General features: G+C 38.8%; 1 protein-coding gene and 1 long non-coding RNA gene across 2 annotated transcripts; one reads left to right on the top strand and one right to left on the bottom strand.

The window, feature by feature from the left end:
• Window positions 1–24,274: 24,274 nt before the first annotated feature.
• TNFRSF11B (TNF receptor superfamily member 11b) lies at window positions 24,275–49,639 on the bottom strand (the record flags this gene model as incomplete). Its single annotated transcript, XM_084230007.1, has 5 exons — window positions 24,275–24,663; window positions 26,390–26,614; window positions 28,222–28,413; window positions 32,028–32,397; window positions 49,610–49,639. The coding sequence occupies 5 exons, from the start codon at window positions 49,637–49,639 to the stop codon at window positions 24,275–24,277; spliced, it is 1,206 nt and encodes a 401-aa protein (XP_084086133.1).
• Window positions 49,640–67,600: 17,961 nt separating this feature from the next.
• LOC311167954 lies at window positions 67,601–69,059 on the top strand. The gene is made up of 3 exons (XR_014617060.1): window positions 67,601–67,804; window positions 68,581–68,650; window positions 68,960–69,059. It is a non-coding gene; the product is annotated as an uncharacterized lncRNA (long non-coding RNA).
• The last annotated feature ends 3,030 nt before the right edge of the window (window positions 69,060–72,089 follow it).

Raw genomic sequence — 72,089 nt, 5'->3', positions numbered from 1 at the left:
ATATGTATGAGAAAGGCATTAAAAGGGAAGGTACAAAATGCTAAGAGTCACATAAAAATTTTGTGATGTAGTAATTTTTCCTTAATTTTGAGATTTTAAAAATTAGATCACTAAAGTTGGTTCAAACATTAAAATTTTATGATTTAAATTGCATTTTAGTAGGATTATATCAGGAGTATCTACTTTTTGTAAGAAAGATTTACTTTCAATTTTCCCATAGGATGCCTGTATTAATACAACAGAGAAGTGGCTCAGAATAATATATATATAACATATAAATATAATATATAATATATATAATATTATATATAATATATAATGTATTGTATTATATATTATATATATATAGCCATAAAGTAGGAATGATGGGTAACAGGAAGTAGGTACAGCAATAATTTTAGAAATATGTTTACCCACTGACTTAATAAACATCAGCTAAACTTATCATGTACCAGGCACTATAATAAATGTTGATGATACAGAGATGAGTAAAAGAATCACCTCCCTTAAAAAAGCCACAGGTCCAGTAGAGAAGAGAGGCATGTAAAAACAAATGAATTACAGAAACATCAATAAACACAAAGGACAAAGCTTTCTTCCAATTTATGGCTGAGATTTTTCTGGTGTTAATGTACATATTATATTAATGATACCATTTTAGAGTCATGATAAGAGAGTAGGAAAATGTGGGAGTGAGGGAGGGAGAGAGAGAAAGTGATTGTAGGAGTCAGTTAAATAATATTTACTGAATGACTCACTTTGTCACTGGGTCAGGTATCAGAGATACTAAAATGAGTAAATGATAACCTTCAAAGGATGAAAAATTATTGTCTGATTTTAAAACTGCCAGGAGTAGTTCATCATGACTCATAGAGCATAGTGTTCAAGAAGGTTTGACACTTTCTTAGTCATCTGTGTTGAATGTCAGAGAGCATAATATGTGTTTATATATATAAACACTTTAATTTGTTGGTTGCAGCTACTTAATGATCATTTTATCTTGTTTTGCTAAGAGTGAACAAAAGTGCATTAAAAAGAAGAAATGGACATCCTTGTCTTGTTCCAGATCTTAATGGAATTGCTTTCAGCTTTTCACCATTGAGAATGATACTGGCTGTTGGCTTGTCATATATGGCCTTTATGATGTTGAGGTACGTTCCTTGTATCCCAAGAATTTCAAGGGCTTTTATCATGAATGGGTGTTGCACTTTGTCGAAAGCTTTCTCAGCATCTATTGATATTATCATATGGTTTTTATATTTCTTTTTGTTGATGTGTTGGATAACGTTGATTGATTTTCGGATGTTAAACCATCCTTGTGTCCCTGGAATGAATCCTACTTGGTCGTGGTGAATTACCTTAAGGATACACTGTTGGATTCTGATAGCTAAAATTTTATTGAGGATTTTTGCATCAGTGTTCATTAGGGAGATTGGCCTATAGTTTTCTTTTTTTGTGTTGTCCTTGTTCGGTTTTGGTATTAGTGTAATGTTGGCTTCATAGAACGTGTTAGGTATTATACCTTCCTTCTCAATTTTTTGGAAGAGTTTGTGAAGGATAGGTACCAATTCATCTCTGAATGTTTGGTAGAATTCATTTGTAAATCCATCAGGTCCTGGGCTTTTGTTTTTGGGGAGGTTTTTGATTACCATTTCAATTTCGCTAATTGTAATTGGTCTGTTTAGGTGTTCTATTTCTTCTTTATCTAGCTTTGGGTGATTGTAGAGTTGTAAGAATTTGTCCATCTCCTCTAGATTGTTAAACTTGTTTCCATATAACTGTTCATAGTAGTTATTAATAGAGGCATCACACTCCCAGACTTCAAACTCTACTACAAAGCCATAATCATCAAAACTGCATGGTATTGGAACAAGAACAGACATACAGACCAATGGAATCGAATAGAAAATCCAGAAATAAACCCACAGATTTATGGTCAACTAATCTTTGACAAAGGAGCAAAGACTATGCATTGGAGCAAAGAAAGTTTGTTCAATAAATGGTGCTGGGAAAATTGGGTCGCTACATGCAAAAGAATGAAGCTTGACCACTACCTCACACCATATACAAAAATCAACTCAAAATGGATTAAAGAACTAGACATAAGACCTGAAACCATAAAATACATAGAAGGAAATATAGGCAAAACACTACGTGATTTGCATATCAAAGACATCTTTACAGACACATCACCCAAAGCAGTGATAGTGAAGGCAAAGATCAACAGTTGGGACTACATCAAATTAAAGAGCTTCTGCACAGCAAAAGAGACAATAACAAAAACAAAGAGAAACCCCACCAACTGGGAGAACATTTTTGCACACAACACTAATGATAAAGGACTGATCACAAAAATCTGCAAAGAGCTGATGAGACTCAACAACAACAAAGAAAATAATCCAGTCAAAAAATGGACAGAGGAACTAAAAAGAAACTTCTCTGAAGAGGAAATGCGAATGGCCAACAGGCATATGAAAAAATGTTCAACATCACTTGCAATCAGGGAAATGCAAATCAAAACTACCATGAGATACCATCTTACACCAGTGAGAATGGCACATATTAAAAAAACTAGCAACAACAAATGTTGGCGAGGTTGTGGAGAAAAAGGAACTCTCCTGCACTGTTGGTGGGAGTGCAAACTGGTCCAACCACTATGGAGAGCTGTGTGGAGATTTCTGGACCTACTAAACATAGAGCTTCCACAGGATCCAGCAATTCCACTCCTAGGTATTTACCCAAAGAACACAGAAACATCAATTCCAAAGAACACCTGCACCCCTATGTTTATAGCAGCACTGTTTACAATAGCTAAGCTTTGGAAACAGCCCAAATGCCCAAAAATAGATGACTGGATCAAGAAGATGTGGTACATATATACCATGGAATATTACTCAGCATTCAAAAAAGATAAACACATGCAATTTGCAGCAACATGGATGACGCTGGAAGGGATCATGCTCAGTGAAATAAGCCAAAAAGAAAAAGAAAAATACCGGATGGTCTCACTCATAGCAGGGATCTAGAAAACTTAAATAAGGGACCAGGAAAATGAATAACTATAAGAAAGTGAAAATCAAAATCAACAAAAACTATGAACCAGAGACACTTTTTGGGGGGTGGGGGGCGGGAGGGGAGGGATTGGGGTCAGAATGGGGGGATTGCAATTGTATGGGGAATATAAAAATAAAATTTATTAATTAAAAAAATTAAAAAAAAAAAAAAAAAAAAAAAAAAAAAAGAAGAAATGTTTCCATAATCAGTGCATGGGTAATGACCTGGCCTGCTCAGGTAAATTTAATGGCACCTGCTAGCAGGACCAAGATTGGTTATTAAAGGTCCATGAAGAATTGTAAAAGCTTGAGTTCACATAGATTTAAAACTAGATCTAGTCATTTTATTTCTAAGGCAAGAATGGGATCCTTTAAATTCCAGAGTTTCTAAGAACAATTTTGAGATGTTCTTTTTAAAAATCCCTCTTGAGGAAATAAATTGGACACTAAAGTTGCCTCAAATCATCATTCTATTCTCCCCTTATTATGTGTCAACCTAAGGTTTGGCTGAAACTGATTCCATCTCTAATTCAACTAGAATAATCCTATATATGTTCTTTATCATGGTGGTTGGCCCATTGTAAGCCAGAGAGGGTGCAGAAAGGAGTGTGATGGACCTGAACTTTGAAAACAGTCTTGAATTTTGATAAGTAGAAAGCAGATCTGGGGCAAGGTGAAGAAACAGGAATACTCAAGGTTTGTCCAGGGTCTACAAACACAACTTTTTACCTAGTGCAAAATGTTTATCTCCCAGATGATTAAATTCAATTCTTACATTCATGAAGTAATTTTTGAATGGTGTGTGGTACTGTACCAAGTAATTGACAGGCTTCCAAGGCAGTTGAAGACACCCCACTGCAAAGATAAACCCTCTGATTTTAAAACAAAATGGGGCTAAGAAACAATCTAGGGCCAGCCTTAACCTTCACTCCCCAATTTTTGTATCCCCCAACAGTGCTTAATGGAGAAAAGAACACAAGTTGTGTGATCAGTAGTTCATGAATTCATGCATTAATTGAGATGCACGAACCCACCTTAGGTTAATGATGTAGAGTGTGGACACCACACCCTGAGTAATGCCTGATACTTCAAACTCTCAGGCAATCTTGCGTCGTGCTGCTTCAGTTTAACATGTACACAGATCGCCTGGGAATTTAAATGGAGGTTCTGACTCCTGTCTTGGTGGATCTGAGAGTCTGCATTCCTTATAACAGGTTTCCAGATTCCCAATGTAGATTTCCACATTTTCAGTGGCATGGTGCTTCAGATTTGGTCATCTTTCTGAAAAAGATCTGGGGGTACCATCATCTACAAACTGGGGAACCTTCTGCAGGACTGTGGAAATGGAGAGGCTTCATCATAAGAGAGAAGACCATTGGGCTCTCAATACACATGGTCCTCTGGGGCTGGTTTGGGGGCAATGGTGTGTCTTCAGGGCCCCTAGGGTAAACATGGACATTATTTGCCTTTAAGGGAATTTCTGATACTGTGGGCCAGTTTCTTCCTTGCACTGTTGGGTATTGAGTTCCACACAAAAATCCATTAGTAACAGTGGAGCTGGTAATAGAACAGCAGATAAAGTCAGAGGGCTCTAAAAACAGCATGCTATCAGCGTGTAATTTGTTTAGGCTTATGTAGAATACAGTCTTTTCTAGGGAATTTTCAAGTTTGAAATTTGATTATGGGCCCATTTGAGGTTTCATGCTATTTTCTTCCTTTTTTTTTTCTGTTCACTTTCACATACTCATCATCATTTAATGACAACTGAGGTGCCCCTTGGACCTCACCAGCTTGTAGGCATAGATGGGTTTGTTGGGCTGAGATGAACTGCTTGATACCACTCAGTACTATGGACAGGAGCTGCATTTTAATGTCCCCTAACCTTTTTTTTTTAAGATTTATTTTTATTTATACAAGAGCTGGGTACAGGCCAGAGGTATGGAGGGTGAGAGAATTCACCAGAGAGAGCAGGGAGCAGAACAGGCAGTTGGACCAAAGACACTGCTGAGGGGAGCAGCAGGCGGGCAGGAGAGATCTGCCACACCATGTGGGTATCTCCCTGGCCGGCCGGGAATCGAACCTGAGCTGCAGAGGCTGCAGACAACTTCACAGCACTGCGTTCAACCCACTGCATCACTGGGGAGGCGCCCGCCCCCGACCTTCTTGTTGGCCAAGGAAGACCAAGGCCATGTCTCCCAGTGTCCTCAGTGCTCATGTAGATAGTTGCCTGCACAGCTTCCATCATTCAACCAGGCCCACAATAGCTGCTCCATCTTAGCTCCCCACGACACTGTCTCCTTCACCTCCACCCCATGAATGGGTGTAGCCATTGCTTCCTTGGAGCCTTCAACCAAAGCTGCCACCCTCTTGTGTACCTACGCTGGGCCCTGGTCCAGGCACCAGCTGAGAGATTTGTCTCTGGAGGCAGAAGCCACTTCTCAGCTGTGTGAACTGGGTAAGCTTTTGATATTTAACTACTCTAAACCTTAGATTCCTTACCTGTAAATGGGGCAAACTGGAGTCCTATCAACTCAAAATTGTTGGAAAAATAAGGTAATCCATTTAAGCTCCTAGCACTTTTTTCCCCAGCACACAAAAATTCCTTAATAAACATTAACCATCATTTCTATTGCTTTTCTTTTTTGTGTTATAATTCAGACCCAGGACACTGCACTCGTATTTCACATCACAGCCAAGACCATTAGTGAGCCAGGTTTCCACGGCATGGCTTATTGTTCAGCTATCAGAGAAGGGGATTAAATTGGGAGGAAATAGGACTATAATTTAATATGGAGATTCTCAGACATAACTGACTCACATCTATTCTTCTGGAGTCCTTTCCAGGGTTCCCCCTCGCTTATTAAAAGAATGTCCTTGAATTTATCAAACCTCATTGTGAGTCCAGGGTCAGACACAAGTTTTGTCATCCTGGGGTCTATTTCCGTTTCCAGCAGCCTCTGCTCCTTCTGAGGGTCACTGACAGTAAGAATTGCTACCTTTTAGACCAAGAACCTTTTCTTGCTCAGGGCTGTTGCCTTATCTTGGAACAAAGCTGAAGTCTTTTTCCTCTTCCCACTTTTGTTTGCGATTTCCTCCCTTTCCTCTGCGTAGAGGACAACTGGACTCTCGGCTCAATTCATTCTCACTCTATTCGGGCTCACAGGAGTCATAACATCTAGTACTACCGTTGCTACTATCAATACTGTTATTATTACCAACAACGACTGATTTTTCTCCTGTGTTCCTTGCCTCACTGCTTCTAAAATGGGTTTTCAAACCCCTGCTTCATATTATTATACTTCCTGCTTAAAGCCATTTGTACTTAGAAGGCCAAAGTCGTATTAGATGTGTACTAGTGTAAGAGCTTCTTTATACCTGCTGTCTTTCTTCCTGAGATGCCCTTTTTGCCTTTGTTTCCTCGGAAAATGTCCACTCAGCCTTCCAGGATGATTCAAATCTGTCATCTTCTATGGATTCTTTCTGGAATCTATGAATTCTTTCCGGAACCTGGCTGGACCCCCTTATATCCAGATCAGCCAGTCGTTCAGGCCCCCATGACAGCCTGCATGTTACTCTGTTCACATTGAAGCCCATCACACCAACTTGCTTCCAGATGCTGACTCCCTTTTATCATGACATCTCCAACGTCCAACCTCGTATCTGGTCATCGGACCAGATAGACTTCCTTTACATGTTCCTTCCTGCAGTCTTTACTCTGTTGAGCTAAGCATCTTCACTCTATTTGGATCCTCACTATTATGAGCTAAGTAGGAGAAGTGCTGCTAAATCTCTGCTTTACATAGGAGAAAAGGAGCTTCTGACACCAAGGAACTAGTTTGCTACTCCATAGTCACCCCAACAATTGAGTGAGGGAGCAGGGAAGCAAACTCCAACTGAGTTTTTTGGGTTTTCATTCCAGTGCTTCTTTTTCTTCTTTTTTATGACTTTTTTTTTGCTGTCGTTAGAAACTAAAGCCTGGTAAGAAAAAGGTAAAATCTCAAGGAGGACAGAAGGGATTAATGAAGACTGAAGGGAGACAGGCACCCTGGGAAAACACAGCCACAGAATTACTAGAACTCACTTGTAAAGCAATTGAGTGTGATAAGAACATGGGATATGCTGTTGACTGACTGAGACGTGGAGGGAAGATGCTTTTTGTTTGTTTTTGTTTTTTTTAATATGTGTATTTTCTTACCTCATTCTTGACTTTTGGACAGTATTTGATTTCTCCCCCCAGCTGTAACCCCCGATATTTTCCCACCACCCTAGCACCCGTGATCCATCAGGGAAGATGCTCTTTGACCTGTCCAGGTGAATAGACAGGAACTGGGCAGGGAGAAACAAAGCCAGATTACACTTAGAATCTGGTCTCAACCCTCACCGTGCAGGGCATCCTTTTTCAGCAGCCAATAGATTTTGATAAAATTTCATAAAAGTCTTGAACTGCTGCTAAGAGTCCTTTTTAAAGCTGAAGGCAAAACAAACAAACAGAAGCCCTACAGAGCTGAGAATAAGCTGCAAAGAGAGCGTGGTGGAAATAGTTACTGGGGTGAAGAAGAAGATCATCGTGTACCTTGTTTCAGCCTCCACGAGTGGTGTCACCTCACCCACGTCCGAGTCCTCTGGGCAGTCTGAGCTCTGGCTGGGGGGCGGTGGGGGAGACGCCAGGATGGGAGGGCTCAGAGCTATTTCAGACTCAGGGCCAATATCCACAGAGACCTTGAGTTATGTCACCTAAACTGTCTGGACTTTAAGCCCCTTATGCCAACTGCGGTTTCCAGAAAAAGGATCCACCGCCCGTTTGGAAGCCCATCAACTAAATGTTGTCTCGTCACTTTTGTTCTTGGGATCTTTTCATTTGTGAAGAGCATATTATTTTGCTTAATTATGGGCTTTAAGGAGAGAGCAGAGAGCAGTGGAAAAAGCGAGAGCCCTGGAGTCAGAGGCTTGGGACTGAGTCAAGACTCCGCTGCCCAGCGCTGCAGGCACTGGCCTAGGGGGCTTCAGCCTCCTTGTTCAGGAATTGAGAATAGTCTTGGAATCCTTGCTGAGGACGCCTGCAGAGCACTTGATAGGATTAGGTGGCTAATGCAAGTCAAGAATCTTGTGTTGTTCTACTCTGCACATACTAACTGACTGGTATTAATAAAATGTCTGCCTTTTAATGCAATAATATTTGGCAAATGTGATTTCATTTTCATTCCAAAAGTATGTATATAGTCACATGTTTTATATATGGGACCTCTTTTGCATGCAAAATTTTATATTAAATTCCCTTTTCCCTGCTATCCAAGATCAAAACGCCTCCCAAGCTTACATTTCCTAGGAAGTTTTCTTAGGTGGAGTTAACTAGAGCTGCACTGATATGGATTTTCAGCCCCCTGATAATTTGGTGTCTTTTAAACTTTGAGGTGTTATTTTATAGTCATCTATGCCATAAGTAGGTGTTCTTTTCTCATCAAAGGGATGTGTCCAGAAAGAAAATAAAATCAGAAGCCTTTATCTCTTTGCCTCGGTCACTCTTTGCTTGAGATTTGGCTCTTTATCTCCAGCAAGAAGATACTATCTGTCCTGTGGCTCTAACCAAAGGTTTATTCTTTCCTGAAACAAACAAAACAGGCAAGATCATATGTGGGAAAGGATACTATAAGTTAGAAAAGAAATGTAAATGTGTATTGTGAGCTGAACTGCACTATGGATCCTTTTGCAGTAGTAGAGTTCTTTGTATTGTGGCCACCTGCCAGATGCTCTGACTGACTCGTGGTGCCTGGGGTGGGGGAGGGGGTGTCACTTTGAGGTTACTTGAACCCTCATTCTGCCCCAGGATGTTAGGAAATTTGGCCACTTTCTTGAGTAATTGTCTCCCTAACTCATCTTTGTATTCCCCATTGCGATCTCTGGACTTGGGATAGCCCAAGGGATAGCCCCAAACTTTCAGTTTAGTCTTTTTAATTTTTAATCACTTCTAATACTGTCTATCTGCCCTGCTGCTGGCTTCAAGTTTGCTGAAGTATTTTCTGAGTACACACTCTGAGAAGGGCACAGGATCTTTAAGCTACTATGAGATTCGGGTCAAGGATACCCATCCCACCTGAAAGACATATTTGGGAAAAGGGTGAGGGTGGGTAGCGAAAGGGAGAAGTTCAGTGGATGGTGGTGGAAGACTAGGAGTGCTTTAGTGGAAGGTGTGGTGTGGTAACATACATCTGAAAAGGTATAAACTAATGCCTGGTCCCAACTGAGTCAATATCTCTGGGGCTAGGCTTGGGGATGGGGAATTCCTTGACCTGGCATTTTTTAAAAACTTCCAAAATGATTCTAATGTACATACAGGTTCTTCTGGGTGGATATACTTGGAAAGCAAAGATATGACAAAACTATCCTCAAAATATAATAAGATTTATGGCCCAAAGAACTGCAATCATGTGGTTTAACCACACTTGCTTGTTTCCTATCCATCAAATAACAAGTGATTTTTTGAGAACCACAGAAAGAGGGGTTGCTTATTTCCAGGCAAAGCTTCTAGGTGAGTTTCAGAGATAAGGTAAATGATCACAGAACATTCTTAGCACTAATATTGCTTGTGAGCATCCTTTGAAGCATGTGCTATGCTAAACGCTTTTATCTACATAACATTTAATGTTCTCCACAACTCTGTGAGGCATTCTTCTTCTCAATTTACAGATGAAGAAACAGAAACACCAAGTGATGGCTTGATATTTCAGATCTGATCACTAGCTAGAAGAGGAGCCTGGAAATTTGAATATGAGCAGCTTGACTGCAATCTCCCTTTTTATCATCAAAGGAATCTTCTCTCTACATTGACAGATAAGATAAAAATACAAAAGTTTACTAGGGTATGATTCTCAATTTTGGCTGTGCATTAGAATTACTAGAGAATCTTGGTAAAAAATCATTTCTCATGTCATACCCTGGACCAACTGAATCCACCTCTCTCAAGAATAGGATCTAAGCATCATTGTGATTTTTTTAAAGATTTATTTATTTATGCATACAAGAAATGGGGTACAGGCCAGAGGTATGGAGGGTGAGAGGATTTACCAGAGACAGAACAGGGAACAGAACAGGCAGATTGACTGAAATGCACTGCTGAGGGGAGCAGTGGGCAGGTCAGGAGAGGTCTGCTGTGCCATGTGGGTCAGGTCCCTGACCTGGGATCAAACTTGTGCTGCAGTGGCTGCGGATAGCTCCATAGTGCTGCATCTTAACCCCTTACGCCACTAGGGAGGCCCCTAAGCCTCAATATGTTATAAAATGGCTCAAATGACTCCAATGTGTTATCAAGATAGAAAATTCATGGTTTATGGGAAAGAGAATAATGTAGCTGAGATCATTAAGGGAAGCTCCATAGGTAAGACATTACCTGCACTTGGCCTGAGACAATAAAGTGCCGTTCCCAGCAAAGATGTCCATATCCTAATCCCTGGGGCCTCTGAATATGACATATATATCAGATATGACAATAGAGAAATAAGATCGCAGACAGAATTAAGGCTGTTAATTTGCTGACCTTATGATAGAGCATTAGCTTGGCTCATCCAGATAGGCCTAATGTAATCAGGTCCATCTGATATAGATCCTTAAAAATGGAAGTCAGAGGCAAAAGAAGAGTCAGAGAGATAACAATGCAAGAAAGACTTGCTAAATGTTTCTGGCTTTGAAGATGAAGAATAGACTCAAGCAATGCAGGTGGCCAAGCTGAAAAGTACAAGGACATGGATTCCACCCCAGAATATCCAGAATGAACACAGCCTTGTCAACACCTCGGATTTAGCTCAATGAGAATCCTATTGGACTTCTAACTTCCAGAACTTTAAGAAAATGTGTGGTAGTATTTCAGCAGCAAAGGAAGTTAACGTAGTATCTTAAGAAGGGTTTAGAGGGCCTCCCCGGTGGTGCAGCAGTTGAGCGCTGGGTTGCGAAGCTGCCTACAGCCTCTGCAGCGCCAGTTCAATCCCCGGCTGCCAGGAGAGGGTCCTGCCTGGTGCACAGACCTCTCCTGCCGCCTGCTGCTCCCCTCAGCAGTGTACTTCAGTCCTCTGCCTGCTCTGTTCCCCGCTCTGGCTCTGGTGAATTCTCTCACCCTCCCGCGCTTCTGACTGTACCCAGTGCTTGTATAAATAAATAAATAAATCTCTAAAAAAAAAAAGAGAGAGAGAAAAGAGAAAAAAAGTTAACATATACTTAGAGCAAATATGTTAAACTATGAAGCATTAAAAAAAAAGAAGGGTTTAGAAACATGTGATGAGAGTAAAAACACACCTGTTTAATCACAGGTTAGATTATCTGTGTAAAATCACATAGGTATGGAGCCTTTCAACCTCTTCCCCAGGCTGTGCCTCTCCAAAGTAGACATTTAGGGCCTCCATGGTGGTGCAAGGGGTTAAGACGCAACCTGTGAAGCTAGCCACAGCCACTGTAGCACGAGTTTGATCCCCAGCCAGGGAGCTACCCACATGGTGCAGCAGACCTCCCCTGACTCTCCCGCTGTTCCCCTCAGGAGTGTATTTCAGTCTGCCTGTTCTTTTCCCCACTCTGTCTCTGGTGAATTCTCTCACCCCCGACACCTCTGGCCTATACGTCAGCTCTTGTATGGATAAATAAATAAATATTTTTTAAAAATAAAGTAGACATTTATAGTTTGCAGTTAAGCTAGGATTTAAACCCAAGCCTTTATGACTTAGAGTCAGTGCTTATTTCACTTACCATATTATGTGTTTTTACTTTTTGCAAAGACCGATTTGGAACTCTGATAGTTTTCCTGACCTCTCTTCAACATGATGACACAGGGAACCTTTTGGTCCTGGGGAAAAGGGTTCTCATACAAGCTGCTTAGAAAAACACACTAGAGTTACTCACTGGGATGTTTGAAGAAGATCAGTCTCATAGTTGTGTGAAAGATGAACTGGCGGAGATGAAGCTGGGGTGTCAGTAGATCAGTCGGGAAACTGGATAACTTGGGCTCCTGAGGGTTTGGATTCTAACTGGTAGTGGCAGTAAATGTGGAGAGGAGGGGATGAGTCCAGGAAATGTGGAGAAGGAAATTAACTCAAGAGAAACTATCCGACTTGAGAAAGGCAAAGGAAAGGCTGAGTTAAGATAACCCCTTGTTTTCGGTTTGGCAGGCTAGAAAGGTAGCTTTGACAGAATTGAGGATACCAGAAAGCACAAATGGGTGGTGTTGGATGATTGCATATAGTAAAGAACATGACTGGCCTTTGTTTCTGGGAGGGAGATTCTGAATCCTTGATTTATCCCAAGGGATGAAAGTGTCTTTTTTGTGCTAAGGATATGACTCATGTAGATACCTAAATTATGTTAGCATATGTGCTGACTATGAGAAAGACCAACCAGACCGAGTAGTGTTGGTCCTTTGAGCTAGCTTGACTTCTGGGATGTGGAAGAGAACTGGGAATTGTGTTCTATCAATCATGGTGGTGTCATCAAATCTCAGTAAAAACTGTACAGTGGAGCTTCCTGCTCGGTAAACATTGTTGGTGTGCTGGGAGAGTGATACATTGATTCCACAGAGAAAGGGGACAGAAGCTCTAGATCTGGGATCTCCCAGATGTTGCCCCTGGCAGAATCTTCTATAATAAAACTGTAATCATAAGTGTAATGTTTTCTTTCGTGAGTCATTCCAGCAAATGATTGAAACCGAGGTGGTTGTGGGAGCCCATTTTTGTAGCCACTTCAGAATCATGGGTGGTCTGGGGACCTCAAGATCTGAAGCTGGACTTTGCCCTTAACCTACAAAGTCTGCTCTAACTCTAGCTAGAGTTATGAGTTTCTGTTCATCCCTTTAGGATGGAAATGAATTAGGCGATGATTAATATGACATAAATATCAGCCAATGGGTAAAACATGGAATTGTGTGAGACCAGTCCCATCTACACTAGGGTAAAAAGAAAATCTACAGAGCATTGAATACAACTTTTAGATATCCATTTCTTGATTCTGAGTTTGCCTCTCTCAAACTTCCCCATTGTGGTGGGGCCTGTGTGATAGAATTTAGAGACAAAATTGAGTTCAAGTCCTGACTCTGTCATTTACTTGCTATGAAATGGTGGGCATATAACTTATTCTCTTTAAGCTACATAGCCTTTTATCTTTAAAATGGGAATGTGAAGGCCAAATTTGTAAAACTGTTAAAAGAATGAAGGTGAAAAAGGTCCGATCTTGATACAAGATAGATGCTCCCTGAATTTTATTTTCTGCTGTCTTTTAAGATTATTTTCTTCTGGAATGGTTCTTTTGGAGAGATTTTCTTTTACCCAGATTCATCAAGAGGAAGTCAAAGTGATTGATGTGGCTTCACTGAACACTCAACGAGCTGTTTGACTTTGGGGGGATATGCTGATGCAACCTCTCAATGTCAGCGGCTGTTAGAGTTTTGTCTTAGGAGGATCTTACCGTAATTGAAAAATTCATGATCTCTGCTGTGCATATGAAGGGAGAACATTTCTACAGTACCAGCCCTTCCATCCCCACAATGCCTGCACCTGCTTGGTGCTGCATCTGTCAGAGCCATCTGAGTGAGCTGCAGGTGACTGTCCACCATTGCCATGGACACACTTAAGCATTAGTAACTTGCCCAGGGAGAGCCAGCAAGTCTGGGGGGCAGAGGGAAGCCAGGCCTGTGGACACCTCCTTGTTCCCTCAACTACCTGCTGCTGATTTTTTGCTTCTCTTCCATTTTGTGGTAAAGTGGTTACAGCTCTAAACCCGCTAACTGGCATAGTTTTCTGGAAATATGGCCCTTTGTAATTTCCCTGAAAATGATCACATGAGATGGCTGGGCATCATGTCTTGTGTGAATTTGTCTCTTGTGAAAGAATAAGTTTTAAAAATCACATTGTACTCTGCCAAGTGCTAAGATGGAATCTTCCATGAGAAGTAAAATTAGCTTCTGAGGTATTATTCTATCTCTTCCGCAGACAGGGAGGCTGAGGCCAAGAGCATCACACTATTTAGAAGAAGAGGCAGGAATTGCAATCAGGTGTGTCTCCCTCCAAAGCCCCTTTTCCTTTCCTGCAGGTTTATTAACCCACATGGACCTGCTTCTGGGGAAGTCAGCTAGGTAGAATCTGCGCTATTTTCTTTTTAATCCCAAACCCCATCAGACTTTTTTCTCTAAAAATTTTATTATGGCATTTCCTATTCTTTAAATGTAGCTTAGCCAACGAATGTATTTTCAAATAATTAGGTAAAGATGATAGTTCCAGTTATACCCAAGTGCTTGTCTGCATTCTGCATTCTTTAAGTATTTTTTTTTTAAATGCTCAGTCTCCACTTCAGTGTTTGAGTTTAACGAGAAATTTATTCTGGTGGCTTCAGCACATCTTGATTCTTTTGCCATCTCCTCTTAGTAAGCAAATCCTGGATCCCTTCCTTGCCACGAGTGCTTAGTGGCAGACTACATCTTGTCACCATCCAAGGCAGACACTTTTAAGTGTCATATTCTCCTGACTGGCAGGAATAAATCTGCTCCAGACCCCACAAAGAACAGATGGAGTTTTCCATATAAAACTATTACTCTTGGATTCCTGGCTAGTAGGTTTCTGTTTTTCAGAATTGTAGCTTTCTTTCTCTTACCTCCTGCTGTCATCCGATCTCAGGAAAGATATTTGATGAGCTTAAATCTTAAGGTATAATCAGCATAGATCATTGATGTAGAAGGACGTATAAGACTTGGCTGAGCTGTGACTAGATCAGGCAAATATTTCAGCCAGTTCAAGCAGATAGTAATAGAAGTCCCCAAAAGAATGGGTGGGTAGTAGATGTTCGGAGAAGTTTGCTCCTAGTTAATAGGATCTAGTAAAATGATGATGACTTAATTTGGGGTCAGGGAGAGTCAACTAATTGAATTGCTAGTATTTAATAAGGTGATGTATGTAATGGTCTTACATGTGAACTGTGTTCCTAGCAAGTTCTCAATAAAGAGCATTTCCTATCTGGTAATTTACTACAAGGTAGAAGCAATGGCAAATAAGAAGATGAATTAGTGATTTCTTGGCTTTTGGCTTTAAGGGACATTGTTTTCTAAGATCCCAAATGGACCAAGAGTCTGGGGCTAGTCTGAGTCAGGATGGTAATGATTAGTGCTTGATTTGTAGTGTTGTTTTCATTGTTGTACTTATTATTAATATCTACATCAAAAAAGACATCTGTCAGATGATAAACCCAAGGATAATACATACATCATGTGACTAAATTTACCCAAAGAGGGAAATCTAGTTGCTTCCCATCTTCATGAAACGAAGCACACGTTAAGCATCCAGAGTACTAATAAGAAGGAGTACTCCTGAGTCCTGACACCAGCACTGTGATTTAATTTCCCACCACTTCATTTGGACCCTTGGGGAATAAATAAAATAATATTTCCCCAGATTGTCTAATAAGGAATTCTAGCATCACCTCCTGATCCACGGCATCAAAATCATCTTGGAAAGGTACTAGGGATGCTCATTTTGAACAAACATCTCCACAGATGCTTACTACAGGACAAGTTTGATAAATCAAGCGAATAATCTAAAGACCCACCAACTCTAAAATTTCAAGAAAGTTGGGGTTTCTATTAGTTAAGAAGCTGCTTTTGCTCATCTCAATTTCAGCGTGAGAGATAGTAAGTTTTTGCATTGGGTTCTATCAGCTCTGTGCGTGTGTGTGTGTGTTTGTGTGTGTGTTGCCGGATGGGGAGGGGAGGCTCACTGGAGCAAAAAAATATTTTTAAATGGTTAAACCTGAAATCATCACCCTCCAGGATGGTTAAGAATGGTTGGGCCAAGGCACAGGAGATGAACAGATGACCTCATGTTGTGTCCAGAGACCTATGATTCTACGAGAATGACACAGGTTTTATGCATGATCTGCTCTGTTTACCTCTACTTGTCTGAAGTCAGTGAGTCATGAAAAACCAAAATTGCTGTAGAAATGTCCATTTGGAAGATGACTTTGTTTTAGTTAGAAGGAGTTTTGTGGAAATATGACCTAACTTTGTGTCTCAAAAGATGAAGTGGATTTCCCTGGGAAAAAAGTCAAGGAAATGTGAGATTTATTTTGTATTAAATACTTGGGTGAAGACCGAAATCTTCATCCATTAGTCATAACCAAATGCCCAGTGATGGGGCTCCTCTGATGACTCTTCTGGAAAGATGAATGGGTCTTTAATGTGACCTCTCTTTTCCACTCTGGATTCCTGCCTTCAGTGTGAGTTGTCTATTTACTCCTTGGCTGAGCTGTTCTAATAGTCATACTTCTGCTCCAGCCAACTCTTTATATTCCCATTAGAATAATCTTCTTGAAGTTCTGCTTTGCAAACATCAATAGCTTTCTTAAAACCTCAGTGGCCATTGTGTTTACAGGTAAATGTTATACAATTGAAGATTCTCAGATAGATAGGCTCTTACAATCTTCAGTTAGTTTTTCAAATCCAAATATCTTTGCCTGGTTCAAGAACCTCTTGTTTACTCTACATATTAGTCAGAACTGTTGTTTATGAATGACAGAAATTGGCTTATGTCAGAAGGGAAAGTCAACAGCTCACAAACTAAATAACAGGAAGAAAAGAGGTGACTAAAACCAGGTATTGAACATCAGCAGAATTCTTTCCATTTCTCTCCTTCCTAGTTCCCACTGCTAGCTCCCTTTCTCTGTGGCCTCTGGCAACTTTCGGGTCACAGTTTTCCAGCTTTTCACTAGACAGAAAAAAATTAGCAGCATTGTTTACAATAGCTAAGCTTTGGAAACAACCCAAATGCCCAAAAATAGATGACTGGATCAAGAAGATGTGGTACATATATACCATGGAATATTACTCAGCATTCAAAAAAGATAAACACATGCAATTTGCAGCAACATGGATGGCGCTGGAAGGGATCATGCTCAGCGAAATAAGCCAAAAAGAAAAAGAAAAATACCGGATGGTCTCACTCATAGCAGGAATCTAGAAAACTTAAATAAGGGACCAGGAAAATGAATAACTATAAGAAAGTGAAAATCAAAATCAACAAAAAACTATGAACCAGAGACACTTTTAGGGGGGCGGGAGGGGAGGGATTGGGGTCAGAATGGGGGGGCTGCAATTGTATGGGGAATATAACAATAAAATTTATTTAAAAAAAAAAAAAAAAGAAAAAAATCCTCTTTAGGTAATTCCAAATGATTCCAATATCCAGAAAGATCTCTAGTAGAATGCCTTGAGTTACGGATGGGGCAGTGGTGGGAGGGCAGAAAGTAAGGCCTTGTTATTAGCCGTCATGGGAACTATCAATACAATGTTGAGTTGGAGGTAGGATGGGAGACAGCAGTTCCTCGTGAGTAAATAGAGCTTCCAAAAAACAAAATTGAAAAGTTCTGGATAGACTAATCGATTACAAGCCATAATATAATAAACTGATATAAGCTTATTTTATATAATTCCTTGAATTAATACATGAATGTAGCCTCAATACCTTACATATGCTTAATTTACATGGCTTTCCAGGGCAAATCCTTCTGTCTAAAGTATCCCACCTATCCATCGCTACCTAGATGTATCTGTAAGACCTGGCTGAATATACTGCTTCTTGGCCTGCCCTGAACTTCAGAGATGTTAGACATTTTATGACTGTCCCAAGGGTATACAAAGTCAATTGGCACAAAGTCCAGACTGTATGATATTAGTGATTACTCTTCCCTGTTTATTTCCTGTCTCCCCAACCACCTTCAGAGCAGATTATTTAAACTCAGCTACAGCTGCTGACTATTATTTTAGTTAAATATCTATTTTATGGTTTTCTAGATTTGGAAAAAGTGAAATTTGGAAAACAACAGCAGGAAATACCAAAAATTAGATTATAGTCATATTGAATATCCACAACCTTAATTGTTCACGATTGAGACATGCCATTGGTCAATGAACCTCATATCCATATGTTTAGGATGTAGGAGGGAAACCAGAATCCCCAGAGAAAACCCACTCAGGTATGGGAAAAACATGCATAGCCCACAAAGACAGTGGCACCGACTGGAGATTTTTTTTTTTGTCATCAATATTCTAACAAAACAAAATAAATGAAACAGAGTTATTTAAAAACCTGGTATGTTTGGCACATCAGAACATTTTTCAAGGAATTAACAGATTTTCAACATATGAACAAAATATCAAAGACAGTCTATTGAAATGGATGCCTATTTATATTCTGCAAATGAGTGAGGCCAAACTGCCTTTCACCTTCTGATTTACTTTGCTTAGCATAATCACCTCAATATCCAAAAAGAACAAACTGGCAAAACAAAGAAGAATTCTTAGACTCTATAAATAATTTACTGGTTACCAGAGGGAATGGGGGGAAGCAAGAGGGGTTAATGGAGGACAGGTGACAGTACACTCGCAAATTGATGCATTTATGTAAAATAGTGGCAGATCACCAAAATCAAAAAAGAGAAAAAGATGCTTAATAAAATAGGTAAAATACAAATCATGGTTATATAAACAAACTGCTTAGAATACTTTCCATGGCATGTCTAGAATCTGGATCAAAATTGTTTCTTGGGCTAAATCCTTTTAGTACATAATACTAACCCACCAAAAATACTTCATCCTCATGTATTCTGTAGGGACAAAGAAAAACAGTGAATCTAGACTCGTGGGGATAGTTTTAATTCACATCCCACCTTTTACATCAAGTCTTTAATCAAGAGAATTGACAGATTCTGGCTTTTGCCTCAAGGAATGTATATAGCTGGTACATGTGGAGAGCTGGATTAGTGATGCTCCCAAAATTATGACAAAAAGAAGCAAACTATACCTGTAAATCATATACAGTGTTAAAAACCAATGTCACTACAATGAAAAATAATAAAATAAAAAAAATCAGAGACATTAAAAAATAAAAGCTACCAGTGCAAAAAAAATTATATTTTTCACACACACACAAAGAATCAAACTAAGTTCAAATTCATGACTCAAGAAAAATGTCCACCAGATGGACAACAAGAGTGAACCATAATGTAAACTAGTGACGTTGAGTGATTATGACATGTCAATGTAGATTCATCAGTTGCAGCAAGTGTATTATTCTGGTGAGGTTGGGTGATAGAAGGAGGTTAGGGGTGTGCAGAGTTAGGGAATACATTAGCAATCGTTCTACCTTCCTCTCAACTTTGTTGTAAATAGAAAAATTTCAAACTGCTCTTTAAAAATAATCTTTTTCTTTCTGGCTTATTTCCCTGAGCATGATCCCTTCCAGTTCCATCCATGTTGCTGCAAATTGCATGAGTTTATCTTTTTTGATTGCTGAGTAATATTCCATGGTGTATATATACCGCATCTTCTTGATCCAGTCATCTGTTTTTGGGCATTTGGGCTGTTTCCAAAGCTTAGCTATTGTAAATAGTGCTGCTATAAACATAGGGGTGCATGTGCCCTTTGGAATTGATGTTTCTGTAAACATTAATGAGACTGGATGGTCTCATTCATAGCAGGAATTTAGAAAACCTCAATAAGGGATTAGGAAAAAGACTAATTGCAATAAAGTAAGAAAATCAACAAACAACTATAGACCAGAGACACACTATGGTGGGGGTTAGGGGGAGGAGAAGTGGGATTAGGATCAGAATAAGGGGGGTGGGAATTATATGGGGAATATAACCAAAATGAAAATGCATACATTGTGCAAAAATGAAAAATGATGTAAGAATTATATAAAATAAAATTAAAAAATAATCATAATCTTAATGTAAAACAATCAAGCAAATCCCCATTGGAGACCTGAGTTCTTAGCACAAACAACCTACCCAAGATCCAAGAAGAGACAGTTATTCTAGGGAGAGGAGACACATACAAAGAAGTTTGCTGGGCTACATTCAATGGGGCAATAGTAACAAGAGTTAGCAAGAGTATCTGAAAATTTTCTTAATGCTGTGTGTGTGGCTGGTGGGACACTGTGAAACTTCTGGGTGCTGCAGAGATTTGAGGGGTCTACACCATTTTCAAGCTCTTTCTTTTTGACCCCAATTGAACAATCACCAGATACGTAAGAAAACCACAAGATCTTGAAGGGAGGACAAGAGACTTCACCCAAAGGAATTAAAGTATTAACAGCAGGGAAAAGGCAAAACTGCTGACTTAAACATATTGGTGAGCATTTATTGCAGCTAAGGAAAAGGAATAAGAAGGGGGAATGTTTACTCTTGGCTCTATGGACAGGGTTAAATGCTAAGCCCACAACTGAGTTAGGGGAGGGGCAGGAGAAGAGAGACAGCTACACATCCTAGGAATCAGGCATGCCTAAGACAGAGCCTTCATTAAATGGCAAGAAATGTGTCCCCAACTCTCCATTGTGAAGCTAAGAAGCTTCAAAGGACAAGTAAGACAAGGGGGAGAAGCAAAGATGAGCAAAGAGAATCTCTTTGAAGCACAGCTCAAAGAGAAAACCTAATACTCAAAGTCACACATCCACTGCCCTGGAAACAAGCTATCTATGGGTATTTGAAAACTGTGAAACACTGAATATAACCATAGCAAAAAAATAAAAAATCTCAAAACCAGCCCAATTAGTTACTGGATTAATGCAAAAGCTTCCATTAAAACCCTTGCAGAAGGAAAGCATGGCCCTATCCAGATAAAAACTATTTACTTCATTTTCTGTTGACCTACATAATATATTTGGCTGTCAAATAAAAAATGAGGCACACCAAAAGACAAGGAAAAACAGCACACACCTAAGTGACAGTGTGATTATCAGAAATAATTTTAAGACTAACTATAAATTGACAGTAAGGCAGTGTGGTATTGGTGAATATAGGATAGAGTTACAGACTTGTGGATAATAATAGAGGGGCCAGAAATATTTCCACTTTAGAGTTTTGGAAATGAATAAGTTCCTGCAAAGTTAGAAGGTAATTTGAGTGAAAATAATGAAGCAGGCAAGTTGATTAATCACACTTAAAGTTTATTAAGGGCAAATATATATGGATCTTTAGTGCTGGAAGCAGTGGATAGGATTTCAGGTCAAGGCACGATCCACACAGCAAACGCTGACAAGGGTCTTTTTAACTCTGCTTAGCCTATTCAGTCATTCTTTTGTAAGACTTATGACTCCAAGAGGACATGGCACTCTGTTAATTTTGTTCTACTAAGTTCAATGGAGTCGTGTGTGGATTGTGACGACAGGTTATTACACATTTAAGAAATAATGGAAAAACTGGGTATTTTCCCAGCATAGGCAACTGCTGGCCGTGGGCATAAGATGGCGTCCATATAAGATGGAGTCACTTTGTTGGTCACATGCAAATATTACCAATTGGTTTTTGACAAAGATGAAAAGAGTAAATGGAGATGTCAACAAGTCCTCCTGGGACAACTGAATGACTACATCACACATACACACAAATGACTTTGACACGTAACTATAACTTACATAAAGAGTCAATCATCAACGAGCAATGATAAACCAGCTACACAATATGGCGGTCGAGGGGAGGAAGGATTAGAGTCAAAACAAGGGGGGGTGTGAATTGTATGGGGAATATAACTAACATGAAAATGCATACATTGTGCAAAAATGAAAAATGATGTAAAAAATATATAAAATAAAATAAAATAAAATAAAATGAACTTAGTTGTCAAGATTCATATTAATAGTGATTAGTCAAGTTAATATCTTTTGCCTCTGATATGATGTGATGAGAAGGATCATCACCTATGTAAGAGTCTTTCCCCATGTCCAAAACCTCAATCTATTTATGAGAAAGCATCAGACTGAAATTGAGATAAATTTTCAAAATAGCCTGCTAGGTAGAGAGTATCCAGGGATATGTTATATTCCTTTTTCAATGATTCTGTAAATCTAAAATAATTTCCAAATTAAAAGTTAATAAAGAAACTGTTATAATTTATATATTTCTGTTCCCTAGAGGAGAAGCTTAAGGTGGTCCCAAAGGACCAGCCTGCGAAGCCAATGAAATTGGTGTTTGAATGATTTACATTCGATGCCATTATCTTATGAGCTCTTCTTGAACTTAGTAGCTGTGGATAGGCTATTTCATTCTTGCAAATAAGAACTTGGGTGGGAAAACTGGAGCTTCTGAAGGGAAAGTGAAGGCCATTCATTAACTCCTGTCCTCCTGTTAATACCTTGTGGACTTTATTTCCACATTTTTTTTTAACTTCAAATACTGTACTGTTGGAATTCTTATTCCCAGTTTTAAGCCTCTTGGCCTTACCTCTGTTTTTCATTTTCTTCAGATTTATGAGTTTATGCGCTATTTACATGAATCTGTCCTATCAAAGTGGCCATAACTGATCAAATTCACAAAGGTTGTGTTGATCTATTGATCTGTCAGCTTTATATTCTAAGTCAGAGCAAAGAGAAAAAAGGAACAGAGTTGGAGGGAATGGGAATAGTGGACCCTGTTCACAATGGCATTTCCTTCTTCGCCATTAGAACTGATAACCAGAGGCCCTCATTGGCCATGTCTTTATACTAGTGCAAATCTAGGACAAATAGGGACTCCAGGGAATTGGAAATTTGAACTGAAAGATACTGAGATATAGGATGAGTAGAATATATAGGAATTTCTGCCTCCAAGGGCCCATAGAAATGTCTTAATTCTGACATTTCTGAGATTGGGATGCAACCTGTATAAGTTTACAGGGGCTATTGTAGCAAATTACCACACACTACACACTGGATGCTTTAAAAAAAAAACACAGAAATTAATTCTATCATAGGTTGAAGGGAAGAGGTCAAAAATCTAAAACTAAATCTTCTTTAAGGCTGTCCTTCTTCTAAAGGAGAATCTTTTCCTTTTCTCTGCAGGTCCCTTGCCAATGCCTGCATCACTCCCATCTCTGCCTGTGTCTTCACATCACTGCCTTCTCTTCTGTCTGATACTGTCCTTAGATATAGGACCAAGCTAGATAATCCAGAGTTATTTCTTCATCTCAAGATCCTTAACTTAATGACATCTCCAAATACCCTTTACCTGTGGTAGAAACATTCATAGGTTCTGGGGAGTAGGATATAAATCTATTTCAGGAATACCACCATTCAAACCAATACAACAGCCTTCCAACTAATTTTTTCTCAACTAAAGATTGCTAGTTTCTGTTACTTACAATCCAAAGTACTTGGGAATTAGGTCTCTCCCTGCTAGAAAGAGTAGTTATAAATGGTTTGCACCATCTGTACACTAAGCTTGATTTCAGTTCCTCTCTAACTTAATGTAATAAGCATTACTTTGGAACTTATTAAAAATACAGTTTTAAACTTTCTTCCCCAGATTTTCTCAACAATCTGGTCCAGGAATCTACATTTTAAATAAATTCTAGATAGTTCTGATGGGAAAAGAACTCATACAAATAAAAGCAAGAGGAAAAGCAATGAAAAATAATTTGAAAACTTTAATGATGTTGTTTATATAGTAAAAACATAAAATCTTTTAAATAAGGTACATTCAATTTCTCAGAGCATCTAATAATCAGATAATTTATATTTCATACACCTTCCAACATTAAACAATTGACTAAAGAACGCATTTTCTATAAAATGATATTACAACTTATACAGGTGACATTATATTACAAAAACATTCCACATGGGAGGAATGGCAAGTACTTATTAGGGAATGCTACAAACTTTCCATTAAAAATATATATTTTATCTCTTTCACTTGTCATAATAATAAACAGAATATATTTTCCTCCTTTCTAAAATTGTCTTACACAATTTCCATTTAGGATGATAATATGTACAAACCTTATATTTGAATGAATATAAATAGCAAATACTGTAATAGTGTTACAGATATATTAGTAACTTTTACAGAAAAAAATATGGCTTTCTAATAAAAGCCTCTAGCACAGCTGAAATCTCAAAGCTATTTAAGTTAGACATTCCCATATTTAGTAAGGTACAATGAAGTCTAGTTTCTTATTTCCAGTTGAATTACTGCAAGCAGTAATAAAGGAAAATGTAGTCAGTAGATACTGGACCAGATCTGTCAGTTGGATAAACTGTTTGGGATTTATTGAACTTTGGGGGAAATATTAGTTCTTTCTCCACACCGTAACTTTTTGTTTCATGCCCTGTGGTCAAATCTAGACCTTGGTGATGAGAAAGAAATCATTGTACCCCCTCAAGTGCCTGAGAAATGGTTTACTCATCCATCGGCTCTGACCCATTGTGTGGAAACAGCCTAACGACCACTTCCAGTTATAAGCAGCTTATTTTGACTGATTGAACCTGGTTTCCTATCATTTCTAAAAATAGCTTCTGGTACAGTCTGTACATAGTGAAACTATGAAGGAACCTGATGGTCTTCTTTAGACCCTGAGTGACAGTTTTGGGGAAATGATATGTTTTCAAGTGCTTGAGCGCGTGCATTAAGCCCTTCAGAGTGTCTTGGTCGCCATTTTTTATTCTCCACAGGCTAAGCAGCTTCAGAATCTGCTCATTTGGTTTGCATGTCTTCGTGGTTTTCTCAATGTCTTCTGCTGGGACTCTCTTCCCAGGCAAATTTCCCATCAAGCTGTGAAGCTGCTCAAAGGTGAGGTTCATGTGTCCGATGTGCCGCTGCACGCTGTTTTCACAGAGGTCGATATCTGCATAAAGCCAAACCCCAGATGGTCAAGTGATGTATATAATTCTTGGTCTACCCTGAAGCAGACAGATCTCCCAGAGTTTTGTAATTTTATTTTAAAGATAACCTCTCTTTTTTTTTGAGAGACATGAGTGATGCTACTTATTTCTGAGAACTGCTATTGATAAAGTTTTGTATTACAATAGGATGACATGCTTTAAATTCTAAGCCTCTAAGTATTGTTGAAAAACTCTAATTTTGAAAATTAAATAAAAACCTAAAGGCACATCACTCCCAGCTATCTAAGAAAATTTGGGAAAGTTATCACCATAACATTTTTTAAAAAGGATTCAATTTATAATTGAATTTTGTAATTTTGCCTTTTTCTAGTTGATATCCAACATATACACTATTTGAAAAGAGTTAGTTGCTTCCCCCTGGTCTTTAATAAATAGCACCAAAGGATGAACATCATGAGAGAAAAGATCTGGAAACTGAGTAACCTAAAGCACAGGAGCAAGAGGATATCCATGGCCTAAAGACTATTGCAGTAATGAAATAGAACACAAACATAAGAGGGAGTAGCCAACATTTCTGTTAATGACATCAGTCATTTAGTATCTGCAAGCCTGAAGGCAAGTCAGTTCATCTTTCTAGGTTGAAATGTGCTCATTTATAAAATAGGGAGTTGGTCCCTTCTGATTCTTTACTTCTCTTTCTTTTTTGCTTCAGGGCTAATTATGCTTTCAAAGAATACATTTTGTTGGCCAAAAGCAGAAGAAAATTTTACTCTTTTCACAAGGAAGCATTCAACTGCCAAATATGTTATTCTCTTAAAATCTCTTGCCTTGGTTTTAGATGTTTGGGGCTTTTAGGGTAAGGCAGGACTCCCCAATCATTTAACTACAAGTGAAGAGCAGAAAGAATGTGCATTGACAATGTACGCATTAGACCAGCGTCCCTCCTCTCCTGACATGTCCTCTCCTTGCTAATTGAAGTCAGCATTCTTTCCAGTTGATATCTTAAAGCCTACATTTTTAAGATTACAGTTGTAGTTTACACTGAAAAAAACTTGCTTTCAGTTTTTTGATTCTGCAAAACACACATGCACACACACAAGTTTCTTAAAGGAGATTCTTTATAAAACTCTAAAATACAAGAGTACTTTATTTTAACCAGCCCTTCCTTCCGAGAAACTCAAACACTTTACAGACCATATCTCATTAATCCTCACAACATATGCTATTAAAATGGTAATTTTAAAATAGGCCATGCTGTAAGGATTAATAAAAGGGTATCTGTAAGGCACTTTGAGTCTCTCCGGAGAGAAGCATCAAATAAACACAACATAGCTTCTGAGTGGAAATGCAAGGTCAGATCCAAAGTGGTTCAAAAACGTGTAGGTAGCTAGTGCACTTCCACATTGTGCTAATAATACTCCTGAGGGATCTAAAGACAGTTTTCCCAATGTCTAGTCTTATATTTAAATGCATTAATATTTTAGAGTGTTCAATAAGCCTTAGAAAGGAATTGGGTGAAGGGAACTGGGAGATAAGAATTAAAGCCTTACATGATGGCCAGTGGAACAGCATCTACATTACTGCTTGTGAAAATTTTTTCAGTCTAACAATAATTCCTTAAAGGGAAACATCAGCCACACAGTCACACGGGTACATAATCTGATTCCTGCTTTACTAGAAATGGAGATCTTTGATTTCTGATTAACTTCTTTATTTTGGTTGCCATACCTTGGATGATCTTCTTGACCATATCTTGGTCTTTGTTTTGATGTTTCCATAACTTCAGCAGCTGGAAAGTTTGTTCTTGTGAGCTGTGTTGCCGTTTTATTCTCTCGACACTCTCTGCATTTACTTTGGTGCCAGGCAGATTGTCTACCAGGATGCTGAGCCAGTTAGGGGTAAACTTGGTAGGAACTGCAAACCTAAAGAATGCCTCTTCACATAAGGTGACATCTAGAGAGAGATGAAAAACCAAGAAGAGGTATTCAACAATTGGATGTTTGGAAGTCTATTGAACAAAAGACAGAATTAAAAAACCAACATACCAATCAATCTTGAATTTTCCAAGACAGACTATGATAAAATGCAAAATGAAATAACAATCACCTTTTTATTAGCTGGTCTTAGTGGCAAATTGCCAACCCAACTGAGCTTACATCTTTAAGGGCATTTTGGGAAGGGGAGAGCGTTTAATAAAGATAAGAATATAATATTGTTAGAAATAAATTACTAAAACAATTCTATAATTTGATATAAATATTAACATTCTATTAAAAGTTAGATAGTGTCTACACAGTCATTTAGTGGCCATCGGTGTCAAAACAAACATAATCACTGCCTTTAAAGGAGCTTGAAAATTAAGTGGAATAATATATTACTTTCTGCATATATACAAACATAGTTTCCCTTTGGGAGAAAACTTGGATATAGATGTATAAGTAGAAAAACACTCAAACACAAATGGCATTTTATAGATAAGAGTACTAAGGTGTGAATGTCTAGGGAGGGTCAGCTTATCAGAGATTAAGAGTTGCCTTTGGGATTATCAGAACTGGATTTGAATCCTGGCTCTGCCATTCACTAGTGACATTGAACGTGAGCAACCTTCACAGTGCTTTATTAAGATTAAGCCTGTTATAACAACATACCTTATACCTATGAAGAGTTGCTTGGATGATAAAAATAAAATAAAAAATGAACTAAAATAAGAGAATATTAAAGTTAGAAGTGATTCCTCTTAGGACTCCTCTCCTCAGTCCATTATTTAGATAAGAAATCACCTTAACTTGTCTAAGATTCTAATTACACAGTGTAAAAAATGATGGAACTGTGTTGGAATCTTAATCTCTCTACCCACATATCTATGCTTCCATGTCTAAAAATGATGCTTAGGAAGAGTCAAGTTGGTTCATCATATTTGCTAAGAAGTAAATCTTCCTTGGTGTGATGAGCCCTTGGTAGAAGGGCTGAGATTATTCTAGAGATAGTATAGAAAGGGTGAAGACACCAACCTGATTCATGTCATAAACAACATGGGATCTATTCAGACGTGAGTTTGGAACTAGTAACCCTTTCAAATAAAGAGTTTAAGTCAATGGGAGAAAAATGGAATTTTCATGCAGTTGAGTCAGTAATATTATAGGTAACAAAAGCCAATTTTATATTTCTAATTTGGCAGCAATATATATCACTTAGCTTCTTAGATGACAACTTATACTTTGGATAATAACACAGATATATTTAAAAGTGACACAAATGCATAACAAAAAATTCTGTGATTTGAACTCTGTTAATTTGACCTCAGATATAATCTCTCCACCATCCCTTTTCCCATGGATAAGTGTGAGTAGGAGAATGTTAAGGTTTAGAGCTTGTTGTGTGAGAAGATGGGAACTTTGGGGAAGATTTGGGGTAACTGTGCTAGCAATGATTCACAGATAATGGCCTTAAGCTGGTTAAAATTTGAGAAAGAGAAAAATGTGTGTTTCACTAAGATGGCCAGGGTGCCATATGTCCAACTCAGAGGTTGTACAAAGGCTGATATTTTAAAATATAATTACCTATTCCACATTTTTGAGTCATTTCACTATTTCCAGAACATCGATTGTCATGCGTAGTATTTCCTTTTTGGGTTAAAAGGAGACCAAATGCACTGCAATTTGTGTGTTTTCTGCAGGGTGCCTTAGACGATGTTTCATTCGAGAAGAACCCATCTGGACATCTTTTGCAAACTGTATTTCGCTCCGGGGTTCCTATAGAAAACACCAAGCCATTTAGCACCTTCTCAAATACTTTCACAACAGATACCCTCTTAACACATATTTCGAAAGACTTTTCACTTTGTTTTTACTGCTACTAATATGTTGCATAAAACTCAAACATTTTCATTTTTCACTTCATTAGACAGAGAGAACAAAACTTCTACTGTTATTGCCTTAGGCTGTCTCTCCTTCTTGTAAAAGGAACACAAGTTAGTTTTTTGCTTTACCCACACAACACCCAGGAAATGGGAGATGAAATGAAAGAAAAGCCAGGGTATTCATTTATCAGCCTGTGTGGTCATGTCTGTGAGGGTTTCTTCCCAACCATAGTCTTCACACAATTATTCCTGGAAATTATGAAGAGAGATGCTCTGTAACTGCTGGAAGATCATTCTTTGAAATCAGTACCCATTGCTGCCTTGTTAACTTCCAATCAGTTCCTACTAAAGTTCTTTCTTTCCAGAATCCTAATTGTAAAGCAACTCATAAGTATGCTAACCTTGAGAAGTAAAAATTTACAACATTATAATAAAACTTTTGAAAGTGGCAATAAAGTTGGTTGCTGACTTAAAAGCGTAAGCCTGCAGTTAAGCTACAGAGTAAATGGAAGATTATATACCGTTTGCTTAAATTGCTGAGCTTTAAAAGAGCACAGTTGTTAAAATTTCAGGGAAGGGTAACTACAAGGGCATTTTATTTCATGGTGGAAACGATAATTGATGTATTTGGAAAAATCAATGGTAGGAAAACTTGAACCACTCCACAAATACCTTCAAATCCTTGACTCTGTTCTGCATGGAGTGAAGGTATCTTGCTGTGTATTTGCATATGAAAATACCTCCATCTAGTGTAAGCTAGTTGAACAGACTTAGTCTTCAATATTCAAATATAGCTTTTACAGGCCAATTCTGCCTTATGCAAGCTAACAGATATAAAAGGGGATATTGAAAGCTATATAAGTTAATAAGCTGCATTTATTAAAAATATCAACCTCCCACTTCATTGTATATTTTACTAAAACCAGAAAAAAAATAGCCTTATGAGTTGGCTCTAATTTCATAGTTCCCTGCATCTTTCATGTCTAAAGGGCTTGATCATGCATTGACCAGTAAAAATGACAAAAGATTGGCCAGAGAGAGAGAGAGAGAGAGAGAGAGAGGATACCACAGACATGAACCTTCACATATTTAGTGCCCTTTCTGCCAGGGCCTGACATCAGCTTAGGAATTACCTTACAAAGAAGCCTATTTTTCTAAGCACTTTCTTACACTATCCCCGCCCCTTAAGCAGGATTGGACTCCATAGCAAATACTACAGTATCATAAAAAAGCATTTGGACAGGTGTTCCGTGATATTCTTTCATTGCTAGTATTTTAGGAATAAGTAGACTTGGACAGCTGCATCCAAGTCTCTCTTTGCCAGCTGTCACAAGTTCTGAAAAGCCAACCACACAAAGAAGAATCTTGTCATTGTTCAGATGAAATTGATGACTTGGTTCTACTCAGGCGTTCGAATGAGAAAGTCACAAGTATGAGAAGACATTCTTTCAGGTAATTTAGACTTTAAGGTTCTTTAACAAAAAGAATCCAAGAATGGTAGAAGTAAGTTTCTTCATCTTTGGATGGCTTTCTATAACGACCTTTTTGAATAGAGCTTCCCTCTTTTATAATGGATAGAACATTTTATAAAAGGAAAATTATCCATCTAAGTAAATGATTTTACCTTATTAATATCCATGGGAACATAAAAAGTGTAAGCCTGCAGGCAAAATAGGAACTCTAATAATGAGAGAAATTCTTTACATCTGAGAATTTCGCCAGGTTCGCCATAGCTAATTACATAGAAATTACAGGACTAGCAGAAAGAAAAGCAAAGTATGAAGAAGAGATGATCTGACTTCAAAACAAGAAGGAATGGTTGTTAGCTATTTTTTAGAATAACAGTGTATAGTCCTGCCATCTCTTTGGCCTGGAAACCTCTTATTTTCCATGAGGAACTACCTTGTGGGTTTTTAGGGAGGGAATTGTAAATAAGCCCACAGTGATGGCACAAAATAAAATGTGTGTCTTTGTCCTGTCTTCTGACTGCCTGCTTACTTCATTCTACAAACAGATTTTCATGCACATGTGAGAAAAATCCTTGCTATTTTCATTACTTTTCAAAATATTCTAGTTTCCAGCTGTGGAGTCCCTGCTTACTTAATTCTTCTACATATGCAACTTACCAAATTGAATTAAATGGATTTGTTTTTGTTGGATGAGATTTTTTCCCTCTGCAACTTGGCTTAGCTTTTGAGTCCCAAAGTATCATCCAATAAAAACTAGCAAGTGTCACCAATTTCTCAAATAGTCATGTGAGAGGCATTTTGCACCTTCTGTGATTAATTTTATAAGATTCACAGCTTTAGGAAACTTACTAGTTTCAATTTTTGAATAAGTTTGCTTTTAAACTAAAAGTATGTGTCATCTTATAGTTTAGATGCTATACATCTTCAAATAACTCAGATGTATGCTACAATTTCTGAAAATTAGAATAGTTATAAATAATTAGCATCCTCTCAACCAGTGGGTGTCAACCACCCTTGTCGATAAGGGTGATTTTGTCAACCAGGAGACAAGAGACAATGTCTGGAGCTATTTTTAGTTGTCACATCTAGGAAAGAAATGTTATTGCATCTGGTGGCTAGAGACCAGCTGGTGCTAAAGATTCCACAATGCACAGGACAGCTGCCCACAAAAAGAATTACCCAGCTCAAAATATCAGTGGTGCCGAGGTTGAGAAACTCTGCTTCATATTGAGAAATCAGGATCTATACTGATTACTACTTCCTCCAGAAAAGTAAATGAATACTCTTCATTTTCCCAAGCCATGGAAGGACACAGACTACACTGAAACTTGGTAAATAAGGAAAAAATGTGAGTTGTAGCTGTAGATTCAGTGCCCTCTGGCCTTAACCTGTCTGCTCAAAAAGCAAAAAGAGAAAGTACTTTGTTTGTAGACAGGTACTTATGCTTGGCTTGACAATCTGTTTTGTCTAAGATAAAGAATAAGCTTATTGAAGAGATACTGCTACAGTCTTTATCCTCCCAGACACTCAATTCCCATGCTTAAGGAAGAACTAGCTTCATTTTTAATAGTGCAATGCATTTCCCCTAACCATTCTCATTTTTTACAAAATTAATTATAACTGCTCATTGTTAGCACTCTAGAGCCTCATTAATATCAGTATAATTACTCTCTTGGTATCAATTAACATTTCTGATGTTTGTCAAAAAGCACTGCAGTTTGAAGCTGTCCATGCTGAAGTGAAGCACAGAGGTATAGATCAACTATAAACAGTGCAATTCGGAATGTGTGCCTCGAAAAAAGAGCAATTCATCATGCATCTCATTAGAGAGCTATTTGCTGCATTTGAAATTTGTCACTAAATTGCCCTGTAGTGGCAAAGTATTCCTCTAAGAAATGGTCCTCTGCCAGCAATCCACATAGTGCATACCTAGCAGCTTTCATTACCATTGCAGTTTGCTCTCCTAAAATGTCATCAGGACACGAGTTAAACTTTCCCTCCTCCCCGACTTTGCCACCTGGGGGAGGCGGATGAGTACCTGCGTGCAGCACTCCAAACCCTGGTGGGCAGCTTCTGTGCTTCAGGCAGAACTCCAACTCCAGGTAGCGGCCTTCCTCACACTCGCACACGCGGTTGTGGGTGCCGTTGCACTCCTGCTTGACATGCTGCAGCTCCTTGCACACCGGGCTGCAGTACAGACACTCGTCGCTGGTGTGCCAGCTGTCTGTGTAGTAGTGGTCAGGGCAGGGCGAACACACCGTCTTCCGCCTGGAGGTGCAGTGCTGTTTCAGGTAGGTGCCAGGAGGACATTGGTCGCACATCAGCTGACGAGAGGTTTCTGGGTCATAACGCAGGTACTTGGGAGGAAAGGTTTCCTGGATGGTCCATTTAATGGAGACGTCCAGGAGCTAGCAGGAGAAATGAAAATAGTGCCATCTTAGCATGGACACAGAGAGCAGCTTCTGTACAAAACTGTGTTAGATTCAAGAAATTGTTCTTTAAATCTCATGACCTTCCTACCTATTGACCTTCACCACCAAGGAAGTCCAGAAGCCAAGTTTTGCCACTGGTAGTTTTCTCTCAGTGACTAAGTCTCTGAACATCTAGACCAGAATCACATATACTCCTCAAAACAAATATATATTCCTGGATTCATTCTCCAAGGCCTTCTGATTCTTCAGGTGTGGAGTTGGGGTAAAGGATTTAAAAAAAGAAGAAAAAGTTTGCAGTGTTTCTGATGTGTGATGTCCCTACTCGACAATTATTCTTTCATTTACTCACAGGGCAAATGGTTACTGAGCCCTTAATATATGGCAAACTGTTTTCTAGACCCCTGGAATTCAACAGTGAATAAATAATAGGCAAGAAACCCTGCTCTTGTGGAGTTTATAATCCAATTGAGGGGAGAGGTAAAAAATAACAAATTACAAATAAATTATATATTAGATGGTAAATATTAAAAAAAAACAAAAAGCCAATGAGAGATTTGAAACATGGAAGGAAGATAGAGGGATAACAGTCTTTAATGCCAGATGATCTCGGTCTTAGTTTTTCCATTCTAAGATGTCACGATTCCAGAGTGAAAAATGGGCGATGTGTGAAGGTTGTATGATGACCTCAACAGTCACTCCAATCAGTCACTTGTGTGCAACATCTAGACATTGAATTCCCACCAGGGATATTCTGAAGGAGTAAGACAAGATCCCTGTCCCCATGGAACGTAATTCATTGAAGGATCCCTAGAACTTTAAGACTGCTATTTCCTCCGAACATTATATGCCTGGATTTTGACTCCATTGATGGGTAAATGCTGTCTAGGAAATTAAATATCCTCTTCATGTTAATTGGGCAGAACTTCAGGGAGCAGGCAGGATTTCAGATGTTTCCATACACAAAGGCAAGAAGAAGTCTATGCAGCTGGAGGAAGAGGCTCTCATGGGCAAAGGTGCTGCTCAGGACGGTGACTCCCTGGCTGTCCTGTCTTGTGTTGCAGATCTCAGAAAGACTGGAAGGAGTCATCGAAGTACTGATGGTGGGAAACATGCTCAGAAGAGAGTGGTTTTTGTATGTAGGGAATAGTTTGTTTGGTTTTCACTGTTTGTCTTTGGTACAGGGATCAACACTGACTATTTTCAGGCTTTGGGTAGGCACCAGGCCAAACAATAATTTTTCCAAACTCTCTTCCTTGCAGATCCAAGAAATCTCACAGAAAATCTTTGGCCTGGGAATATCATGCCAAGCTTGGGAAATCACACCCCCTTTTGAATTTTGGCTTTTTTCATAGGCATTTGGACATTTTAATCTAAGCGACTTCTTACCTCTTAATGGCATATGTTAAGCTTCAGGACTGAGAGACCTAATATGAGCTGATAAATCAGAAGCAAAGGACAAACCATCTCAGTCAGGGTCATGGACTTTTCAACTGAGAACAATTTCTAAAGTTCTGGGATGTAAAGCACTTCCAATGAGCAAAAAGAGAATACAGTGCAAAATCGGGGCTGCTTCTATGGTCTTTCAGGACAACTTCTTGATGAAACCAGTGATGGGTAAAGGCTCTGGTGTGCTCTGGGTCTTTCAGAGATAGATGGAACCTCCTTATTCATTCAACACATTAACCAAGCACCCACTGTGAACCACCCATGTGGAAGAATTTAATATATGGTGCACAAAACAAAGGTAGTCCTGATCTTCAGGAGCTCTCAGCCTAGCCTAGAGGCTGACAGCAAGTGAAGGGAATAAATAAATACTCACAAATGTGATCAATGTTACAAAGGAGGCAAAACAAGAAGAAACAATTGATTTTGCTGCCAGTGGGTAATTTAAATATATTAGGCTATATCCTTCAGCACCCCTCAGCCAAACTTGGCTTAAGTGTTTCTAAAATCTTCAAGACTAAGGCTAGATGTTTTCCTGATGCAACTTGCAAAGAGACATGAAAGCAGTGAGAAATGCTTTTTTCCCTTACTGTTCACTTTCAGTTTCCTGAAAAGTCACTTTTGAGGGTTCTTTGGCTTTCAAGAGGCCTGGATCAGAGGTCCCCAGGGATGCCTTTGTCTTGCACCATAGTGCCGAGAAAGTTAGGAGTCTGGAGACTTCCCCAAACTCACATCCACCAGTCCCCCTTCAACATTTCAACAGAGTTTGGTGGTGCCCATGTATTCACCAGTGCTGACTTTTCTCTTCCTGATCACATGGTGGGGGAAGGGATGGGAAAACCCCACAGCTGGTGCTTGTGTTCCTCACTAGAAGGAGTTAAACAAACACAAGATCTGACTAAGAATGCTGATGCGATTTCTGTTTTTCTAGGCAACTGGACATGACATTACTGGTTTCCTGAAACCATGCTTTGAAAATTGGTTGCATTTCTTCAAACTACAGGGACATTGAAGTGAAAAGAGTCTGCAGAGAAAAAAACTAAACCAGGCCACCTTAAGAATTAGAGAGCAATTATACTAGTGATGGTAATGTCTTCAAGGGCACTGCAGGGAAGTAGTGTATATATTTTTTAAAAATCAGAAAGCCTTGAGAAATTGAGGGTTGTTTTCAGCAAGTTCCATTGAGCCTCTGTGTTTCCCTTGAAAATTTTCCACTTTGGTAAAAGGACAGAACTCTGTGTGGCCAAAACTGGATGTTTAGGTCTCATTTTCTGGTTAGCCCCAGTTCCCACACAGAAATTCTGGAACCAGTTACTGGACAGAGGATAGGACCTATCAATACAGCCTTTCTTCTCGGTCCTCTTTTACTTCTTTCTTTTGCATTTCCTGGAAAAGCATGGAAAAGATGCCACAGGACAGATCATCTTCATGCTAGCTCTATCTCCTTTGCCAGCTGATAGTATTTAAATCTAATAAAGGTTTAAAGATAAATTGCTGTGTAAATTTCAGTTGTCATACAACTGTTTCACATATCTGCAAAAGCTAGGATACAGACATAGGTGTGTCTGTAGGAGCATAAAGTGCTGTAGAGCAGTGACAACTTTGGGTTTGTGTGTGTGTGTTTTATGCTTGACCTTTAAAGAAACTGGAGTATTCTCTCCATTTACTTTCTTTCTTCCTCCTCCCATTCTCTCTGGTGCAGACTACTTGAGCTTGAAGGGGGAATTTGAAGTCCTCAGATCTAGGGTCTCCCACCAGTCCAGCTTCATTCTTCTTGAAGCTCCTAGGCCTTTTTTCTTGAAAGGGTTGAGGTTATACCTCTAATAGCTCTGTCCCTCTCCTTACCTTCCATTTTGTTTGACAGTGTTAAAGAATTTTCTATTTCAAACCCAACCTTCTTTCCTCACCTAATAAAAGTTAGCAGATGATGGTAAGAGGTGAAGATAGTGGGTGTACTGAATTCATTTTTCTTCAAAGATTTTTCTGGATCTACCATTGTAATACACTGTGGTTTGAAGAGTTTAATTAGCCAGTGAACTTGGAAACAAATGTCTGGCTCTAATCCATTTTTACTTCGTTTTATTATTTTATTTGTGAAAGCCTTTTCAACAGCAGGACTCTCCCCAGCAATCTCCACTTTTCAGATCCACCCATGCTTCCATTCCCTCTGTAAAATCCACTGATACCTCAACAACCTGAGTTCTCAGCTATGCCTTTTCCTCTAGCACGTTTCTTCCCATATGCTGTTTTCAGTGGAGCTGTGTGCTTAACAAAAAAGTCAGCTGTATGTTTGCTGCTGAATCTGTTTATGCTTATGGTGTACACCATGTTTATATATTTATATATGTATAGATGTATGTATATGCTATAATTGTAACCATAATTAGGTAATTCAATTACATATAATGTAACCAATAAACCTGGGTGTGAAAAACAGAAATATTTCTATGAAAAGTAAAGCAAATATTTTGGGATGAAGCTGATAAAGATGAGCCAAAAAATCAAAACAAAAGACCCATTATAGATTTTGGAGTAGCTAAGATAATTGAGGAAATATCTAGAAAAGTTACATAATCCATTTGTCTGAATGATGTCTTTAAATTGCAAACTGAAATGGATGGGCAATGTATTATGGATAAGAGTTTTGTAAGCAAAACAGCATGGGACTCCAGTTGGTAAACACTAATTCCAAGAAAAGCCTTAGTCAGATCTCAAAATACAGGTGAATGAACATTTATTTAAATGTCTAAAGCCAAAATAAAATACTTAAGATATCTGTGTAAGCATTTTATCATTAAATGTTCTACCTTGTTTTTTCCATGAATCATCCAATTCTTGGTTCCAAATATATATATATATATATATATATATATATATATGGCAAAATATGGCAAAACAAAGACATAATTGTGTTGTGTATTTCACTCTAACATTCATGCATTAAATCTCTAATCTGTGCCAAGCAATGGACTAGAAAATAACCTTTATGTTTGTTTGAACCAACATTAGGATATTTTATCTTCATTATTAATATCCATAAACTGTAAAAATTAGTCACAGAATGAGTTATTAACCATCCCAGGCCACACTAATTAGTGTAGGTAGAATTCAAACTCAGAGCATGTACCACAGAATACTATTTTGCTTTACATCCTTTAACACTTACCAGATGTTCTCACTTATGTGATAGCCTTCATGCATAGTCCAAATACCAGCCCCAAAGTGCTGGTTTTTCACTGAGGCTCAGGAACTTAAGTTAGGAGATCAGAGCAGTCAGAGCAACCAAAACCTCCCCAAGTCCAGATGATGTTGACTTTTGTATTTCTGTGCTAAGACTAGTTCTTGTCTGACACTACTGAGATAGAAATTACTCAGATAAGTGGTTTGACCAGAACATTTACTGGTTTATGCTTCTTCCTAAAGGACAAAAGAATATATTTCCTCCAGCAAGTTTATTTTTGCATTATGCAATGCAGCCAATCCCCTTCTACTGGGCTTGCTTTCTGGTATGTAGGACCATGAGTGACCCAGTGGGTTTCCGTTTATGGAAAATTCATTAAAAAGAGCCCACGCACAGCTTGAAATAACTACTTGGTTTGGGAGTTCCTTTTGTGATCCCTCGTCATGATCTTTGCCGCAGAGAACTATTTGAGGACTATCCAGAGTTAGCTAAACTTCTGGTCAGTTTGGAAACCATGCCATTTTACAGTTCATCTTAGCCAAGAAAGGAAACATTCAGGATATATATCATAGTGAATTTCCTAAAGATCTCTTAGAGTGTAAACTAGAAAGCTTATTAAAAATAACCTATTTTCCTATGAAGATTAGTTTATTGATTTTCTGTAATCTTAGAAATGTAGCTCATTCCCTTTTTTCTTCCAGTCCGTAAATAATATTTATTCATTTAGTTAGCAATCATGTATTGAAACAATTACCATGCTTTGGAAATGCTGCTAAGTGATGGAGTTGAGTGAGTTAATGTTACCACTTCATAGGAATATTCATCTGAAAGCCCAGTCTGATGTAAAATAGTCTTAAAACACCACAAAAAAATCGGAGCAGAGAAGAAAGGGGAACAAGAGAAACAAGAGAAGTCATAAGTGATGGGAGGCTGAAGTTTGGCACTGGTTATGGAGCAGAGACAGGGACGAATATGGGGTACTGCAGGGGGTAAAAGAAAGAGCAGTTAGAGAACATGCCCATGAATTCTGACCCTTAGCTATGTGGTGTAGCCACTAATTACTGATAGCAAGAGGAAGAGACAGTCATGGAGAAAAACTATGGATTAGTTTGGAACATCTTCCATCTATGAGACTCAAGTGATGATGTGTAGTAGACAACTGGAGAATGTATTGGGAATTCATGGCATTCAGGGTTATGAGCATATAAATGACTCTAGAAGCTGAGAGTTTGGATGCGATTACCCAAAGATATTATGTACAAGCAAAAAATGTTTATTAAAATGCTAACCTTTCAGACTTATAATCATTTGCATGTAGGATGGAAAAAGAGAAGGTTGAAAAAAAGTAGAGATAGCGCAGTTTCAAAAAGATTGCTAAATGAATAATACGTTTTTAAAAGTGTATAGCTTGGCAATTAGATCAATGTGAATTAACAAGAGCATTTTCAGCTGGAAATCTACTTTATAATGTGCATACAGGGGTTCAAATGCAGGTTGACCACCAGCTTAGTAACTCTGGACTACCATTTTACCTTGAAAATGAAGAATAAACATCATTTTAGCTATCTCTGAATTTGAATCCCCTTTAAATTGTTACATTTCAAATGAACATAGGGACATAAGTAAACTTGGTAAAGAATAAGTCCAGACAAGTAAGAGGCATTATTTTATATGTTCATTACACAGAGGGAAATAAGAGACATTTTGAATCAGATTCTTTTCTGGAGACAATTTCAAGTTTCCTTTTCCATGGGAAGTAAGACACCTAAGATGTGCCGTAAGTTAATTACCTACCCTCTTTTTAATTGTCTCCAGAAAATACTGTCTCTGACTTGTTTTTAAAATCAGTTTTGCTATTTTGCAATCTAGTATCATTTTCTTGGTCTTGGTCAAATGTTTCAAAATAGTTCCATGGGTTTGCTTAAAGGACCCAGAGAGAAAAATACTTGTTGCCACATTCCATAAATGCTTAAGAAGTGTCTTACAAAGATGTTTTACATAGCAAGTAGTCAGTTGATCTAATTTAATTTTATTCAATTCAAGAGATATCATGAAGACCTACTAAGCATAATTAGGTTTACTGATGTTTACAAATATCCACCATGTAAAGGATAAATTTGCAAGGACAAACTCAAAATCTACAAAATGATAGCGAGACAGAATTTGCCTAAAGGGAGACTTTTTAAAGCATCTTTCATCTTGCATGGCATTTTGCATGTACAATTCCATTTACAGTTAGTTTCCATTTTAAAGGTGAATATATGAAAAAGTCCAGTTGTTCAGTTAAGAGGTTTATCACTTGCTGCCAGTTCCGCACCCCAGGATCTACCACTGCTTAATAATTTTCATAAAAGCCAGTTGTTTGGCTGAGGAATATGTCTCTAGGTAAGGAAGTAAGAGCAAATGAATAAAATCTGTTCATCTATATAGAACTGATAAGCTGCCAACAGCTTTTGCTAGGCCAATAGGGAAAAGGAAACACAAGCAATTATGATTTATTAAGTGAATCACTGGGCCAAACTTGACACTATTTTACTTCCCAGGGGGTGAAAGAACTCTCTCCAGATAAATTTAACTTAAATGTGATTTTTTGGGTTCCCTCCAGAAGCTTCCTTTACTTGGTTGAAAGCCTTAAAATTAATTAGCTGTACCTTGCTTATGTTTGCAATCAACCAGAATTATCAGGACAGATTTGTTTATGATACTATCAGGGCTTCAGAGGAGTTTTATAGACAATTAGCATTGGGTAGATTGACAAATAAAAGGAAAAAAAAAATCTCTGAGAAAGAAGAATTTGCAATGTAGGTAAACACTTAAAACTTTTCTAAGGAAGCACCTCCCTGGTGGCGCAAGGGGTTAAGCCAACCGATGAAGCTGTCTGCAGCCTCTGCAGCACGAGTTCGATCCCCAGCCAGGGAGCTGACCCACATGGCGCAGCAGACCTCTCCTGACTAGCCTGCTGCTCCCCTCAGCAGTGTATTTCAGCAGAGCTGCCTGTTCTGTTCCCCACTTTGTCTCCGGTGAATCCTCTCACCCCCCTACACCTCTGGCCTGTACCTCAGCTCTTGTATGCATAAATAAATAAATCTTTTAAAATAAAATCTTTTCTAAGGAAGATAATGTAGTATTTCAAATATTTGGTCTCTCAGACCTTATTATTTCTTCCCTTAGGCTTTTGTTAATCATCAGATTTGATATATAATGTCAGTTCTGAAAACTTCAACTCAACAGCAGTGCTGGTTGCAACTTCCCTTACAATCAGTCTGGCCCATTGGACAAGCAGGAAGGAAGGGTGAATACTTTGAAGTTTTCCAGCTATAACACTGGGAAGTTTGGGCTCAGAAATGGCAATACATTTTAGTGTGCTGATAGTTCTGAAGGTCAATTTTTAAATTCCCTTTCACGTCTACAGTGCTTTTCTTTGAGGATTGTAACATAACTCACATCATCTTATGGAATCTCTTCTGGTTGTTAATGACCTAGATTGAAGTCCAACCAATATATGGGTCTGGGCAATTGGTGAGATAAAGTCTGAAAAGCCACAGTGGTTATAAAATGGAATGGAAACTAGAACTAGAAATCAAGTAAAACATTATCCTAGTTAAACTTGTAGGCATTTACTGGGTACCTACAGCATGTGAATATCACACCAGAAGCCTCGGTGGTATGCTGAATACTTGATCTTTTATAATGTTGTTATATAGTAGGTGCGTTACTAAGCCCTTCCTTCACATGGTCTTAGCATTCATCCCATCCAACCACCTCTGATGAGACAGGATTATCTCCATTTTATAGATGAAGAAACTGAGACAGAAGGTGAGTGACTTGTCAGCGGTCACAGGATTACTACACATTCCAGCTGGTATTCAAAGCTAGTTCTGCCTAAATACAAACCTTCAATAACAAACTCTTCTGTCTGGAGACTAGCAGTTTTATAAGAGGAGACAGGCATATAAACAATCAACTATAGCACAATATAAATTCAGTGAGATCAGTCTTTTGTCCATACACCCATCTATCTGTCTGTCTATCCATCCAACCATCCTGATAAATAATTTCTTCTTCCTTTCCTGTCCTGAAATACAGTGGTTTCCAAGTCTCTCTGGAAGGTGTTCCTGTAAGACTCGGTTCACTTTATAGTAACCAGTAACTTCTCCCTTAAGCATGCTCTTGGATTGGCTCTCCTTTTCCTGCCTTTCTTCTTTTTCATTCATTCCTGCTTCCCTAGCATTGCATTTTTAAATAAGATATAAAAATACATGTGTCTGCCTCATGCTCTATTTCCTAAGGAATCTGGACTTAGAATTCATGTCCGATGAGAAGGCTTGAACATTTCATTTCAAAAGAAAAAAATAACATGGTAACGCCCTCCCCACCCCCAGCTGAAGAGGGAGCTGAAAAAGTAATAATAATGACATTGTGATCACCTCACACAAGGATTTGAGCCTCCTCAGCCCCATCCTGGGCCTCTTAACCCCAGAAGAGAAGAGAAACTGCAAAGGCTTTACTCTGACTTATGGATGTTTTTCACTCAGCTCATTTACTCAGTGTAAGCGCCGATAGCACAGAAAAGACTTCTCAGCCACGTAACCTTAGGAAAAATGACTTAATTTCTCTGAACGTCAGGTTCTTCATTTGTAAAATAGATACTAACCTCTGCATCATAAAATTTTTGAGAAAATTAAATGAACTATTCTGTATGGCTTTCATATATGACAAATATGCAAAAAATGATGGCTGTTATATGATTTTTCTCCTTTTGGCTTAGCTTACATGGACAGAAGCTATCCTAATGAGAGACAAAGATGCAAGAACTTCTGCAAAGGAAGAGCAAGTGGGAAGCAATGAAGAGAAAAGATATGGTACCTGATTGCTTACTCTCCCATAATAAGGTATCTGATTTCTCAACTATTGTTAAAACTGTTGATTTTCCCATTTTGCAGCCCAAATAAACTTTTATGCGATTTCATTTCCCTAAATGTTGAATTTTCAGTCGCAGGAGAAAGAAGAATTCCTCCCTCGGGAATTCTTCAACAATGCTTTGAGGAAGAAGTCTAAATTGATAATCCAATGTCGTAAATTTAAGATCTTTGTGATTTTCTTAATGTTCTTTGTAGCGATTGCCCCTCAAAGATCACAGATTTGATCACTGGTGTTTGGCTACTGTATCAGTAAGTACTGGCTGGGTTTTATGCTGCCCTAAAAGACAACTTCAAATTCCCAGTAGCTTAACAATAACAAAGGTTTATTTCTCACTCATGCTACATTCTGAGTAGGTCCACTGAAAGTCATTACCATTATCCTCTGTCCAGGACCTAGCATGATATAGTAACTAATATCTGAACCATGGCTGGTTTGCCATAGAGGAGAACAGGGGGGAAAAAATGTTGAAGGTCATATATTGGCAATTAATTGCCTTAATTTGGAAGAAACTCCTATCATTTTAACTCACAAGTCCTTGGCTAGATCTATTCATATGGTTTCCCCACCTTCCTTCCTCAACCCAAAGAGGCTAGAGGCACAATCTTAATGCTTCAGGAAGGAAGGAGAACTCAGAACAGTTTACAGACAGCATTAACAACTATTAATACATCATAGCTCAATAAACAGCATTCATCCTTTCTAGCCGACCTTTATTTTAGCATCATCCAGTTGAAGCTTTTTTCCATCTTACTGGGTATTAAAAAAAGAGACAGGAAACAGAGTGTCTAGGAGCAGAGGTTTCTGTCTATCAGCTCTGTGTATCAAGTGCAGTATTTAATGGTTATGCCAACCTACCCATTATCGCGCTTATCCCACCTGAAGCTCTGACATTTATGCCAAAGAGAGGCATGCAGTTGTCAAGTACTTCCTCTTGAATACAAATTCAAAGAAAATTCTGCTCAATGAGTCTAAGGAAATTGCTAGGGATCATAATTATACCTCTTTAGTAAGTCCTGAGGGAGTGTTTTAGGGTTTCTAGCTAAATGGAGTATGAAAAATATGTACATTAACGACATGCATGCTAGCTAAAGACAAGGAAGACTTGTTTAAGGAGAAAATATTTTTTGGTTTGAAAGAACAATCTGTGAGACTAAAACTAATAAGTCTTACTACTGAAAAGTAGGAACATTTTTTAAAAACTGCATCTTCAATTTTGCACATAGGAAATCAAATGGGCAGAGAAAATGTGGACAATTGCAATTTTAAATTCTCTTAAGATAGTTTTTTCATGCAAAAAAAGAGAAAGAGAAACAATTAAGTCTGACTTTCATGTTTAGAATAACAAGTAGCATGCAATAAATAATTTTAATTCACTTTTTAATGACAGAAGGTTAAAACAGACCTTCTACGTATCACCCGGTTTAACAGCCTTATTTTAGACTGGATAAAGTAACACTGAGAGAAATGGAGTCACTAACTGGATCTTAGAGTCTAGGAAAGATCTAAAGACTTAGAGCTGTTTTCTCTCCATTTTTGTGGGGGTCTGATTGTTAGTTACTCTGCTCCACATTTGAATGCCCAAGTTATATTTTTCTCTTGATGATGTTGGTGCAAATGGATGGTGGTGTGGGAACATTTTATAGAATAGGATCCTAATATCCATGTTTTCTAAGAATAGAAGAAACAGCTTTCTTGTAGAAGAGATATAACATGGCAAAGAATTGAGGTTTGTGGATCAAAGATCAGAGAAGAAAATTGCATTTACCAAAAGCAGTCATAAACTGTACATGAATTATTATCTTGTTCTAAGTCTAAATTCATCTTGACACCTATTTTCCAACTTTGTACTTGATTATTTAAGAGGCTGTTATAGAAACTGCTTTCAAGGGCCAGACTAAATGGAAATGCAAATCCTAAGACTATTCTTTTTGATTTTTATGGAAGATTTTTTGAGGAAATGAAACAATGTTTTCACAGTATTAGAACCATAATTTTTGAGAGATGAATTTTTTTAAATCACAGTAAGAAAGTAATAAATCAAGGCCATTAAGAATATATTATTTTTTTCAGAAGGCCAGCAGGAATGATATTTTATTTCCGAAAGCATCCTCTATCCATTTCTGGTCTGGCTGTTTCAGTTGCTTCTGAAAAATTGGGGTGAAAAAATTTACTCAAGCACCTGGGAAATTATATCACCCTGTAGCTGGGAGAAACCACATTAGTGTGTCTGAAGATGGTTCTGCCCTTCGACACATTAATTTTAAGAGTCCAGGTAAATGAGAGACGGAGGGGTACACATAGCTCCTTACCTAATGTTCTGTAACACTATTCTTATCCCATACAACTGTCTCAAAGAATTCTTTTTTTAGACTTTCTAAGCTAGTTACCCCAAAATATTCTGTGGCAGTAAGTTCCAAAAACTAATTACATGTCACATAAAAATACTGTCCTTGTATCTATTTCAAGTTGGCCATACCTCACTCTTTTCTTCTTGCATAGATAGTTTACAGATGTTGCTAGGATTTCCAATTCACTAGTTCCTGCTATTGTGGGTTGCTAAATTTTATTTTGATTTTTGTTTTCTTTTCTAAACATGGCTGCTATTACTGTTTATATTTGCATTTTGTTTACCATATTATCAGTATCAGAAATAAGTTCTAAGGCTGCTTCTCTCTTTCAACTCCTGCCACATGAAATCATCCTTCCCTATGATTTCAAAACCCTGTCCCAGGATGATGACCCAGAATTTTTATCTCCAATGCAGGCTTATCCTATGTCCTGGACTTTCCTGACTTCAAACATACACTCGGCAACCTTTTTGGGCTATTTTACAAAAAAATTTGTCAGACAAAATGAAAACTTAATGCCCAAAATAATCCAATGGCAGTTAGGAAGTGGATCAGTTGAGCAGAGGTAGCGCTGCTGAGGGTCAAGATATGAATCTGGTTTACTTTCATTGCATGCTTAAGAATGGGTGTTTATGTAGGTGGTCATGAGCGTTCATGGTGGAAATGTACAAAATAATATTGAAAGCATCGGTCAGGTGGGAAGGATGCTGTATTTATATTCTAAAAGAAAGGGAAGTCCACATTGCAATGTTGTATCTTTAAGGGTAAGCTACATTCTGTCCAACTAGCCACAGAAACTCCTGGTAAATGAGTCCACATCCCAGCAAATCTCTTTATAGTTCCTTTGACCTGGCAAACACACACTGAGTTTCAAGCACTGGGAGTACCTGGGGGCTGAAAAAATGAATAAAATGAAAATCTATGCTTGCAAAGAGCTCATACTTTGTTTACCACTTGGATGGTACAATCTCCTAGAAGTTCTGGAAATTTATGGGGGGTTTCTGTTGTCACAGTGACTGTGTGCTGTTAGATATCCTGAACAATTAAGAATAATCTCATGTCCCCCACACACACATTTCAAATGTCCTATTTACAAAATGATCTACTAAATAAAATTGATCTAGTAAAAAAAAAAAAAAACTTATCATTAACTGTGCCTAGCTCCTAACTCCATGTTATATATACACAAAGTTTCTGTGGAAAGACTTGTATACATACTGAATTTTCCAGAAATTTAATGACATAAAAGTTGATACATGATCGTACTGTTTTATGCCTCTGAGTAACACACATGGCCCAGTCCCTGTTCTTCATGGCCAGTTCATGGCCATTCTGCAGAAAGATGTTACATATTAATACTGCATTATGTCTCTCATGAAGCTTATCTTCTTATAAAATACTTTCCTTTTATTTCTTCTTTATAGTATACTTATGCCAGTATATTGATTTCTAAAACTAATGTGTGTAGGTAAAATACATGTACTCTAATAGTCATTGAGGAGAGTATGGGGTGTTTACAAAGAATTGTGCCTGGGAGAAGTCTGCAATGAATGAAGACTATGGTCTTATGGAATACAGCATATAAATAGGTTGATAATTTCAGCATCTCTGCTCTGTAGTAGCAACATCATGGCTGGCCAGGCATTCTTAGTTAAGGCCTTGAATAATGCAAGTATAAATTTTTATAAGCTCACAGGTTGTGGAGGGGGCACAATGGACTATGGGTACCTTGGTGGTGGGTGGGGTGGAGTAACATACATCTAAAGAGGTGGGATCCTATACCTCTAAGCCACAGTGCTGTTAACCACTGTCACTTCAATAATAATACTAATAATTTTTATAATATATAATTATATTGTTATATATCACATATATATAATATAATAATTATATGATAATTATCATAATAACCCAATGATCACTCTTTCTCTTCCATACACTGTCATTTGGGGGAGGGCTGCAATGGAGAAATTCAGACTAAAGGGAATGCTTTTCGTTAATGAGCTACTAAAGAAAATAATACTCAGAAAGCTTTTAGGAAAGAGAAGGTGCAGGCAGAGGGATGAGGGTTGCTTAGAACACAGTCCAGGGGACATGTCTGTGGTCAAGAAAGTGAGCTTATCTGTGTGTATTTTGTAATCCTGTGATGACAGAGCCACAGGTCTTCTTCTATAAGTAAATGGATAAAACATCTGGTGCAAATGCTTTCTTCCCCAACCAAAGGAATTTCACAACCATGGTTTTAGCCTAAGAAGTAAAATTAAAGAGTCCATTGAAACTAGGAACTGTGCTGAAGGTTGCTAGGTGACAGAGGCCAGAAGGTTGCTAGGGAAAGGGATCAGGACTGTTTTGAACTGAGTAAATGCCAGATTCTCCTAGAAACTTTCCAGCGATCATTCTCTTAAAATAAACAACAAAACAAGCCAGACAAATACACATTCAACCACTGGGAGAGAAGAAGGAAACCAAAATAAACAACAACAATAACAAAAACTATCAGAAATAACATTATTGTAAGGGAGGACAGACAGATCAGGCAGTTGTCGGGAGAAAATGTATCTACTTCCTCTAGCTCTCTTTCCTCTAATCCTGACTCCAAGTCCTAGCACCAGAACATTCATTCTGAGTTTAGCTTTGAGAAGTACAATGGATGGTTGCAGCACTATATGATGGCAAGTTTCAGTCACCAGTTAAAATGGAGGTCTTGGTCAGGATGTTTCAGCTCAGGTAGCTCCTCCGCACCCGTGAAGGACACGACTTGCTAAAGAACCACCTCTTTTCATAAAGCAGGTCTCCACTGCAGTACATGCATGAACTCTCCAGGAAAGTTTGGTCTTAATGACCTCGCCCCTTCTCTGCTTGCCTACCAGCACATTCTCTGCTCTCGAGAGAAGCAGCTAGACTTTTCCATTGCCACACAGTTTTACCTTCCCCACCTTTTAGGTTTCAGACACCTTGATTTTATTTCCAACAATGAAACATTCTCTTTCTCCTTCAAGGTACTAGTTAATAGCCATCTCTCCTCGGAGAACTGTCAGCCTGTCCTTCCTACAATGCACTTCTTCTAGATTACTGGCATATTATTCATGACAGGATGTGAGCAGCTGGAGTTAACATGGAGCATCTGGCATGTATGCGTATTTTATAGAAGAGAAAACTAAAACCTAAGAGAGATCTAAGTTTCCTTTAGTCATTTAGGAAATTGAAGTAGTGGTATTTGAATTTTGGTTCAAAGCAACCAAACTGTTAACCACTTCACTGCTGCTTGCCTTGAATGGTCCTGGAGGGCAGCATCTTTCATATAACCAAGTCATTCAATACTTGATCTTTTGTGACTCTCATACATACGGTTACTTGTTCAATATCTGCCTTTCCCAGTAGGCTGCAAGGTCTGTGGGGACAGGGATAGTGTCCATCTTGTTTTCCACTCTGTCCCTACTGTCTAGTGGGATGCCAAGTACAAAGAAACTGCAGTGCTTCCACCTTCTAGAACTGTGCCTCTGCATTTACAAAAGGACAATGTTGGGTTCTTTGTGTAGAAGTACAAAGTGTCTATTTCCAATTATTTATAAAATGAAGTCAATCTCAGAAACCACTGAAAAGGGGAAATCTTTCCTATTTAAAGTGTTTCCTCATGTTCAAGACATGTATAACATCTTCTCTTTGATAATGTGCCATCATCTATAATTAGTAGTATTTATACACATACCTAGTGCTTTATACAGAACACATTTCAAAACATTTGATTAATTTATTATTGGGTGCACATGTTATTTAATGGAAATTCAGAAATTCAAGTCACCATTATAATTAAATCTCTCACTAAATACAAAGGATTGGGAAGACTGCATACCTCCATATTGGTGGCAAGATTATTATTATGCTAGTCAAAAACTAAAACGACTAAATCAAGTGTGGTATAGTTATGCTGTGAAATACTATACAACAATGAAAACTGATTAACTATTATGCATTCAACAGTGAAGATGATCTCACAACAGAACCTAAGTGAAAGAAACCAGAAGCAAAAAAAGTACATAAAGTCTACTTATAAAAAGTTCAAATACGTGCAAACTTCATTTATGGTGTTAGATGTCAGAATATTGATTACTCTGGCCAAGTAGTGAGGGAGCATAGGGAACTTCCCCGGTGCTGGAAATGGAGTATTTCTTGATCTGGGTGCTAACTCACTGATGTTCTCTTTGAGAAACTTTCCAACCTAGTTTTACTTTAGTGATGTTCGCTAAACTGATTCATGTTTGTTTATGCTGAGAACTAACTAGAAGGCTTCTTAGCCCTCCATTCACTATTTATGGGGCTGATTAGAAATTCAAATCTTTATTCCAACACGCTCAAAACATACACGTGGCTTAAATGTGGGTTCTCCTACCCTTCCATGAATGTCTGATTCATATGCCAATGTAACCCACACTCCAGTGATATAAATCATTGGAGGAAATAAATAAATTTGAAATAAATCATTGGTCATAGAATAATCCACACATGAATCTTATTGACTTGGTCAAAATCCAAATTAAAAAAAAAGAAGAAGCTAAGCTAAGTCAAAGAGTTTCCTTTCTTTTCCAATTGGTATGTTAAAAATAACTTTTCACCCTATGTTGTTGGATATATATTAGAACATAACCAACATTAACCCACTGATATTTTCCATGGTATATTGAAGTTGTGGGCTAGAATAACCCATTTTAATAATAATAATTTATTAAACTGTTAAACTTCACAGATAGCAAGTGTATGTGTGTGAGATCCATTTTTCTGGTGCTAATTATTCAAAACTTCCATAAAGATTCACGTAAGTGAGGAATGAACTTAATGATGTATCCTATCATACTTGCTGCATCCAAATTTTACCCTAATATAAGTTTCAAGAAGGTTGACATCTCCTGCCAACTTATTTTGATCCTAAGAGAGCACTTAATAGCCAATAATAACGGCAACATACAAGTTAACTAAAAGTATGAACTAAATGAAGGTTAAAAACCTTAGAATAACAACAGTGAAAAAATGGATAGAATCCAGTCACCCATAAGAGACCTGGCTGGAGCTGATTTCTGCTCTCCATAGACCTAGTTGAAACTTCCAGTGGAAAGGGACAGAGAAGTAGCTAGAAAGAGGCATCCTGTTCCAACCTGACCCCAAATCTCTCCTGGGAGATGGGAGCGAGATGATCTCTGTCCCCCTGAATCCGCGGGGAGGCCCGGGGCGCAGGGGCAGGCAGCCTCTCCATGCGCCCGGGGCGCCCGCGCTCGCGGCCCCGCGGCCTGGGACTTACCACCAGCGCGCAGCACAGCAGCTTGTTCATTGTGGTCCCCGGGAAACCTCAAGCGCTCGGAAGAGGCGGCGGCTGCTGGGCGAGCGCTGCGGGGCGACTCCGCAGCCCGTGCGCTCATCACGTTTTATATAGAGCCCGGGCGACAGGAAGTGTCGGCTTGGCTTTGATTTCTCCCTCTCTATCTGGACCAAACTTTGCACCTTTCTTTTTTAGGAACCCTGAGTGGGGGTTAGGGGAGAGTGAGAGGGCGGGGGCTTGGGGGTGGAGAGGGAAGGATGCGTAAAGCTCCAGGGTTATTAACACTTTCAGAGCCCGGGGAGGGGACGGAATAGCCCGGAGAGGTGGGGGGTCAGGGGTGGGGCTGGGGTGTCTGGTCTCTGGGAGGGTGGAAAAAAAGTCACCCGGCCAGGGAACAAGGCGGCTGCTGTCTCCGCACTGCTTTGAGGTTTACCGGCCCCTTCCCGCTAGCAGCCGCCGTCCTGGCAGCCGCCACCAGCGGTGGGAGGGCTGGGCACGGCTGGGCAGCCGCTGCGCCGGTCTCCTCCACCCTGGGCGTCCGATTCAGCCAAGATCCGGGTGCAGCCTGGAGTGCGTCCCAGACACTTTATCCCCCTCTTGTCTGACCCCTGCCCTGTGGGTTCTGAGAGCTGGAATAACAAGGTCTCTTGTTTTTGCACCGCATTTTCTCAGAGCGCTGTTGGGGTGGGCGCAATCATTCATTTCCAACGTTACATGGACCCTGTAGAAGAAGGAACTTCTCCTACTCGGGTTCTAAGCCCGAGCTTTTCCTCTTTCACTTCTTGTTATCTGCCCTCTGGTGAGAGACAGCAGAGAGAATCAGCAGCGGAAAAATCCTGCCTCTGTCAGGAAAATCCTTACAGATTGTGGGGTAGCTTGACTACTATTTTCTTCACCAACCCATCATCATCAGAGAGCTCTGTGTACCCTACTTAGTGTCCTACAGATTGAACTTTTAGAGTTTCTTCTTCAAGATCTCTCCACGGCCCTATAGCTGTTGACAGTTTGGTGCTTTGCAATAAAGGGTTTTAGCATTCCTCACCTACTCCAGGGAGCTGCATGTCTCAAAGTTGGACCCCATGACTTCTGAATGTAGTCCCTTGCCAGGAGTACAGATCATCAATTAGCTCTGATTGGCACCCTACTCTCTGCCAGCATGCTCAAACAGTCGCTGAAAACCAGGTTCTGCGTCAGGGCCTCATATTTAAGGGTCTGTCTCTTGAACAGCCATGTTCTATCCTTCACCAGAGTTGAAGGAGTAGAAGAGGAAGAACCAGGAAGCTCCCCCCATCACCCCATCTACCAAGAGGGGAGGTGTATACTCCATGGATCACCAGTATTGCTCCCTCAAGCATCTGCCCCTTCATTGGACCTCTTCCACCCCTAGTTCAAAGTGAATCCAGAGATGGGGTAAAAAATAGTTAAGAGAGAAAGTCAGCTCTTTTGCTCTGACTGTGAATTACAGAAGACAGAGGATTGCATTCATCTTGTTTCTCCAGTGGAAGAAGAACTTAACAGCATGGTTGTTTCTTAAGTGAATTCATAAATAATGAAGGCCCATGAGCAAGGACAAAACCGTGTGACTCCAGACTCACCCCTGAACTTCTGAATTTCCATCTGACATCCACAACTTGAGCTACTAACACTTAGAGTTATTGTGGGACTCTATTCAAATATTAATAGTAAAATACTTTATAACTGGCAGTGTTATTGTTTTTTAGGGTAATATTTGTCTAGGGTATTATTCAAAGGAATTTTTTTCTTAGTATAATGTAATGCCAATATACTGGAGTCAAACTGGACAAACTGATCAAGGATTGAGTCCTACATGTTAACCCTGGGAAGATTTCATGCCTCTCTATGCTGAGTTCACTCATCAGTAAGATAAAATCAGTGATATTACAGAAATGTGGAAAGAAGCAAGTAAATGCATTTTTAAAAACAGTGACATAGATGGTGTTAATCGTTAATTGTGAACATTAAATAAATATTAGATACTAACTCTAACATAAGGCAAGTTGCCTAATCTATTTGTGTTCTGGTTTGGTTTCCTTGTTTGCATAATGAAGATAAAATTTGTACCCACCGTAGAGAATTATGAAGTTACCATGAGGATGACATTGGCTAAAGCACATCAAACACTCCAAACAGTGTCAAGTAATACTCATTATTTGCTAGCTCATTAATTGCTATTATTTTTATCTGAGGTTTTCATAAGGACATTTATATGAGCCCAAGTGAATCTAGACATAGTTTCCTAAGGACAGGAATCATGTATTTTCCCAAGGTATTCCTTGAAGCTATTAGCTCAGTGTCTGTTGCTGAGTAACCATTTAATAAATAACAGTAATAGTGGTATTGGGGTGGTGTGGGGTGTGTGTGTGTGTGTGTTGGGGGTAGGTAATTAAATTAGCTGTAATCTTGAGAAATTTATCTAGAGTCACAGAGAAGACTATGTGTTGACTGTATTTCAGAGGCCAACAGTGGGCCATAGATTAATCATCCGCTGACAAGAAACAGACAGACACTAGCAGTTATTGGTCATTTCATTTGTTATATTCATGGCACAGTCTGGCCAATCCCCTGGGTCTTCCCATGTGACCCGTTACTGTGGGCAATGAATCTCGAAGTCTCCAAGCTAGAGTTCATCTTAAGCTTGGATTGGAATAGACCTAGGGATTTAGGACTGAAACCAAGAGGGAGGGCATTTGAACATGAACTTGGCCAACTACATTCATCTTCTGGTGACAGTTCCCTCTTTGGCAGAGGCCATCACTGGCATTAAACAGTGTCCCATAAATGTAACCTCCTGTTTCTGAGCACTAGATATGTGTGATGCTGACTTTCTAGGTGACATCACATCAGATAACCCTCCACCTCTCTTGCCTGAATTCCTCTGAATTATGCCCAGTGTTGAACACAGCCCATATTTCTGATTGTCGCTGCCTCCATTTCAGCTACTCCTATGGCTTAGAGAAATGGGTCCTGAACTTTGGGAGCAACCAGGGAAAAAACACTTCATCTTTTTAGCACAGCAGCGAAGCACCTGCTACAGCAGGCCATTTATAATCATCATCATCATAATGAAAATGCCTGAAACTCAGGACAGGAATTGATTTAGGTCATTTGGGAGACAAGGCATGCAGTGGGCTTTGCAGGGACTGATCAAGTGTCTAGATTATCTTACACCTAAGCTCTCACACCTGAAAATTGCAAATATGAGCTCTGAAGTTCTTTATCTGTAAAGTTATTAACTTGAAGAACAAGAACATATTCCTTGTTATTTCATTGTTATTAAAATGAAATTTAACTAGGTTCAGGAAAAAAGGAGAAGCATCATGTAGCTCGTTTCCTAAGTTTATTGTATTTTATTAGCATTTGTCAGTTTCTTCTCTGACAAACATGGTTTTAACTCTATTAATATTCTAATCAAAGCTACTTGACTTTTAAGGTGTAGACTGGTGTGCAAATATGGATGTATACTTGCTTTAAAAAATAATGTACAAAATGGCAAAGTTGTATAGCTGAAGTGCTTTCTGATTAAGTCATCAATTGTTGAAAGATCTGCTAATAATGTAAGTCAGGTATCAGTGGGCGCTAGTTACTGTTTCTTTCTCAATGGCAGTGATTCCAGCATTGTCATTCATTTATTAAAATAATATGCTCATTGAAAACCCATATGAATCTAACAATCTCACAAATACGTAAATATAGGCAAGACTTGTGCTGCATGGGAAAAAAATGAGACCCAGTAGGCATCCTGGTCCAGTGTGGTATTTAACAGCTTTCTGTAAAAAGAGTGAATTGACTGGTGGGGAGAAAATGGGAGAAGAGGAAGAGCCATTGAACAGGGAAGCTATGGTGTCTATATGCCTCGAGGTAGAAGGGAGTAAGCCTCGCAGGGCCAGTGCATGAACAGCAAGGCATCCCATGGACTAGAAGAGGCTAGAGATGTGAGTGGACAGTGGACAAACAGCAAAGTGTGATAGATTCTGGTCTTTATCCAAAGGATCTTAGGATATCCCAGAGGGCTGAATGGGCGTGACATGATGGCTATCATCTCTGTGAGGTGGAAATTCACTGAACTTCACTCTACCAAATTCTCAGAGCCATAGGTCTATCTAAGCATAGACATGCTAGAGAAAGCCCTCTTAAACTAAAAAGCACAGCAGAAATGCAAAGATATTTTTATTAGCTTAACTAGGTTTAGACTTTTTCAAATGTGTAAGGTAAAAATTCTTAGTGTTAACACTGAGATGGTGGAGCAACCATCTCCACTTCACTTCTACCTTTTCTTCCTCTTTGCAAAAACTACCACTGCTGGAGATCTTGTTTGATCTTTCAGGAAGAGTTTGTTATATGCAAGCACATGTTTATGGATAGATAATCCATGCATCATGGAAAAGAGTATACTCTAGTGTCCCAAAGGGGGGTTGGGGGGGGCGTTGTCATTTTACTTTTTTCCTGTTTTAGATCAGCATTGTGTCTGAGGTCTGCAAAAGACAGCACTTAGTTCATGGACTTAGAGAACAGTTGAGAAGTCAAACAGATGGCGAACCAGCAAAGAGATGAGGAAATGCATAATGCTTTTACCCCATCCTAGAGGATTAAAGTGAAGAGTCAGGAACTTGGCTCACCTGCAGAAAGCTAGACACACAAGCAAGGTCGTTCTGTCTGGTGGTATTCAAGCTCTGAGGAGACAGAGAAGTTATCAGAAGCACCACCCTTCAAATTTCCTGCCAGAGCTTTCTATCAGCCAAACACAGACAGGAGCCAACAGAGATGCAAACTATGAAAACAACCTGTGTCTGTGGATTCTCCAGTGGTACGGAGAACAGATGTGCAAACCACTCAAGAACAGTCACAAGCATGTCATGGTGTCTCATTCTTTTTCATCATAGCACAATATTCTAGCATATGAATCTAATTTCTCTCCCTGACTCTCTTCATCTTCTTCAAGCCACCAATCCTAGATCAGGCTCTATCCATATGACACTATTTAACCTTGCTTACCTCCTAATAACCCTGTCTTCAAATACAGTCACTTTGAGGGTGGGGACTTCAACAGATAATATGGGGGGGACACAGTCCAGGCCATAACAGCATAGCTCTACTCTCCTCACTGTGGGCTCCAATTCTCATGCTTAACTTTCAAGGAAATTTCTGCTTTTGAAATACTTGTTATATAGTGTACAATAAATATTACGGATATATAACTGTAATGCCAAATGTCCCTCTCCCTTAAATTTATTTTTTCCCTCCTTTTCTGTATCTTTCCATTTTTGTTCTCCCACTTCAATATAATTAAGTAGCCTCCATGGGTCAGGCAGTTCCCATTCATGCCTACATCACCTTCCTGACTCACTATTTGTTTTCCCTAGCCTGTCTCACTACCCCTTCAAAGGCTTGGCTTCTATGACAATATGAGGCTGGAAAGCTACTAGTAAGAAGGAGATCTTGTACATTCTTTGATAAGGACTTTTATTAGAAGACTGCTGTTACATTAAATCATACTATACAACCATGCTCTTGAGCAGAGGAAAATTTATCAAGCCTTTCTATCCTTGCAACACACTTCACAATTTTCTTGTTGAAGTTATGGTCAAAGAGTATGCCAAATTCATCTTACCAGTGGGTGGAGAAGTTGGGAAAAGGGAATAAAATATCAACAGGCCAAAACAGTGTTGGTTATTCTTAGCAGCCAGAGGAAAGACATAATCCCTGCCAATCAGTCCAGTCAACTCCACTGAGGTTTCTAGAAACTCAGATATCCATCCAGTGCCTACTTAATCCAAAGAAATTGGCTTGTTAATTAAACAGGAATGCATACCCCAAACAACTCACCTGGAAGCTTCTGGACCAATAAAGGTCTATTTAGGAAGAATGTTAAAGCATTCTGCATTCTCACTAAGAGTGCTAGAGTTCCTCTTCAAAAATCCTCGCAGATAGTCAGTCATCTCTAATATCAATTCAAAGATTCTCCCCTCCCCCACACCCCCATGCAATGCTTGTGCACCTGGCTAATGAAGATATGATTGATAAGGATGCTAAGAACTGTTTTCTTAAAAGCCAATTAGGTGCTTCTAACTGGGAAAGTCCCCTCCTTTAAAACAAACTTTTAGAAACAGGTTTTGATGAGGTGGTTTTCAGAGAAACTAGCCTGTAAGAGAGAGAATTGCTTCCTGAAACAGTCATTTGCCTATAAAAGGCTTAGCCTTAGGAGTACCTTTAAGTGTAGATTAAAGAGGGGAAATGAAGTTATTAAATGTTCAGATTGAGGAATAGTATCTTTAATTTTGTGCTATTTAAATTAAATTTGAAAAAAGTTATTAAATGTTCAGCTGAAGGAACACTATTAGCAAAATCAGGAATGAAAGTCTGTCTTGGATCAATAAAGTATAATTCCTTCATCCAACATATATTTATTTAGTGCCTTTAGGAGTGGGCATAGTTTTATGTACTCCTGATGTAGAGACAACTAGTCCCCACACTTCTGTAGCTTACAGTTAGATTGGGGAGAGAGACTAATGAAGTAAACATGGAAATAAACTCTTCAGATGGTGATAGGGCAATTTCAGAAGTGTACCAAGGAAGTCAGGGTGATGGTGGTTGCCTAAGTATCACCAGGATGATCATCATCAAACCCTTAAAGAGAACAAGTCTTAACTTCTTCATTAATATCAATTGTCTTTGGTCCAATCAGTCAGTTTCTTCAAGTCTTTAAGTTTCATAGTCTGTAAAATGATTATATGAGATACTTCATAGTTACTCAGAGAATCAGACAATGTATATGAGGAGTTCATAAGTCTCAAAATGCTGTGTAAATTTCCCTCACTATTAATAAACCATGTTTTCTTGACCCCATGTTCTGAGTTAATCCTAGTGTGCACAGAAGGATGCAAGAAAATCAAATAAAATAGTTATACCAAAAGAAACATTCATGCTAAGTGTATATGACCTCTTGCATTGTTAAAAGTTTCTACATATTTCCTGGAGACTTGAGGTTTAATTGTTCCCAAAGTAAGTATAACAATAATATTTTTAATGCCTACAATTTCTAAGAAAATATGCTAAGTATTGGCTTCCATTCTGTAGACACATTGCTATTCCCATTTTACTAGAATGAGGACGGGGGCTCAGAGAGGTTAAATAACCTGAATTTCAAGATCTAGTGGATTAGAGCCCAGACAGTCTAATTCCAGAGTCTGCAATCTTAACTACTAGTTCTGCTGCCTGTAATAAATTTGAGAGTTTTTAAAGCTAGAAGTCAACTTTGTCATGCAAAATGATTAGGTATTTGGCATATCTTGATTGCCACTAACAGTTAAAAGTAGATGAGCAATTTGCTTCTTTTCTAAGATCAGATGTTTATCAGTAAGCAGATCCCAAAGGGTCATGTCGTATGAACTGATATCTTAATGAAACCTAAGCTTGTCTGCTTTTTGGTTTTCTGGACACAATTTGCATGACTGGTTCACCTGAAGTGAGTGAGACTGTCTAGGTGTGAAATGCAGCAACTTTTCCTCAGTCAGGCAAACAGGTATTCCTAGAATCCAGAGGCAGAAGACAGCATATTTTGAGATCGCACCTAGAACACTAATCCTAAAAATATTTTATCCCTAAAGGTTTTATTCTTTTCAATACTTTTATAACGCGGACTTCTTTCTGAATTTATTTTTTAGGCAGTTCATTACTAATGTATAGAGATGCAGCTGATTTTTGTGTTGATTTTGTATCCAGTATTTTTAGTAAATTCATTTACAATTTCTATCAGGTTTTTCTATATGTTAGAATTTTCCATCTACAAAAAGAGATAATTGCACTTCTTTCTTTATTGGTTGGATGCTTTGTACTTTTCGTCCCTCTAATAGTTGTGGCTAGGACTTTTAGTACTATGTTGAATAGGAGTAGTGTGAATGAGCATCCTTGTCTTGTACCTGTGCTTAGAGGAAACTTTTCACTGTTAAGCATAACAACTCACACTACAGACTAAATTCAGATTAAAATAACCTGAATACAAAGGACCATAAGAGCTTATTGCTAACAACTATATGCCCACTGACTAGACAACCTAGAAGAAATGCAAAAATTCTTGGAAGAATGCAAAAATTCTATTTCTTCCTAAGACTAGGAAGAAATAGAAAAAAGCTGAACAGGTCAATTGCTAGGAAGGAGAGTGAATCAGTAATCAAAAATCTGTCAACAAATAAAAGTCCAGGACCAGATGGTTTCACTGATGACTTGTGCCAAACATTTAGCAAGGAGTTAATACAATCCTTCTCCAACTCTTCCAAAAATTTAAGGGGAAGACTTCCAAACTCATTCTATAAAGTGAACATTACTCTGATACTAAAGCCAGACAAGGACACTACAATAAAGAAAATCACAGGCCAGCATCCTGATAAACATGTATGCACACATCCTCAACAAATTACTGGCAAACCACATTCAACAGCACATTGAAAGCATCATACATCATGATCAAGTGGAATCCTGGATGGTTCAGTGTATACAGGTCCAGAGACATGATGTACCGCAAACAGAATGAAGGCTAAACATCATATGATGTTTTCCACAAATGCAGAAAAGACATTTGGCAAAATTCAACATTCTTTCATGATAAAAACTCTCCACAAAATAGGTACCGAAGGAATGTGCCTCAATGTTAATAAAGGCCATCTACGACAATACTTCAAGAAGACATAACACTCATTAACATATACTCACCAAATGAAGGAGCACCAAAATATAACAGACAACTATTATCATCTCTGAAAACAGACATCAGAGAAAATACATATGTAGTAGGAGACTTCAACACACCACTATCAACAAAGGATAGATCAACAAGACAAAAAATAAGTAAGGACACTAAAGCTCTAAATAAGGATCTAGACCTCGTGGGCTTAACAGACATCTATAGAACACTAAACCCAAAAAAATCTGAGTACATATTCTTCTCAAGCTCACATGGATCATTCTCCAGAATCGATCACATACTGGGACACAAGACAAACATCAACAGCTACACCAAGATTGAAATCATACCAACCATCTTCTCTGACCATGAAGGTATCAACTAGAAATAAACCATAAAAAGGAGGCAAGGAACCCTCCTACCTCATGGAGATTGAAACCCACACTACTGGAAGACCACTGGACTAATGAGGAGATCAAAGAAGAAATTAAAAAATACTTTGAGTTAATGACCAGGAGGACACCAATTTCCTAAATATATGGGATGCAGCAAAAGCAGTAATAAGAGGAAAATATATAGCAATACAGGCTCACATCAAGAAACAAGAAAGAACTCAAAGAAACAACCTAATCACACATCTCAAAGAACTAATATAATACTGAAAGTCCTAGCCAGAGCAATAAGACAAGAGAAAGACATACAAGGAATCCAAATAGGGAAGGAAGAAGTTAAACTATCACTATTCATAGATGATATGATAATATACATAGAGAACCCCAAAAACCCCACAGAAAAACTAATCAAACTAATCAATCAGTTTAGTAAAGTAGCAAGATACAAAATCAACATGCAAATATCAGTAGCCTTCCTATACACAAACAATAAATCTGAAGAAGAAGAAATCAAGAAAACCATCCCTTTTATTACTGAAGCAAAAAAAATATCAAATACTTGCAAACAAACCTAACAAATAAGGTAAAGGACCTTTACAAAGAAAACTATAAAACAGTGTTAAAAGAAATAGAAGAAGACACAAAGAAATGGAAAGACATCCCCTGCTCATGGATTGGAAGAATTAGCATTATTAAAATGGCTATCCTACCAAAAGCAATTTACAGATTCAATGCTATTCCAATCAAAATTTCAATGACATTCTTCAAAGAAATAGAACAAATATTGATGAAATTCATATGGAGCCACCAAAAACCTTAAATAGCCAAAGTGCTCCTGAAAAAAAAAAGGGAATGGCGGTATCACACTCCCAGACTTCAAACTATACTATGAAGCCATAATAATCAAAACCGCACGGTATTGGTACAAGAACAGACTTATGGACCAACAGAACCAAATAGAAAATCCAGAAATAAACCCACAGATTTACAGTCAACTAATCTTTGACAAAGGAGCAAAGAATATGCAATGAAGCAAAGAAAGTTTGTTCAATAAATGGTGCTGGGAAAACTGGGTCACTACATGCAAAAGAATGAAGCTTGACTACTACCTCACATCATGCACAAAAAACAACTCAAATGGATTAAAGACCTAGACATAAGACCTGAGACCATAAAATATATAGAAGGAAAAAAAATCTACAAAGAGCTGAAGAGACTCAACAAAAACAAAGTAAATAATCCAGTCAAAAAATGGGCAGAAGAGCTAAAAAGAAACTTCTCCCAAGAGGAAATGCAAATGGCCAACAGGCATATTAAAAAATGTTCAACATCACTTGTAATCAGGGAAATGCAAATCAAAACTACAATGAGATACCATCTTACACCAGTGAGAATGGCACATATTAAAAAAAGTAGCAACAACAAATGTTGGCGAGGATGTGAAGAAAAAGGAACTCTCCTGCACTGCTGGTGGGAGTGCAAAAATGGTCCAACCACTATGGAAAGCTGTGTGGAGATTCCTCAACCTGCTAAAGATGGAGCTTCCATATGATCTAGCAATTCCACTCCTAGGTGTTTACCCAGAAGACACAGAAACATTAATTCAAAAGGGTTCCTGCACCCCTAAGTGTACTGGCACCCCTATGTTTATAGCAGCACTATTTACAGTAGCTAAGCTATGGGAACAGCCCAAATGCCCAAAAATAGATGACTGGATCAAGAAGATGTGGTACTTATACACAATGGAATATTACTCAGTAATCAAAAAAGATAAACTCATGCAATTTGCAGCAACATGGATGGAGCTGGAAGGGATCATGCTCAGCAAAATAAGCCAGAAAGAAAAAAAAAAATGCCAGATTGTCTCACTCATAGCAGGAATTTAGAAAACCTAAAGAAGGGACCAGAAAAAAGACTAATTATAATAAAGTAAAAATCAAAATCAACATGCAACTATAAACCAGAGACACACTACAAGGGGTGGGGATGAGGGAGTAGGATCAGAACAAGGGGGTGGGGATGGTATTTGGAGTATAACCAAGATTAAAATGCATATGTTGTGCAAAAATTAAAAATGTTGTAAAATATATATAAAATAAAAAATAAATAAAATAAAATGAAAGTAGGAAAAAGTTAAAAAAAGGGCCTCCCCAGTGGCGCAGCGGTTGAGCGCTGGGTTGCGAAGCTGCCCGCAGCCTCTGCAGCGCCTGTTCGATCCCCAGCCACAGGCGAGGGTCCCACATGGCGCGCAGACCTCTCCTGCCGCCCGCTGCTCCCCTCAGCAGTGTACTTCGGTCCTTCCGCCTGCTCTGCTCCCCGCTCTGGCTCTGGTGAATTCTCTCACCCTCCTGCGCTTCTGACTGTACCCAGTAAAATAAATAAATAAATAAATAAATAAATAAATAAATAAATAAATAAATCTTTAAAAAAAAAAAAGTTAAAAAAAAATTTCACTTTTTTCATCCCATCTTACCCCCACCCAAATAAGATTTTCCCTCCTGCAAAATACCTCACTCCCATTGAGGGGGAATGCTTTATCCAATCCTCTGCCCAAAATACCTCTAATCCCACCAACAAGAACCCATTACACCACTATTATGCTAAGTAAGAAGTCTCTGGTGTTGAAGGGAGACAGACAGGAATGACTCCCTAGAATGTGGACCTTCTGATGGAATCTTAATTCACTTCCTGGGAAGTGGGCCTCCTGGTTAGGGGAACTTTCTGCCTACAGAGGGTCAATTAAGCTGATTCACAGGAGTGTCTATAAGATCACCCAGTGGCTGAAATATTTTAAAATAAATTAGAGACATAATAACAGGAACCCAGAGCAAGAGAGTAGACAGAGAAAAGAGTTATGTGCAGGGAATAATTCAGACTTCTTGTAGAGATTTGGCTGTCAAGGAATACAAATAACATGTAAACAATCAGTTGGCCTTGTTGGTGCGTGAATGCTTTAGTGAGAAAACAACCCTCGTTTATATAACACTGAAAATTCCGGACTTGTACCCTGGACAAGAACCCAGGACATATAAATATTGAAACATGGTATCTGATGATACAATATTATTATTTATCAAGGTACTAACTTCCACCAAGACGTTCCTCCTTGGGTAGGTGAATGGCCCAGGAAGGTCAGTGTCCCTGTGAGCACCCCATGGCAGTCAGTGGGAGTAAGCAGGTGAGAATAGTGGATCCCGACAACAGTCACGGTCATGTTTTGGGTCCCGGTGGGAAGAACTGTGATTTGATTGCTCCTCCCAAAAGACAGGTTGCTGAAGGAACTCCAGGAGAGGGAATGGAACATTTCTAAACCAGACCCCTGGGGGAGGGGGTTGCAGCAAAGGCTGGGACCAAAGGCTGGGCCTAGAAATGATGACTTTGTGGTTGCAGCTTCCGGTCAGTGAGCTCAGGAATGCCCTGTTGGCAAGAGAGAGCCTCGTGACTGGGAGTTGCGAATCCATAAAAAACTGCAAGTCTTCTGCCCCCAACATGGAAGTAGGTTCACATCCATTTTGCATTCAGTTTAGAAGTCTATGCCAATGACTCCCATCAGGAGTTTTTGTTGTTACTCAATTTTAAACAAATGTTGGTACCTTGATAAATAATGTCATATCATCATTTACCATGTTTCAATATTTATATGTCCTGATTCTTATCCAGGGTATCATTCCAGAATTTTCAATGTTATAAAAATGAGGGTTGTTTTCTTCTCAGTAGGGCATCCATGCACTCGCCAGCCTATAAATGGGCTCACCCTTTGCAATTGTGTACTCTGGGGACAGCTCAGATCTCAGGCAGCTGATTCTCCTTGGCAGGTGTGGGATGTGTGATTGAGTCATTCTGGAATCTCAAAGAGATATTTGTTAAAGGGAGCCGCAAACAGTGACTGATTCAGTGTCTCCTTGGGTTCCAAACAGCCTGGTACTTACCATAGTTTACATTTGAAGGAAGCTCTCCTGCTTCTTTAGTGGCTGTTAGATGAAAGGGAGATGAAAGGAATACAAAAGCAGAAGTACCAGCAGGCAGCACCATGGGAAGGGTGGAAGAGGGGGGTTTTGTAGGCTTTTTTTTGAACCCATGTAAGATAAGGCTGAAATAGCACAAGATAAAGATCTAGCAAATGAGTTGAGTAGCCACTGTGGTCAAGTCCTCTTTTAGACTAAAAACAGAGAGCAGATGTGACTTTGGCTTTGAAGCTGTCTTCTTGCATTTCGTTTCTCTCTGCTTAGTTTCTTCATCTGTGCAATGGAGTTGCTAATAACAGCAGACCTTTCATAGGGTTGTTCTGAGTAGTAAATGGGAAAATTCATGCAAAGTACTTAGAACAATGCCTGGCCAACAATAAGCTCTCCACGCACCTATCTGTAATCCGATTCACTGAAGCTGTTTCATGCGGCAGGATTGCCCTTCTGCTGTGTGGACACGGCTGTCTAGACCAGTGAATGGACAGATTTTATAGTTTCACAGAATGTTCATGCTACAGTTACTACCTTTTTAGAAGTATAAATTCGATATTCAAAGCAGAAAATCTCCAGCAACCATGGTAGTCGAATCAGCTGAGATGTGGGTGCAGTGTGTCCAGCCCTGTGCCGAGACTGTGGAAATCTACCAAGGCGGATATCCGAGCATCTTCCTTGTCTTCTGAGGGTTTTTTTCTTTTTTTCATCTAATCTCTTAATCAGAGCTTGGCCTATACTATTTCACGTGCTTTTAAAAAAGTTACAGAAAGGAAGTGGTGCAGGAGATCAGAAGCCATACAATACAATAATGATATGAAGTGTTCGGGAGTTTTGGATTCATTTGAAATGGGATTGGGAAGAGTATCTGGAAATGCTTTCTGAAAGAAAGGAAGCTGGACAAATTCACAGGCCTTTGAGAGACAGACATGAGAAGGAATGGATTTCAGGCGGAAACGCAAGGTGACAGAGGTGGGTGGAGGTAGATTGTGTCGGTGGTGATGTTGGTAGTGGTGTTAGAAGGACAGATGCTGGGTATGTGACCACAGCAGAGGGAGGGTGAGTAACCTGTGGTCCAGCGAAGGGATGAGGGCAGAGTGTGCATGGCTTTGAATGCTGTGAGCTTCTGTTTGAAGGGCGGTGGGCATGCAGAGGGTTGTGAGCATGAGTCACCCTGGGCTTGAGGCCCCGCTGGTAAATCTCTTTGTTCTGTTTAAGGGACTTTCTCATGCTTTGTTTCATTTTTTCCTTAAGGAAAGACAGTGCAGTATCTAAAAGAAGCCATTATTTACTGCATATTTGCCCCCTACTATCCTACTCATGCCATCCACATTGGAGGTAAAGCAAAAAGATTAAGACATTATTCTGTTCACATCTAGAGAAGGATTAGGAGGAAGGGGGATGGTGTGAGACAATATCACAACTTGGGGTCACTCTACCAATTTACTTGCTTGGAAGAAGAATCTGCTTTTGTTCCAAACTGTTGCAAAAGTTTAAAGAAGAATGATGGTCCTTATTCGTAAAGGACAGCTCTATTGCTACCCTATTTTTAAATATACCTTGTTATTTTTTCATTTAAGACAAAAGACAAAATCCAACATTTCTGCATCACCTTTAAATCAACAAATCATCTTCTGATCATGTAATCACTTGACCTTCCTGAAAACAGACATGTAGACAAATGAAAGTTCAGTTGGCGTTTCTATCAGGAGGAAATTAGCACTCAGAGAGGACCACTGACTGGTGCTTTGTGGCACGGTTAGCAAGAGATGGACTCAAAATTTAAGCAAGAGCTTGACGTCTAGATTTTTTTCAAAACATCCATATCCCATCATAGTTTGCCAGCTGCTTCTGTTTAATTCAAGCCATTATCAATCATTGGACAGTAAGCTCCTATAAGCTTAAGGGAATTTTCAGCTGTCATTAGAATTTGTCCTTGGCTAATTATTTGAGGCCCATAACTGGGTGTCAGGATGGAAGATCACAAGAGGTTCAGCTGACACAGAGGTGGGCCCTCTGCACCGAGCAGAAATGCATCAACAGGATTCAGGGATTTCACATTATGGCTGACTTGGCTGTGATTCATATTGCACTTTGTTGATTTTTGACCTACCTTGTCTCATCCCATCTTCTACTCTCTTCACTCCCAGGCCAGAGAGCAGAGAAAGTCTGACACTAGAGCTCTACCTTTTCTGGCTGTTTCCCCATCTGCCTCAAAGTGGTGATGGCATTGGCGCCCCAATGGCTGGACTCAAGACCCTCTTTGGGCAGCTGAGATGATTTCTTTCTAATGGTTACTTGACCTGGGCAGCCAGAAGAAGTTTGTTTTTGCTTAGCGAGACCTCAAGATTTCATTGGGAAGCTTGGTTTTGGAAAGCTTTTAATGTGAGTTCATACGGAATGAAAAGAGCTAAGTCATTTTCAAAGAAGTGACTTTGCAGGTTGACATGTCACCTCATGGGACCAAAAGCTGAGCTTACCCTCTCCACAGCATACTTGTCTAAATTAAGCAGGGAAACCAATCAACCCCCTGATGTTTTCCTCTATCTAAAAAAATAATGCTTCCCCAGGTCAGTAGTAATTGTAAACTCTCTGATTCCTGTACAAACATGTTGAGAAATATTTGCAGTTTCTTTAGAACCTTCATGTTAGCCACTTGCCATGGAGAGAGGCTAAAGGAGCAGCACAGCAGAAGGTCTGCCCTTCAGATGGGGAAAGTCTAAGATGAATACTGACTATGCATTTCAGGGGATATTCCTGTGTCTTGCAAGGAGCAGTAATCTTCTCATAGGAAACTTGCCAGCTAACACTCAAAAGAAGTTTTGTTGAATGAATGGATGGATGCCCAGTGCTTTCATTACCAGGGTGTTAATGAAAATTTTCCCTTTACCTGGAAGGGCCTTTACTAACACACTCATTCTTACAGTAAGTCAGAAAATAAGAAACTTCTAGATGCCAAGCATTGTACTATGCCTATGATGAATATGAATAAGTCAGAGCTCACATGTCCAAGGAAGTTATAATCTAGTATGGGAAAAAAATCAATGACAAGTTGAAATAGAAGGTGCTAAACAGGATCACAGATTATTAGGGGTTTTTATAGAAGGGGAGGAAGGCCCAGCATTGGCAAATCAAGGACAGGGGCCAACGGGAAATGAACAGGACATCAACTAGAATTCAATTATTCTATTGCAAGCTACTGAACAAAATGATAATGGTAATTAGAACTACCATTTGCTGAATAGCCATTATATTTAGGGTCTTTTACCTATTAGCCCAAATATGACATTTGATAGTAACCATTTTCCAAATGAGGAAACTGAGACTCACAAACTTGCATGAACCCACATGACAAATAATAGTCAGACCTCTGGGTAGGATATACCTGCCACTAAAATTAATGCCTACCGTGTCAATACAAAGTTGATTACTGATTAATGCATCCATTCTTTACAACTACCCACTTCTGTGATATTTCTCTATACCACCATACTTAAGCCCAACAAATCCATTCATCAACTCAAGGAACTCTCACTTGACATGTCCTGCACATTTCTAGTTTTCCTTGTAACATTAGTCAACATGTAATAAACAAAGTGCTATATTTTATCATTTCTGAGATGCCCCCTTATTCATATTTTTATATCTTTCATTGAAAAAAATCAATGACAAGGCAAAGCTTGTTATCCCCTTTTCTTTGTTTATACGTAAATGTAACATTGCATCTTCAAATCAATGGCACCTGAAATTCCTTCAGTAAGCAGTATCATGTGTATATTATATTGCTTGTTTTATATTCCCCCCTCAGAATATAAGTTTCAAATTTATATTGGAAAGTCAGGGAGGACCACGGAAAGCCAATACTAGGTGTCCACTGGGTGAAGGCAATAAATCCGAGAATCCAGGCTATAGAACTGCACACTTGTGATGGTTAATCTTGACCATCCAAACATTTTATCCCTTTTTTGCAATAGTGTATGATACTTCCTGTATCTACATGCATTTTTAGTTGTATTTTTTTACATATAGCCTTTTTCTTCCACTTAGATTATCAATATCAATTCATCTTTCCATCTTTGTGATAGAGTAAGTAGAGTATTGGGTTTGGAGACTGTATGCCTGGGTGGTAATTCTGGCCTTGTCCCTATTTTACAATTTAGGGAAGCTGTGTTAATTCTCCAAACCTCACTACCTTTACCAGTTAAATTAGGCAGGTATATTAGTGAATCTCTAAGGTGTCATTGAGCTTAAACATTTATATTCTATAATTATCAACCCACTTTAACATAAAATGATTGAGGAGCTGAAGTTTTCTGTCGGGTACTGGAAGGGTTAAAATGAAAGAAAAGAAAAAATGCAATTCATTAATGTAAGGTGCTTTGATCTTTAGAAGGAGACTGATGCAGTGATGAAGTTCATTGAATACAGCACAGAATTTTCTGTTTCTGAAATTTTAACTACTAATCATTGTCTTTTCCAGATAGCAGCAGTTTCCCTGCTTAGTGAAGGCATTTGCCCCAGTCTGCCACCAACAGATGGGGCCAGTGGTCATGTCTGCTAAACAGCTGCATTGGATTCGAGAGCTAATGGATGAGAGGAAGCTTTGAGAACCTAAATAATTTCTACAAAAGTAAGCATTTATATGCCAGGGTAACACAGGAATTGAGACAAGGGTTGCTTTTTACATTTGGGTGGAGATGGTAGTTGGGATGCTGTGGGATGGATGAAAGACACTAATGAGAGAAGTTTTACAGGACATTGATGACTCATTTGAATTTTTTTTATCATACCCTTCAGGTGTCTATTACCACACCACATCCACCACCAAGCACCCATAGTCCTTCACCACAGTCCATTCAGCTCCCACCCCACTCTGTTTTCCACACCTCCCCCCCCCCCAGTAGTCTCAGTTTTACAGTCAGATTTCTAGGGTTTGTTAGTTTTATCTGACCTTTCGTTTTGTTTCTCTATATTCCACATAAGAGTGAAATCATCCGGTAATTGTCTTTATCCTTCATAATAGGTTTCATGATCAGGCCCCAGCACAGTTCTTGCTTCCTGAATTGTAGGTGTTTAAGTGATATTTGTTTATTGTTGAATCATCGCCATGGAGATGGAAAATCAATGTCAGGTGAGTCAAATGATTAGTAAAATCAGTTATTTTTCTCAGGAATAGCTGGATGACAAAAATTTTAATTTTGTCACTTGGATGGGTGACTGTTGATATTTCTACTAGGTGGTTAAACTAAAATACTAATTCAACATCAGGAGATGTTAGTGGTGGTATTTTTTTTTAAAACCATGTCTAATTTGGCAACAGTTGCATAATCTAAAATCAAATCAGGGAAAAATCTGAGTTAAATGGAAAAAGACCAGATCCTAAGAAATGAAAATTTACTGAAAACATCGTGTGTGGGTTCCAATGAAAACAACGGGTGTAAGATGCACCCAGGGTGACGGAAAAAATGTCGAAGGTACAAAACTCACTAAGTGCTCGTAAAGGACTTTGTATTCTTTAGTAAAGAACTCTGTGTCCCTTACTACACTTATGTGCCCTTGATTACACATGGAAACTCACAGCAAGAAATCAGAACAGGGCCCCAGATTAATTTATTTTAAAAATTAACTAGACATACAGGCAGACATCAATATTTTTACAAAACATCCTTTGCCTTTCTCTCAAGTGCAAACAAAACAGAAAGCCAAAAAGTTGTCTTCTGACTTTAACAACAAGAACAACAACAAAAAAATTATATAGAAACTGCAAGAAGACATGAGTCATGGAGTCTGAGGAGTGTGGATTATTTTAAATAATTCATACGAAGTAATGCAGAGACTTCAAAATCAGTATGAGCATGTCGCTGTGCACTGATCCTTTGAAATGACTTCTCCCCATGCCTTTTTAAGCCTGTGAAATCCTTTGGCGGAACCGTGAGAGCTTGCCTGGAGAACGGAGAGCATTAGAGACAAATGAAAGGTATGGTTTTATTTCCCAATGCTCATTCTTGGATGACGTTGCCCCCTTTTTAAATCATTGGGACTATTTAACTCCAACCACAATGTATTTTTGGTGTTTTCTTTTTTATCTGGAGTTTTATTTTTCACTCCATTATGCCCTACCTTTCTTCTCAGGAATGCAAAGGCATGCCATAACACACGAACAGGGCCAGTGGGACCTTAGGGGGTTGATTTAGCTTTAAGTGTTTCCAATTTCATAGGCCTTGGTATGCTGTGTCAAGCCAGGCACCACATTTTTGTTGTAAATTTTTCTTTCTGTCTGGACTAGATTCACAATCTCTTGGGAGCTGTTTAATGCTTTTGTTGATCAGCATTCTGACACCACTTTGAGATCCGAATTCTGTCAAGTTAATTAAGGTAATGATGGTATTTCTGCAGTTCTTCAGATTTTGTATATCTGGTGCAGTGGTTCTTCATGAGTCCCTGGGAGAGTTACATAAGGAACTTTTGCCTCCGTGGGTATCTGCTTGCCTGCCTGGGCACACTAAATGCAAATCTCTAGGCTCTCTAGGCGGGGTATGGCAAACCTATTGTGGAAACATGCTGAGTTATTCTAATGCACAGGCCTTATATGCAAACCAGCAAACCAGTTGTCTATTGAAATCATAAATTTGTCCTCAAAAAAGAAAAGAAACAGAAAGAAAGGAAAGGAAGGAAAAATATGGAAAGAGAAACAAAAGCTGCAGTTTTTGCTTATGTCTGCTCTGCTACCTAATCAATGTGGTAATACTGGGAACTGTCATAGTATAATGGTTATGGGAACATCTCCTGGATTGTAATGTATGCTCTGCTGTGCAACTTGCACTGAATTAAGTAGCTGCTCTATGCCTCGGTTTACTCAACTGCATAATGACTGAAATGACAATGCCCACACTCATTATTGTGATTATATTATGTATTACATATAAGATTAAAAACCTATAAAGTATTTGCTGATAGACTGGTTTAAAGTAATTGCTTGAACAATGTCAACTGCTATTATCAGGCTGCTCAGAGGCTCAGAATGGAAAGTAAATAATGTGTTTGATATAAAGAAAATACGAATGATTATGAATAATTTAGCGTTTATTTATTACACAGAACATTTGAAACTTGGGTTCTATAGGAGATTTTTTGTTTTAGAACCTTGGTATTATAAATGTAGGGTGTGTATTTTAATTCAATAAATTATATTAGCATTGAGAATGCCAAAGTCCTTTTTACTGGCATTAGTAAAACCCTAAGTTATCATACGAAAACATCTAGAAATTGCTCGCTTGGATAATTAAAGATGGTGTTATTTCCTGCAAGCCTGAAATATTTGGGGCTACATTATCCAATAAAAGGATTAACAATGCATTTAGAGCACTAACTAGAAGGCATGAAAAGAAAATTCCAATTCTGAAAATGAAATTATCCTACTTCAGTATTTCAAAACATTCAAATAATCATCAAACATAAAATCAGGCATTTATTATAGCTATTTATATTTGTGCATTAGAGTGTGTGTGTGTGTGCGTGTGTGTGTGTGTGTGTGTGTGTGTTTAATCACATATGGGAGTAGGACACAATGCTCTTTTTAGTGTCCCGGAGTCTCCTATTGTTCTAAGCTTGTCCTTAGTCAGACTTGCTTCTGGGCATGTGTGAATTCCATGTGAATGACTGTTAAATAGTGTCTTATTGCCGTGATACCATTTTGGGAATAGAGATTTTAGAAATACTGTAACAAAAATCTTTGTTCTTGTCCCATGATGTATAGCATAGGTATTTATAGACATCTTGTTCATCCAATAGTCAGGGGTTACTTGAGACAAAATCCTTGTTCAGTAATTCTGATTTATCATAGAACAACTTAGTTTGTAATAGATGGCAAGTTCCATGGACAACAGGATCAAAGCTCTACACGGTACCTAATATAAGCATCAGCAGAGAGAGCATCCCAGAATTTTAGCTTGGATAATGCTCCCTCAAAGATGTCCACACCCTAGGGCCTCCTGGGTGGCGCAGCGGTTGAGCTCTGGGTTGTGAAGCTGCCCGCGGCCTCTGTGGCGCCGGTTCAATCCCCGGCTGCTCCCGGCCACCAGAGGAGGGTCCCACATGGCGCGCAGACCTCTCCTGCCGCCCGCTGCTCCCCTCAGCAGTGTACTTCGGTCCTTCTGCCTGCTCTGCTCCCTGCCCTGGCTCTGGTGAATTCTCTCACCCTCCCATGCTTCTGACTGTACCCAGTGCATGTACAAACAAATAAATAAATAAATAAAAATACATGCCCCTTTAAAAAAAAAAAAAAAAGATGTCCACACCCTAACATCCAGATCCGTGAATATGTTAACCTTACATGGTAAAAGGGATTTCAAACGCTTGGTTAAATTAATGATCTGGATGGAGGTGTCCTGGATTATCTGGGACACTCAATCTAATTACAAGAATCATTGTAAAAGAGAGGCAAGAGGACAAAAATCAATACAAGGAATTTTGCCAATCTAAACAGAGTTTGAAGTGACGGGACCAGGAAACCAGGGATGCCAGTAGCTTCTAGAAGCTTGTAGAAGCAAGTACTGATTGACTCTACCAGATAATCCAGGATTCCTCCATCCAGATCATTAATTAAACCAAGTAGTCTCCCCTGGAATTCCCAAAATGAACCAGCTCTCATGAGCTTATTTAACTTTAGTCCCGTTAGAAACATTTAAAGCTTCTCACCTCTAGAGCTAGATAATAATAATAAGTATGTGGGCTTCTTAAATGGATTAATTATTTTTATTTTTACCCCATGACCATCCTTTGTTCCCTCTTGTCCCTCTACCTCCCCTTCTCTGTTAACCTTAGAGGCCTCAGGATGCTTGTCAATGTCCAGTAGTTTCTGAAGGTGTTTTATGTTGTTGAATTCTCTTTTATACGAATGTCCAATATTTGTTTTCTTATATTCTGACTTGCTTTGCTGCATATAATTTTTTCAAATTCTTACTCTTTTGTTGAAAATGTGTTTTCTGTAAGCCACTAATTTGTGATAATATTTTTCAGCAACAATGGGCAATGAATACAGACCTCATTTGTCATCAAATTCAATCTTATCTTTAATAGAGTGATATAAGATTGAGACAGCCAGCCATTCATTTGTTCACTCATTTAACAATTTATTGAGCTTTATAATATCTGTCAGACAGTATTAGTAGCACACATGTGACCCATACTACACCTTATTGAAGTTTTTTCCCAGGATCCCAGAAATTAGAATCTACAGAGACTTCCCTTCCCCAGATGCAGTGAATTTTGCTGTTTTTGTTCCTTTCTGAGGCTTGATAATTTGCTTTTTTTTTTTGAGCTCTCCAGGGTCTTGTGATAAATTCCTTCACAAATACGAGTTGGCTAAAGTGTGTTTTTGTGGCTCTCATCCCCACCCTAGTAAATTACCTAAATAG

This window comes from Talpa europaea (assembly GCF_964194135.1).
Source record: "Talpa europaea genome assembly, chromosome: 3".
Lineage (NCBI taxonomy): Eukaryota > Metazoa > Chordata > Mammalia > Eulipotyphla > Talpidae > Talpa > Talpa europaea.
Note: the sequence above shows the minus strand (reverse complement) of the source record. Positions and strands in the feature narration are given on the sequence as shown.